General features: G+C 36.7%; 2 protein-coding genes and 2 pseudogenes across 2 annotated transcripts; 3 read left to right on the top strand and 1 right to left on the bottom strand.

Moving 5' to 3' along the window:
• The first annotated feature begins 5,475 nt into the window (after positions 1 to 5,475).
• Positions 5,476 to 8,133, top strand: LOC145955054 (uncharacterized). The gene has a single exon (XM_083069752.1). It carries the CDS (start codon positions 5,476 to 5,478, stop codon positions 7,114 to 7,116), a length of 1,641 nt encoding a protein of 546 aa, XP_082925878.1. The 3' UTR covers positions 7,117 to 8,133.
• An 8,431-nt stretch (positions 8,134 to 16,564) lies between these two features.
• On the top strand, positions 16,565 to 19,676 carry LOC145955309 (spermidine hydroxycinnamoyl transferase pseudogene; annotated as a pseudogene).
• A 4,515-nt stretch (positions 19,677 to 24,191) lies between these two features.
• On the bottom strand, positions 24,192 to 30,121 carry LOC145955053 (uncharacterized). Its single transcript, XM_083069751.1, has 4 exons — positions 28,805 to 30,121; positions 26,514 to 28,015; positions 24,934 to 25,094; positions 24,192 to 24,200 (listed from the first exon to the last, which is right to left on the bottom strand). The coding sequence occupies exons 2-4, from the start codon at positions 27,595 to 27,597 to the stop codon at positions 24,192 to 24,194; spliced, it is 1,254 nt and encodes a 417-aa protein (XP_082925877.1). The 5' UTR covers positions 27,598 to 28,015; positions 28,805 to 30,121.
• A 27,532-nt stretch (positions 30,122 to 57,653) lies between these two features.
• LOC109792581 (hydroxycinnamoyl-CoA:piscidic acid hydroxycinnamoyltransferase pseudogene) lies at positions 57,654 to 59,109 on the top strand (annotated as a pseudogene).
• The last annotated feature ends 1,839 nt before the right edge of the window (positions 59,110 to 60,948 follow it).

Genomic DNA, 60,948 nt, shown 5'->3' with positions numbered 1-60,948 from the left:
AAAGAGTCCACTGATCCTGGGGGGAGTCTCGTGAACCAATTCAGTGTCAATCCTTTTAATGAGGTAGGGAAGACTTTACACATGATAGTGTCCTCATCGGTGTATAGACCGACTTGAGTAACGAATGCATCAAGTTGTTCTTCGGGGTCGGCGGTTCCATCATACTTTTCTAAGGCCAAGTTCTTCCAGTTGTCGGGCAACCGGGCCCCGGCAATGTCTGGAGTGAATGGAGTCTTCCCTTGCCTTCGTTGCTGATCCATGGTCTTCGTCGTCACTCCACCAGGCGGTCGAGGGATTCTTGTCTCCTTATACCATCCTGATGATTCCCCTTGGCCATGTGTTGACTGAGTATTGGGGGTGCCGCGGGATGGATGCCAAGAACGGTTGTCGCTCCTAAGCTCCGCATTTTCCTTCCTTAGGAGTGACAGCTCGTGTGCGTCCTTCTCCCGAAGCTTCTTCAATTCTAGCATCTCGGCCTTCAGTTGTTCTATGGCCGACGACGGGTTGGGAGGTTGAGATCGATCCACGTACGACTCTCCATTCCCTCTTCGTGTTGATTTGTCTGTTGTCTCGGTTCTCGGGGCATCCCGAGGTTATGAGCTGCTGCGTTTTCTTGCTAACTCCTAGTTGTTACCATCTTACTTCAGGGTCGAGAACCGCTTCGGTTTCGATCCCACGGTGGGCGCCAAAATGTTCCTGCGTAGAAACACTCCTCTTGTTGCTCCTTCCTTGTGATCTTTAGAGTCTTCGATGCCGACCGAATACTGTCTCCAATGGGTGGGAAGGGTACCTGCAAAGGCACTTTGACGATCAAGTAAGTGTTCGGTATAGAGCAATAAAGGCTTTATATTGGATAAAATGTACCTCATTTATTACCCATCACTTGTGTATTTATAGTGACGTATTGGGCCTGGTGGGCCTTCTATCTTGGGAGATGGGTAATGTCTTTGGCTAACCTTAATCTCTCTTAATTAGACGTGATAATCATTGCATAATAGATATCCTAATCTGCCATGTGTTCTCTATGAGTTGTCCTTCTTTTGGGTCTTCAACCAAGCTTAAGGCCGAAGGGGTATTCGGCCAAGCTTATGGCCGAAGGGGAGTTCGGCTCAGCTTAAGGCCGAAAGGAGGGTTCAGCCAAGCTTAAGGCCGAAAAGGGTATTCGGCCATTCTTGAACCCGAAGAGGTGTTCGGTCATGGTTTGAACCGAGGGGTGATTTGAGTGCCTCCTCTTGATGGTCTTTTGCCCAGTTCTGAAGTCTTCCCTTTGTTGTGGGTAAAGTACTCGGCTGTCCCTAAGGCCGAACAGGGTCTCGGCCAAGTCCAAGGCCGAACAAGATTTCAGCCAAGTCCAAGACCGAAGGGGTAATACGTGGAGATTTCGTCGGTTTAAGTGCTTGTCTCGGCCTAGGATCTTGCCAAGGGAGTGTTTACTAGTACATGTATAAATTTTGTTATTGATAGTGTCTTTCTAAACATGTATGTTATTTGGTCTTCAATCTTATGGTACTCAAGTTTAATTTGTTTTATTGTTTATACTTATTTGATATCTCTTTGTAACTCTATTATACTCGAACATAATTGTATTGCAAGTTTTATGTATGTCAACATCAAGTACCATTTCTTCAACATATTCTTGAGGTTGTTGAAGTATAATAAAGATGTTGATATTGAGTGTACTTTCTTCTTTTCATTTTTAAATAGTATTTTTATCGATCTCAACATCTTAACCTTAACATCAACAATCGACATTGAAAGTGACACATTTTATGATAAGTGTGAGTTTATCCCAAATAAAAAATAATACTAATATGTTAAAATATCATATTTGACATGTCCATATTATAACAAATATTAATCACCTATCATAGAATGAACACTTTTTATATTAAGTGTTAATCCGTCATAAAATATTTAGACATTTTATATTAAAGAATGTTAATAACACTTCTATAATTAAAAAAAAAAAATTAACATGACAGCTAGAAAACTCTACCCACCTAATCCGAAGTTGGAAAAACATGACAGCTAGAAACACTACCCATCCAACTCGATGTTGGAAAAATTAACCAGCAGCAAGGTCGTAACTAAGACAAGACCAATAAGACTTTTACCTTAGGTCCCAACCCTTTTTCTTATATATATATATATATATATATATATATAATTAAAAAATATATTTAATTATATTATTTATAATCAATTTATTAATACATAAAATTATACAAATATTTAAAAAATGTGTTTATACGTATATTATTGTAGAATTATTGGTTTAAGAAATTTTATTATAATTAAAAACTTAAATTATGTTTGTTTGAATTGAATAAAAAATATTATTAAAATAAATATACAGGCTAAATTTTATAAAAATATTATAATCTATAAAAAAATGATAGTGAATATAACGATAATGATAAGAACGTTAAAGAGTAATTTTCTAATTTTTATAAAAAAAAATATTTTAAAAGATATTTTATTTTATTTTTTCAAAACTTATTTAAAATTTTAAAATATGAAATTACTTTGAAATTTATATTCGAATTTCAATAAATAAGATTTTTAAAAAATAATATCGTATTATTAGAGATTATGGCTTTTTTCTCTAAATTAAAATTACTAAAAAAATATTAACAAGCAAATTAATGTTTCATTATAAATATTAAATTATGGAAGAATTTAGATCTGAGGAGTTGTAAATAAGAAAATTGATTTTTGAGATAGTGAAGGAAAACAGAGGCACAAGTTTATAAGATAGAATGGTAATATTGCTCTGTAAATCACGATACATTGATGTAGGCCAGCTTTCACTCACTAGAAATGTTGTTTATTTAGTACATTTTAGATATTTCAAGTAAAACTATTTCTGCCTTACTCTTTTTTTTTTTTTTCGCATTCTCTAGAATTTATCCAGATAATTATGGAATTTGTATCAGCAGCCAATACTCCTCTTTGGAAATTTTTTTACTATTATAATATTTTTTATAAAAAAAATTTACTAAATGAACCCGCCAACTTTATTTACCCCCAATGGAATGGCTTAATGTAAAAAATCATTTTTAATATATAAATTTATATATAAAATAATTTACAGTTATAAAATTTAATATATTAATAATTTAATTTTTATAAAATAATAAATTTAATAATTTATAATTTTAATAAATTATAATTTTAATAAGTTATAATTTTAATAATAAATAATTTTAAAAAGGTATGAATTTTAATTAGTTATACTTTTAATAAATTATAATTTTAAGTTATAATAAATGAAAAATGTAATAAGTTATAATGTTAATAAATAATAATTTTAATAAGTATTATTTATAATAAAATTTAAATTTTAAAAATAATAATTTTAATATGTTATTTTTATAATAAATTAGAAATTTAATAAATAAATATTTTAATAAGTTATATTTATAATAAATTAGAAATGTAATAAATAATAAGTATAATAAGTTGTATTTATATGTTTGTGTTTAAAAATATTAATAAAATATATAATTTAAATATTTTTATTATTACTAAATACAATAAATTAGTGTGTAATAAATATATTAATTATATTTTTAATGAAAATTATATTTATGAGATTTAAAACTCATTACAACAATAAAGATCAATGTTGGCGGGAACTAACTGCATGACCAATATTTGGACATGTTTTCTTAGTGTGACTGGGAGTGTGACAATAGGAACAATTTTTTACATGATTATGTTGTTCTCTATAATGTCCATCTTTGTTCTAATCTTGCTGGACTTGGGTCGACCCTTGAAAGTTCTCTTGAGTTCTGAATTTGGTCACAAAGTTGGACCAGTGTAAGTAGACCAATAATCTTCATGTCGGAGCTCTCCAAACTGTCCTTCGTATACATTTACAACTTGTTGTAAGGTATATATGGGAGATATGTAGCTTTGATATTCGTGGTGTGCATGTAAGCATGAAGCGAGTACATGCAAGCAACAGTTATGAACTTTCTGGAACTTGCCACAATCACACTACATCTCATCTAGCCTAACTGTAAAACTCCCAGTGGGTCGAACTTCTCCCGGATATCGCATTTCTTCCACTAGAAATCTAGTGCTTGATCTGTCAAAGGTAATAACTCTATGAGAGTTTGCCTTTGACCGTGCATCTTGAATAGTTTTGCTTGCAATTTTCAAGTAGACATGTCCAACATTAGTCATTGCATCCACTTCCTTGCCTCTTTGAACGAAAAACTTGTTGCAACGAGTATATGTTGCCATTACCATGAAATAAATTGGCAAATTTCATGTTTTCTTCAATACCGAATTAATAGATTCTGCTAGGTTGGTTGTCATGTGTCCCCAACGTCGTCCATTGTCCCATACTAGTGTCCATTTTTTCCTAGGAATGTTATCTAACCATTATGCTGCTTCAGCATTATTATCTCTTACTATGTTGTAATAATAAAAGAATTTAGGTTCAGTCATTCCATAGGCTAGAAAAAAAATAATTAAATAATAAAAACTAAGTAACAAACATGTAAAATAAAGTAATGATAAAATTACCCATGTTGACAACATCCTTTTTCAATGCTGCATTTTTTAATCGTCGCATGAAATTTTGTGCAATGTGTCTAATGCAATAGACATGAACAGAATTATTTTCTGTCCAACCACTTCCGTTTCATAATTTTTTAAATTATTTATTATTAAAATTATAACTTATTATAATTATAATTTTAGAATTATAAATTATTATATTTATTATTTTATAAAAGTGTAAATTATTAATATATTAAATTTTATAAGTATAAATTATTTTATATATAAACTTATATAATTAATAAAATGTTTTTTTACATTAATATATATATATATATATATATACCGTTCGGAATTCGATTTCGAAAAATCAAATTCCGAACCGAAATCAAATTCCGAACAGCAGGAAACTATTCCATTGGGGTAAATAAAGTTGGGGGGGGGGGGGGGTTCATTTAGGGAATTTCTTGATAGTGTTTTTGTACTAGCCGATCCGTGAAACCGAGCTCGGAGCTCGGCACCACGGCGCAGGATGATCTCGGGTACACATTGCATGACGTCAGCCCGGCATCTAAGTAAATCATAACTGATCCTAAAGGATCTCGCCCCAGGCGAGATATATTATCTAATCATATTATATCTTATCTCAGGCCCAGAGCCCAAGACAACCCTAATTCACACCAAGGTACGTGCATTATTTAAACGAGACTCATACTCACACAAACCCTAACTTTAGCATCAGAGTCTCTTTTGCAGGTACCTCCCCCATCTTGGAGCACCAGTACATCAGCAAAGGAGGCTCACCGATCTTACTGGACGGACCATCACTACGACCGAATTCCGGTAAGAACATTTGGCGCCCACCGTGGGGCCGATCACGACAGCTCTCATCGGCCACACTTATGGTATTTACCAGAAGTTATAACAGACGCGCAACAGACGACGCAGATCGCGCAACCACCCATGAACAACGAAGCCGCGCTAAGGAAGCTAATCGACCAATCAGCAGGGCCAACTTCCCCTCGGGGAGTGGTCTGTACGATAGCAGGAGGCTTCACAGGAGGGGGTGGTAGCAGTTCAGCCCGCAAAAAACACCTGCGCAATGTCAACCGCATGCACTTCACCACCCCAATCCCACATCGGAACTCGCCCGTAATCACATTCACCGACGACGACTACGCCGAAGTCTTTCCCAAACAGGATGATCCCATGGTGATAGCCGTAGCACTGGCCAATTGGGAAGTTCACAAAACCCTTATCGACCAAGGAAGCTCGGCCGACATCCTCTATTGGCCAACGTTCCTCAGGTTAGACATCCCCCACTCCCTCATACAACCTCACACAGAACCCCTAGTCGGTTTCGCAGGCAGGAGCGTTCACACTCGAGGGTACGTGGACTTACTAACAACTTTCGGGACACCCCCGGATTCAAGGCGGATCATGGTTCGATACCTCCTCGTAGATGCAGATGCCTCCTATAACATCATCATCGGTAGGCCAACCTTGAACCAGCTCGGAGCGGTGGTGTCTACCCCGCATCTCACCATGAAATTCCCAGGGCATGATGGGAAGATTATCTCTGTCAGAGCAAACTCAAAGGCGGCACAGCAATGCTATGCAGAGAGCCTGAAAGTGGCTCCACTCGACGAGCAGTATAAGCACAACCTCACCTCCGCGGCTCTCGCCGATCACAGAGAAATCACCGACCTCGATCCAAGATCCGATGCTCAAGACGAACACCCCAGTCCCGTCGACGAGCTCGAGGACCTCCAGCTCGGAAAACTCCCCGGGCAAACCACGAAGATAAGCAAACGGTTGACCCGAGAGCTGCGGCAACAACTTGAAGCGGAGATCCTGAGGAACGCCGACCTCTTCGCCTGGTCTAGCGCTGACATGCCAGGCATAAGCGCCGATCTCATCTGCCACAAACTAGCCATACACAAAGAGGCAAAACCAGTCGCCCAGAGAAAACGAAAGGTCGGCGGCGAAAGAAGGGAGGCCATCGTCGCTGAAACACAAAAATTACTCAATGCTGGTTTTATCCATGAAGTCAGATATACCACCTGGCTGGCAAACGTAGTCCTAGTAAAAAAGAACTCGGGAAAATGGCGCATGTGCGTCGACTATACCGATCTAAACAAAGCATGCCCCAAGGACTCGTACCCTCTACCGAGCATTGACAGGTTAGTCGACGGAGCCTCCGGACATGCCCTCCTCAGCTTCCTTGACGCCTACTCTGGGTACAACCAGATAATGATGTACCCACCCGATGAAGTACACACGTCCTTCATCACCGACCAAGCCAACTACTACTACCGGGTGATGCCCTTTGGCCTCAAAAACGCAGGGGCAACCTACCAGCGGCTGATGGACAAGGTTTTCCATCAACAAATCGGAAGAAACATGGAAGTCTACGTCGACGACATGGTAGTCAAGACCACTTCGGCAGTAGACAATGCTACCGACCTCGCTGAAGTGTTCGCCCAGCTCAGAAAGCATAACATGCGCCTCAACCCAGAGAAGTGTGTCTTCGGCGTCCAGGGAGGTAAGTTCCTCGGCTTCATGATCACTAGCAGAGGGATCGAGGCCAACCCCGAGAAATGAAAAGCCATCATTCAGATGCAAAGCCCGCAAACAGTAAAAGAGGTGCAACGCCTGGCTGGATGGTTAGTCTCACTGTCCCATTTCATTCCCAAACTTGCGGAGAAAGCAGGACCAATCTTCACCCTGTTAAAAAAGCCAAAAGACTTCCTATGGACAGGTCAGTGCGAAGAAGCTTTCCAAAGCTTCAAAGCATTCCTCACCACCCCACCAATCCTACAGAGGCCGGACCACAACACCAACCTTCTCCTCTACCTGGCAGTAGCAGAAAACGCCATCAGCGCAGTGATCGTACAAGATCATCAAAAAGTACAGATCCCCATCTACTTCATCAGCCGAGTCCTCCAGGACGCGGAGAGAAGATATCAGATGATCGAAAAGCTGGCATTAGCACTCGTCACCGCAGTCCGGCGACTCCGACCTTACTTCCAAAGCCATCAGGTAGTAGTCAAAACTGACTATCCCATCAAGCAAATCCTGTGAAAGCCCGAACTCGCCGGACGCATGATCGCATGGTCAGTAGAACTATCCGAGTTTGGCATCCAATACGAAAGTCGCAGCCCACTCAAGGCCCAATGCCTGGCCGACTTCGTAGCCGAGCTCACGCCAATTGCCATCGAAGAACCCCAAGCATGGACTCTACATGTAGACGGATCCTCCAACTCCAAAGGAGGCGGCGCAGGCATCATTCTGGAAGGACCAAACCAAGTCGCCTTGGAGCAATCCCTCAAATTCGAATTCAAAGTGACCAATAACCAAGCGGAATACGAGGCACTCCTCGCAGGACTGAGGCTGGCCTGCGACCTCGGAGCTCGAAGAGTAAACTGTAACAGTGACTCAAAGCTCATGGTGGAGCAGCTCAGTGGGACGTACCAAGCAAAGGACACTATGCTGCAACGGTATTTCCACGTTGCTTCCCACCAGATCTCAACTTTTGATGAATTCACCATAAAACACGTACCGCGAGAACAAAACGCCCGAGCTGACCTCCTATCGAAGCTCGCCAACACCAAAAGACCCGGGCAGCACTGAACTATCATCCAGGAAACCTTACACTCCCCCAGCCTGGATGACAAAATCATCAGCCTCAGCGACAACGAAGACCTAGGCTGGATGACAAGCATCTGAAGATACCTGAAAGAAGGGGTCCTACCCGAGGACAAGAATGAAGCTCGGAAAGTAAGAATGAGATCGGCCAAGTTCGTCATCATTGACGATGAATTATTCAAGCGCGGCATCTCCTCCCCACTGCTTAAATGTCTAACAGCATCTCAGGCAGCCTATGTCATCAAGGAAATCCATCAAGGGATTTGCGGTATGCACTCTGGCGCACGCTCAATGGCAGCCAGAGTACTCCGAGCTGGATACTACTGGCCCACTTTGAAATCAAATTGCCAAAGCCACCTCCAAAAATGCAAAGAATGCCAACAGTTTGGCAACACGCACCGACAGCCCCCGAAAACCTCTACCATATGATGTCAGCATGGCCCTTCTCCCAATGGGGAATGGACATCCTTGGACCATTCCCACCCGCGAAGGGACAGCTAAAATTCCTTCTAGTAGCAATCGACTACTTTACCAAGTGGATCGAGGTGTGCCCACTCGCCAAAATTACCACCGAGAACGTGCGGAAATTCACTTGGAAAAACATCATTTGCCGCTTTGGAATCCCTCATGCCCTCGTTACTGACAACGGGCGGCAGTTCATTGCACAAGAGTTCGAAGAATTCCTCAATGAACTCGGAATCAAACACCTCTCAACCTCGGTGGAACACCCCCAAACCAATGGCCAAGCTGAAGCTGCCAACAAAGTCATCCTCAAGGAGCTCAAAAAGCGACTAGGAAGCGCCAAGGGACAATGGCCTGAGGAACTCCCCAGCATCCTCTGGGCGTACCATTGCACCCCCCAATCAACAACACAAGAAACCCCTTACAGGCTGACCTATGGAACTGATGCAATGATCCCAATAGAAGTCGGCCAAATATCCCACAGACGCCAAACCTTCAATGACGAGCAGAATGCACAAGAACTGGCGGCTGACCTCGACTTAGTGGACGAGCTCAGAGAGGAAGCCCAAATCCACGAAGAGGCCTGCAAGCTCCGAGCTTCCCGAAGGTACAACACCCGGGTAAGACCTCGCGCTTTCCGAGCAGGAGACTTAGTATGGCGGTTACTGGGCGAAGCAAGAAAAGACACGTCATATGGGAAACTCGCACCCACTTGGGGTGGCCCCTTCCGAGTCACAGAAGACTTGAAAAATGGAGCATACAGACTAGAAGAACTCAATGGAAAACCCATACCACGAACTTGGAATGCCACACATCTCAAGGTCTATTACAGTTGAACTCTGTACCAATGAGCCATGTACTCTTTAGCAAGGCATATATTCCCATCAATAAAATGACTCATTCCCTTTTTATTTACACTTTACTCCTCCTGCTCACGATCACTAGAGGTCGAGTACGAACCTCGGCGCAGGTCGAATACGAACCTCGCCACGCTTACAAGAGGTCGAATACGAACCTCAGTGCGCTCACTAGAGGTCGAATACGAACCTTGACGCACCCACAAGAGGTCGAGTACGAACCTCGGCGCAGGTCGAATACGAACCTCGCCACGCTTACAAGAGGTCGAATACGAACCTCAGTGCGCTCACTAGAGGTCGAATACGAACCTTGACGCACCCACAAGAGGTCGAGTACGAACCTCGGCGCAGGTCGAATACGAACCTCGCCACGCTTACAAGAGGTCGAATACGAACCTCAGTGCGCTCACTAGAGGTCGAATACGAACCTCGACGCACTCACTAGAGGTCGAGTACGAACCTCGACGCAGGTCGAATACGAACCTCGCCACGCTTACAAGAGGTCGAGTACAAACCTCAGCGCGCTCACTAAAGGTCGAGTACGAACCTCGCCGCACGATTACAAAAGGTCGAGTACGAACCTTGTCGCGCTTAGTAGAAGTCAAGGACAACACCAGTACGAACTACAACGTGTTCACTAACATACGAGCGTCATCGTGTTTACCAAAGGCCGAAAAGCCAACCTAAGCACGATCGTCCAAAACTAATCTCGAACTACGACATTACTACTTTAAAGTAAATTCAAGCCCTCACAGCACGCCACCAAACAAGAACTGAGGCCAACTCCGAATCTCAAAGCTAGGCGCAGAAAAAAGGGCACATATATACAAAACAAACATGTTCAAAACACGAATACAAGTATGAAAAAACTAGCAAAACTAGCCTACACAGAGGCATTATCGCTAGAACTATCCTCGACGTCATCTTCCCCGACCAGCTTTCCAAAGCGAACAACCTTTTCCACATGCATGCTGGAAAAGTCGAACCCGGGCGCGAGGAGCCTAGCTTGGCGAGCAGCCTTGAGGAAACCCCTCCTGTTCTCCACCACAACGGAACGCTCAACCTCCCCAAGCCTCCTCTTGAGTGAGGCATTCTCAGCCTCCAGCGCCGAGAAGGCTTTCCGCTGAGCAGATATCTCCGCTTCCCGGGTGCCAAGAACGACCTCGTCGCGAAGACGCTCCTCAGTCATTGACACCAGCTCGCTCTTTAAAAATGATACCTCATCCTCTAAAGAGCGAACTCGACCCACATAATCCTCATTGGAGCGCTGAGCCTTAGCAAGGTCTCCCCTTGCCGCTTGAAGCTCGGCCCCCTGCAGCTTCGCTTCACCCAGAGCCGAGTTCAGAACGCCGTTCTCTTCTCTTAGAATCTTGTTCTCCTCGCTCAGGGATTGAACTCGACTCTTCAGCATCGCAACATCCCCTTGCTGGTTGGACCACTTGTACTTCCAATAATCCATAACGGCCATGCCCCTTTGCAAGAAGAGCTGAGCAGCATCAAAGCTCCCTACCGGCCCAGCTGACTCGATCAGCGCCTGGTCAGCCGTACTCAGGGACCCTTTAGGAAAAATCTTCTCCGGAGTCGCAGCGGCACTCCACAGTGAGTCGACTTCCTCTGACGCACTCAGATGCTCTAGCCGCGTAGATGCACCCTCCCGTGCATAGTGATAGGCGACGTACGGACGCTTCGGAGGTCCCTTTGCTACCGGAGCGGACGTCGGAACCTCGGAGCTAGGAACCTGGCCGTAAATGCCAATCGGCGCAGATGCGGAGGTCCCCGACCCCGCACCAGAAACACCAACCCTGCCTGCCTACGAAAGGAAAAAAGAACAAGAGACATAAGCTCAACAAAAAAAAAGAAGGAGGGGAGAGAAGGGGAGATCAGGATCAAGAATACGCTCCACCTACCGCGGAAGCTCGGCCAGCCGAAGTCGCGACTGAAGCCATCGCCTCGGAGGTTGAAACATCCTGCCCGACGGCTCGAGAAGCTGCCTCGGCGACAACTCCCACCTATAACCAACAATCCCAACTCAGAAAATCGAGGAATAACATGAGGAAAGGGAATAGCTGGGCAGGACGCTTACCAATGTGGTCTTAGCCACTCGCTCGTTAGCTTGGGCAGATACCCCAACAGACCGGGCTGAAAGCCCACTAACTGGCGGCACCCCACCAACAGCCACCTGAGTTCCCCCCTCGGGCGAAGAACTCCCAGTCAAATCCACTGCCTCGGCAGCGGCAGTGTGGGAAGTAACCCCCTCCGCCCTACAAGAAGCAGAGGTCCCCAGCTCGTCCTTCTTCCTTTTTCGGTTCAGTTTCAAGGGGGAAACTTCCTCCTCAAAGGGTTCAGGAGCCTCGAGCTCGGTAACCCTGTAACGATGCTTTAACTCGCGCCACGAGTTTTTCCCCAATATACCTGCAAACAAGAAGCGGAACACATGTCAACAAAAGCAAAGTTGCACGAACCCTAACGAATCACAAAAATAAGAGATACTCACTCTCCAAACCCCTCTCCCTGTGCAACGAACTCTCAAGTGACAGAACGAGTTTAACATCTAGAGGACGGGGAAGCGCCTTGAGGTTCTCAACGGCAGCCACCTCCGAAGCCGTCAACTGCGAAGGATCCACCCCGTTGAACCCAGACGGGTCGGGACACCAATAAAAAGGAAACTTCGGCAGCCCACCAAAGTAGAACACACCATCCTCAGATGGGTCAACACCAACAAGAGCAATTCGGAAAAACTCCTGCTTGTAATTCTTGTAAGATTGGGAGTAAAGGGTAAACAAACCCCCATCTTTACCCCCATTCAAAGAAAGAACGCCATAAGGCGGAGCACCCGACTTTAACTGATAGAAGCTGAGGAAAACACGAAGAGACACCTCTATCCCTAGCACTGTACAGAGAACTTGAAACGCCCTCAGAAAACCCCAACTATTGGGATGCAACTGGCTGGGAGTGGCATTAATATAGTTCAAAAAGTTGCACTCGAACTGAGTGAAGGGAAGACGAATGCCCAGGTCCCTGAAAAAGCACTGATACACATAAAAGTGGGGTGAGCCGGTAGACTCCCCCATGAATACACAATCTCCGGCCGGACAGGGCTCCAACCGAATCAGTTGGGAGATAGAGGGGTCGCAAACCCTATGTGTCCTCCAAACCGAGTTAACCTCCAAGAAAGATTTAAAGACACTCTCGACCTTGGCCATTTCACGCTTCACCCAACCATAACCAGGAACGCCCTGTTCCAGGTCTGCAGGTGGAGGCGAACCCGCCCTCGAGGCGACGGCACCTCCGGTAGCCACCACCTTGCCGCGCGTCCTGCCCTTGGCAGGCGCAGAAGAACTAGCACCGCGACCACCGGCCATTGATAGAAAGAAAGAATGAAGACGGGAAGGAAAGCGTGCGCAAGAAGCTGAAAGGATGAAAAAAGAAGGGTGAAGTGAAAACACCACCGCAAACACCAAGTCTTCAAAGCAAACACCACCGCTGCTAACTCCAGATCATGAGTGGGATAGTTTCTCTCATGAGTCTTCAGCTGCCTTGAAGCATATGCCACCAGTCTCCTGTTTTGCATCAATACACACCCTAGACCCTGATGAGAGGCATTACAGTACACATCAAAAGGCTCACCAGAATCTGGCAATACTAGTACAGGAGAAGTAGTCAATCTTCGTTTCAGCTCAACAAAACTTTACTCACAAGCATCAGTCCAAATAAAAGGCTGCTCTTTCCTCGTCAAATGAGTTAAAGGCGCTACTATCTTGGAGAATCCCTCAATGAACCTCCTATAGTATCCCGCCAAACCCACAAAACTCCTGATATCAGTGACAGTTCTCGGGTGCTCCCACTACAACACAGACTCTACCTTGGCCAAATCAACAGCAATTCCCTCAGCCGAAATAACGTGGCCCAAGAACTTCACCTCATCCAGCCAGAACTCACATTTTGAAAGCTTAGCATACAGCTGCTTCGCTTTCAAAATTTCTAACACTGTCCTCAAGTGCTCACCGTGTTCTTCCCGGGTCCTTGAGTAGATCAAGATGTCATCAATGAACACCACAACAAACTTATCCAAAAATGGCCGGAAGATCCTGTTCATGTAGTCCATGAACACTGCGGGAGCGTTAGTCACACCGAACGGCATCACAACATACTCATAGTGACCATACCTAGTCCTGAAAGCGGTCTTCGGTATGTCACCCTCCTTCACCCTAATCTGGTGATAGCCTGACCTCAAGTCAATCTTGGAAAATACCGATGCTCCCCTCAGTTGATCCATTAAGTCATCTATCCGGGGAAGTGGATATTTGTTCTTAATGGTCAACTTGTTTAGCTGCCGGTAGTCAACACACAATCGACTTCCTCCATCCTTTTTCCTTACTAATAACACCGGAGCACCCCACGGTGAGACACTCGGTCGTACCAACCGCTTTTCTAACAAGTCCTCCAACTGACCCTTCAGCTCAACCAGCTCAGCAGGAGCCATCCTATAGGGAGCCACCGACACTGGCCCCGCACTTGGAACCAAGTCAATACTGAACTCCAACTCCCTAACAGGAGGCAGCCCCGGCACCTCATCAGGAAATATGTCAGCAAAGTCTCTCACCACTTTAATATCAGCTAAGACCCTCTCGGTCTCCACACTCATAGCAGTAAGCAGAAGACAGCACTCTGCTCCATCTCTCAACAAGGACTCAGCCTGGCCAGCTGAGATCAACAGCTCATCCTCCTCTTGAGGGAAAATCAACCTCCTATTGGCACAATCTATAAGAATGCGATTGGTAGACAACCAATCCATCCCTAAGATTATGTCAATATCCACCAATGGTAAACAAATCAGGTTCACCTTGTACTTCTTCTCACTCACCACAACCGGGCAGCCCACACACAATTCTGAAGCAATCACAGAAGCAGAAGCAGGCGTAGACACTAGCAATCTCAACCCCAAATCACACACAGGTACACCCATCATAGCAGCACATGCATAAGATATAAAAGAATGGGAAGCACCGGAATCAAAAAGAATCATCACATCCTTACCAGCAGCTTTGCCTTTCCCCTTCACAAGGTCAAAAGAAGTCGAGGCCTCAGCACCTGTCAAAGCAAATACCCTACCAGCAGTAGTGGGTCTATCACCCCTTTGAGTGTCAGCTCTCTGTGCACTGCTTCTCTGAGTCTCAGCCCTCTGTACATCACTCCTCTGAGCGCTCCTCTCTGGTCTGCTCCTAGTAGGACAACTAGCCGACTCGTGGCCCATCTGATGACATCTAAAACAATGACTCTCTGTGTGAGGACAGTCCCTAACAAAATGGGGCCCAGCACACCTGAAACATCTCAGTGTGGCACCTCCACTCTGTCTACCTCCACTAGCAGCACTAGAAGATTGCCGAACAACAGAACCCCCTTGCTGTGATTGGGGCTTGTCATACGGCTTCCTCTGACTCTCACCCTTCTTGGACCAAGATGACCCTCCAGCTGTCCTCACAACACGGTTACCACTTTCCAACCGCTCCACAACCTTCGCCTTCTCCACTAAGGTCGGGAACTCAGTGATGGCCATAGGCACCACCACCCTCCTCAACTCATATCTCAACCCATCAGCAAATTTCCTGCATTTCCAGGCCTCAGCTATACCTTGCGAATAAAAACGAGCCAGGTGCTCGAATTTCATTGCATACTCAGATACTGTCATCCCCCCCTGATGCAGTCGCATAAATTCTGCCTCCTTGGCATGCCTCACGCTTTCCGGAAAGTACTTCTCCATAAATACCGTCCGGAAGCACTCCCAATCAACTTTGACTCCTCTAGCAGTAAGCATCTGATAGGTGCCTCTCCACCAATGCTCAGCCTCTCCCACAAGCATGTACACAGCATAGGCTAACCTCTTCTCTGGAGGACATCCCAAGACAATAAAAATCTTTTCCAGCTCACGGATCCAGCGGTCAGCTACCTCTGGATCCGCATCCCCTGCAAACTGTGGGGGATTACACTTCTGGAACTCAGCAAGATCCCGGCTCTGCTGTGATCCTGTAGGCCTTGCTGCACCAGCTGCAGCTCTTTCAGCCTCCATCCTAGCAAAATAGGCATTTTGCTGTTGCATAGCCATAGCCATCATCTCTATGGCACGGGCTATCTGCTCGTTGGTCCTAGTCATCGTCTACAAAAGTAACAACATATTTAGTAAACAATACTAAACCAACAACAATCAACAGCACAATAATTCATCACAACAATTTTCAGCACAACAGACATCACAACAAAACAGCACAGCTAGAGTTAACACAACAAAAAGCCTAAAGGGACCACCCCCAAAGAGTGTCCACTAGACTCGACCGGCTCTGATACCACTAAAGTGTAACGATCCGGCTGGTCACTACACAAGGTATAGTACACTAGAAACACCAGACAACTAGAACAAGTATACGTATATAGAGTCTATAATGTATAAATATACAAAGTTCCAGTCTGAATAGCGTTAAAGTGTATATCGATACATCAATTCAGTGCTACACCGAGTAGCCAAACAACAAAATATAGACATCCTACGAGGCTTGACTCCAAATGCCAGCTACTGTCCAACCATCAGCCACCGACCTATTCCTGCCCTGCTCCCATACATAGTATGATCATTGCAGTCCAACATCATGGAAACAACAAAGGGTGAGCTAGTGCAATTACAAATCAACATACAAATAGATATATATAACGCTAAAATAAATCCATCGTGATAAATATTAGCACACTTGTACAACTCATATCATTTAACAACATCAGTACCGCGTAGCGGCAATATCAACACAGCTCATCAGCAACAACAGCACCACTTCAAGTGGCTAATACAGCACCGCAAGGCGGCTACAACAGCACCGACTTAGCGGCTAAATAACACCACTTATGTGGCTGATAACAACACCGATCTAGCGGCTAAAACATTTCACATCTCAGCACAGCACAGCACGGCACAGCACAACACAGCACAACACAGCACAACATAACACAACATAGAAATTTCAACAAGCATATTGATTATTACAACTCAACACAATCTTCTATAGTTCCGTTCGACTATGAAATTTTGTATATTAAATTTATCGGGTTCAGCTCAACAATTCACCACTAGTGCAACTAAACATCTTTATCTCGGTTTTAGGATCTAGCCATCACAGCATATCCATCAAATACAACTTAGTTCAGCATATAACATCATTGATTAACAATCTCGGCGCAATTCAAAACCCTTATCATATATGTCACAATCTTCTTGTGCGCCCGGCGCACCCTTAATTGCGCCCGGCGTGGCACATCCAGGGGCACCAGGAGACCAGCACGCCCGGCGCAAGTATGCTCACGCCCGACGTACCTCAACCAGAGAGCTCAAGAGCCTCACGCACTCGGCGCAATTTTCAATTGCGCCCAGCGCAAGCTCAGGCAGAGACTCAAGGGGTCTCCTACGCCCGGCTCGGCCTAACCCGCGCCCAGCGTGGGAAAGGCAGAGACCTACCAGGGTCTCGCGCCCGGCGCAATTCGCATTGCGCCTGGCGTGCCCTTGGCAGAGACTCCCAAGAAGCCTCTGCGCCCGGCGAGTCCAAACACGCGCCCAACGCGACACCAACCCCCAAAAGAATATGTCACCTACTGCTGGCACGCCCAGCGTGGTTCAAGCCACGCCCGGCGCGAGTCAATCCAGAGGCTTACGTTCACAATCTCGCCGGGCGCATACATCTTTGCGCCCGGTGGACTTGCTTAAGTGAAACCTCCAGATGAATACACGCCCGGCGCGAAGAACTACGCCCGGCGTGAAGCTCAGCAGCAGCTCACGAAGTTCAAAAATTTTCCTAAACACCTGCAAAACAGCCAGGAAACTAACATGCAATCCATCCAATAGTCTGCATTTTCATCAAACATCATGAAAAACATCTCCTTTTTAACATGCAACCCCAAAACAAGATTTTTCTTGAAATTTTCCCAAAGACCCCTAAGACCAAAAGGCCACCAATCTTCCATCCCAGCAGATTTTCGGCTCAAACACAGCAATTAGCATACCACAAAGGCGTTCACAGAGTGCATTTCAATCTAAACAAAATGAAAGACTAGCTGCCCTTACCTTAAAGCAAGAAATCCAAGCTTCGGGACCGCGGAGATTAGAGGAGAAGAGAAACTGGAAAACGAACGGAGAAAGGAGAAATCTTCAGCTAGCTCTTGGCTAAGCTTGCTCAGCACCTTCAATTTTAAGGTCACCACAGGGAGAGAAAATCAGCAGTAAGAAGAAGGAGAAAGTGAGAGTGAGGAAAAAAAAAGAAATGAGAGAATGAGTGGGGGAGTGGAGTCGGAAAGGAAAAAGGAAGGGGGGGTCCTCACAAAAAGGACATATATATATATATATATATATATATAGAAACTAAAATTGATACTAGTATTTGTTAACGGTAAGAATTAAAAGATAAAATTTATGACATTAAAGGATAATTAAACAACAAAAGCAAAAATATTTGATGGGTTGTGTTGTATTATTGTACTACTCGTCTTCAATAGGACTGTTTTTTCTAGCATATATATTACATGATGATGGAGAGCAAAAGGTATGAAGCATATAAATCTTCAAGCACATTCAAACCTTGAAGCACAAAAATGATAACCATTGTGGCTTCGTATAATGTCACTCCAAATCAACCAACTCCTAAAGATCCCTTATGGCTATCCGACAGTGACCAAGTCGGGCACCTAAGTCATGTACCCACAATCTACATTTACAAAGCAAAACACAACAACACCATCATTGAGAGGTTGAGAGACTCTCTTAGCAAGATTTTGGTGTTCTACTATCCAGTGGCTGGTAGAACGACGTTGACAGAAAGTGGTAGAATGGAAATGGATTGTAACGCAAAAGGAGTGACACTGCTTGAAGCTGAAACCACAAACACATTGGGTGATTATGGAGACTTTTCACCCTCTGAATCCACCAACAAACTTGTTCCAACCGTTGATTACCCTCAACCTATAGAGGAGCATCCCCTATTGCTGGTGCAATTAACAAAGTTCCATGGTGGTGAAGGCTTTGCCATTGGAATTGCTATTTTTCATCCTTTGGTTGATGGCACCTCCGCTATTAATTTCATCAACACATGGGCAAAGCTGGCTCGAGGAGAAATACTAGGGCATAATGAAATGCCATTTCTCAACCGAACATTACTAAAATTCCCACACCAGCCATCGACAACACGCATTGATATCCCCCAGTGGGGTTCAACGCAACAACACAAAACAGACGAAGTTACTCAAAAGAAGAGGGAGATGAGTGTTGAGGTGCTCAAACTCACATCAAGCCACGTGGAGAAGCTTAAGAAGAAGGCTAACGACCAATCTTTGAAAGAAGGGTCGAGGCCTTATAGCAGATTTGAAGTTATTTCTGCTCACATATGGAGATGCTATGAAAAGGCTCGTGAAATTGGTGAGAACCATCCAACCAGAGTTAGCTTTTCTGTTGACATTCGCAATAGGTTGATTCCACCACTCCCTCAAAACTATTTTGGGAATGCTTTGGCAAAAGCAGTGACACCTAAATGTTGTGTGGGAGATATCATATCAAGTCCGTTAATTTATGCTGCTCAAAAGATAAGGGAAGCAGTTTATGCAGTTACGGATGAGTATATAACGTCACAATTGAGTTCTGTTTTTGGGCAAGGGCATTTGGATAGCATAAGGGCCTTTTTCTCTGGACAAGGAAGCCTTATTAGTTCCCCAGATCCTAATGATCATGTCTTTATATCGACAAGTTGGATAACCATGCCAGTGTATGATGCAGATTTTGTATGATGCCAGTGTATGTGCATTTTGGTTTAGGAATTATATTTCAAAAACCGAGAGCACTGATTCTTCCAAGTTCAGATGGAGATGGTGTTATTGTCTCCTTGAATTTCCCAACAGTTCATTTGCAACTTATCAAGAAATTCTTCTACGACGATATATGAAATACTAATATCCACATTTTAAATGTCCTAGGTTTGCTTATGCATACATTTTATGTGTGACGTGATTTTCTTTGTTTAGGAAATTAGCATGTGATCCATCTCCATGTTCTATCACATCCTTACTTTCAATAAAATAAAATTGCGTGTGTGATGTACAATTTTATGCATTGAATAAAGTTCATATATTTTCATCAAATGTGACTTTGTCTTTTCATTTTTTTATGGTAGTATGTTGAGTGCTTCCTTTTATATCTTTATATATAACATCTTAATCTGATAAAAGATTATATATATTCTTAAATTTATTCAAGAAATGTGCAGTGATAATTTTCATTTTAATCAAACATTTAATTCTAAACCTTTGAGCCCATATATAAAACATGTTATAGTCTGTTAAAATTTTAATTAGCTTGTATTTAGTTGCATTTACCTCGCACAACCAAAAGTTATGACTTATGATAGAGTAGGAAAGATGGAGAAAAAGGGTGGTCATCAAGCTCCGTTTACTCTATGAATAAATCTACTTAGATTTATTTCGTTCAATAACTCAAATTTTATATAAAATTTTAATTATCAAACCATTGAATTTAATATTCTTAATGCATAGATCAAGTTTACAAAATTTTAAAAAATTTGAAAACTATTTGATACTTCGTGTTATTAATTCAAATTAATGTTTATATATATATATATATATATATATATATATATATATATATATATATATATATATATATATATATATATATATATATTAGGGTATCTAGTAAAAGCATGTGACCATAAATGATGAAAAATTAAAGATAAAAATAATTAATGATCAAAATTAAAACTTGATTATAGATATTTACCTATAAGATCATTATTGTAACACTCCATTTTTCATAAAAATATATAAATATTTTATTAATAATTTTGATATTTTTATTTTATTAATAGGGACTGTTAAATATTTGTTTTAATTGTGTTATATATTTTAAAATGTATTATATGATATTTTATTAAAGAACAATATAGTATTTGAATTAAAAGGAAAGGGATTTTCGAAATAATTGTAGTTAGTATGTTTTAACTAGAGAGTTAAAGGGAGGTTAGGTTTTATTAAAAAGATGAATTTTCTGGTCAAACCCTTTTTATACCTCTATTTTCACATACGCACGTCAGAATTCGGAGAACATAAGTAGGAAGAAAATCACAAAGTCATGCATCCGTCATCTAGAGCTTATCAAGGTAAGGGAGGGAGTGAGAAATCTCACTTTGGGTGTGGGTTGTATGTCGGACAGTAGGATTGGCTCCCAATCCTATGTTTAATATATGCTCATATATGACGAGTTTTCTCCAATTAATTGTGTCTGTTTTACTTTTTGGTCTTCTTGTATGTAATTAATTGTATGAATTGCTTGAATGGGTGATTGATTTCATCTTTTGAGATTGTAATTGTATGATTTAAAATCTATATGGGTTTCTTGAGAAATCCTAAGGGAATGCATTGATGATTGTACGAGGAGATTGATTGGGTATAAAGTTATATGTGTCAATTGTGTTTTTTAGAAGTGTAACATAATCTATGGAGAGTTTCTACCAATTAGATTAAGAGAAAAGAATTTGGGTGTGAGTTGTGTTAGATTCTGAAATTCTGATATAAACATACCTTGGTATTTACATATTTTTTTTGCATGTAATTAATTAATGAAATTGAGTTCTGATTGTTAGGTTAGAAAATAAACATTTAGAGTTATAGTTTAGACTCAAGAATCATAAAAATGTTAAGAAATGACCAAGTTATGTGAGTTCAAAGACCAACCTCATATTTTATGCACGAAATGTTGTGACACCCTCTACCCCGCATATCATAAATCAATAAATTTAAATAATATAACTCTAATAATCAAACATGTTTACAGAGTATCACATTTTTAACAAACATAATCAGCGGAAATTACAAAGAAATAAATCTCAAAGTTTTCAAAGTAATTTAAAATAACCTTAACAACCTAATCTAATCTTATCTATACCCCGATGTCACATGTCCTATCAGAGCATAGCCCATAAAGAAGCCTAAGCTTCACCACCAACATCCTCAGCCTCATGCTGAGAATCACCTGTATAACGGTTAAAGAAAAACAACACAAAGAAAAAGGGAGTGAGAAAACATCTCACTCGGCTCACAGTGTAGGAATATATACTAGATAGCCAAACACAAACAATACATACGTAAAATAACAATATCTCATATTTGCACATATATCATGCATTGGTTTTCTTGACTAGACTCACAAATGCATGCATGTGGCGCCATACGGAAGATTCTCATATCATCGTGGGTGACCCTAAGGTACACCTGGTTATCATATCGTGGGTGACCCAAAGGTACACCTAGTTATCATATCGTGGGTGACCCAAAGGTACACCTGGTTATCATATCGTGAGTGACCCAAAGGTACACCTTGTTAGTCGTGGGTATGCGGCCTCAGCGGCACACCTGGAGTATTGTATGCATATGATGCATGTCAAACAAGACTCTATGCATTCTCATATTACTTTATCACTTTCCATGGTCATTTCATATCTCATTAACATATTATCACATTTCATATCTCATGTCTCAATCATATTTCATATTATCTCATGGTCATTTCACATCATCACATTTCATCATCACATCATATCATATTATCATCATATCATATCATCACATTCACATTATCACATCATATTCACAACTTTCACAATCATAGTCTCAACATAGTTTCTATTCATACACGTATATTAACCAAGCAATTAGAACATACAAACAATATGACATATAACAAACACAGGATTGGGAGCCAATCCCACTACCCAGCATACAATCCCACACCCAGAGCGAGGTTTCTCACTCCCCCCCTTACCTGGATGACAAGCGCTGAAACTAAAGAAGAGCTTCCTCCTCTAGGCTCCTTCTACTAGGATAGAACCACCTCCTATGGATTCCTCTAGGTCTTCAAAGAGAAGAAGAGGAGAAGAAGAGAGTATAAGAGAAGAGAGAATGAGAATTGAGGGATGGTTTGCAATGGAGAAGTGAAGGGCTATTTATAGCCTTCAAGACACATTAAAAAATGGAAAATAATGAAAAAATCTTAGACAAAACTAAGTGGAATGAATTAGTGAGATGAATTATTAAAGTTGGTGGGATGAATTAATGGAGTTGGTGCCATGTTCTTTTCCTCATCGACTTTAGCTACTGATTTGGACCTTATAGACAGCCGAATCTGAAAATATTTCCTTCATGAAAGTTGTAGGATTTTCTCTTATCTTTCCATAGCCACCAAGTTTGTATCATTTGAACAACCACCGACCAAGTTATACCCCACAAACCGAGGCTTGCCAATCAGTCCAGCGAGAAACAATTGTATCAATCAAATTCCAATTTTGACCTCCTAAACGACCGATTTTGCAAATGGCTATTTCTGTAAAAGTTGTGCGTTTTTCTCTTAGATTTCCATTGACACCAATTTTGCATCATTTGGACCATCACAGCCCAAATGCCCTAAACACCGAGGTTTGCCAGTCAGCCCAGCGAAAACGATTTTATTGAAAAGAAAGTTTACAACTATCTAATTAAGCCCAACAATATACATATATTTCTAAAGCCTATAATTAAGCATAAATGGAGTATGAATTAGCTACATTTGGAATAAAAGATAACTACCAAATATCATAATAATAATAGTAACCATTTTGGAAAACTGGGGTGTTACAATTCTCCCCTCCTTTAAGAAATTTCGTCCTCGAAATTTACCTGAAAATAGGAATGGATAAACTTCACGCATCTTGCTTTCTAATTCCCAGGTAGCATTTTCTTCAAAATTTCCTCCCCAAACGACCTTAACCAAAGGAATTTCCTTTCCTCTTAGTTGTTTCACCCTCGTATCATCAATTCTTAAAGGAACTGTTTCATAGGTGAGATTATCTTTCAATTGAACGTTGTCAGACTCAATGATATGGGAAGGATCATGGACATATTTTCTGAGTTGGGAAACATGAAAGACATTATGAAGATTTGAAAGAGATGGGGGTAAGGCAATTTGATAGGCTACTTCACCAATCCTTTTAAGGATTTGATAAGGACCAATGAAACGTGGAGTAAGCTTACGAGATTTTAGTGCTCTGCCTACTCCTGTCCAAGGAGTAACTTTAAGGAATACATGATCACCTTCATTAAACTCAAGGTCCTTTCTCCTCTTATCACTGTAACTCTTCTGCCTACTCTGAGCTGCTCTCATTCTCTCCTGGATCATCTTAACTTGTTCAGTAGTTTGTTGAACTATTTCAGGTCCTAAGATAACATTCTCTCCAGGTTCTACCCAGCACAAGGGTGTTCTACATCTCCTACCATATAGAGCTTCATAGGGTGCCATCCCAATACTGGAATGGTAGCTATTGTTGTAGGTAAATTCTATCAAAGGTAGGAAACTATCCCAACTACCCCCATGTTCTAAGATGCAAGCTCTCAACAAGTCTTCCAAAGATTGAATAGTTCTTTCGGTTTGGCCATCTGTTTGGGGATGGTAGGCTGAACTCAATCTAAGCTTAGTGCCTAGAGCCTCATGTAAACTGTCCCAAAATCTAGAAGTAAACCTAGGATCTCTGTCAGAAACTATAATAGTAGGAACCCCATGCAATCTCACAATCTCACTTATGTACAACTTGGTTAGTCTCTCCAAAGAGTATCTAATGTTAATGGGAATAAAATGGGCAGACTTAGTCAATCTATCTACAATAACCCATATAGCATCTAAGTTTTTCGTAGTTTTAGGTAACCCAACTATGAAATCCATAGAGATGCTATCCCATTTCCATACAGGCACATCCAAAGGTTGCATCAAACCTGAAGGTTTTTGGTGTTCTACCTTAGCTTTTTGACATACTAGACAGGCATACACAAATTCCTCCACTTCCTTCTTCATCTTAGGCCACCAAAACATCTTCTTAAGGTCTTGGTACATCTTAGTGGCTCCAGGATGAATACTAAGGCTACTCCTATGTCCTTCTTCAAGAATTGTTCTCTTAAGTTCAGGCACACCAGGAATACACAACCTATCCCTAAATCTCAATACTCCATCTATTCCAATTCTAAATTCACTTTCCACACCTTGATTCAACTTCTCAGCTTGACTCAATAAGAAAGGATCTACCTTCTGACCTTTTCTAATTTCATCTATCAAGTTATTAGTCACCTTCAAGGTTCCCAACCTAATACTCTTAGGAGTTAGCTCACACCCTAAACTCATATCCCTAAATTCCTCAATCATGTGCAATTCCCTCATCATTAAAGAAGAAATTCTCAAGGATTTCCTACTCAAAGCGTCAGCTACCACATTAGCTTTGCCGGGGTGATAGTTCAACTGAAAGTCATAGTCCTTAAGAAACTCTAACCATCTTCTCTGTCTCATATTTAATTCTTTTTGGTCAAACAAGTACTTAAGGCTTTTATGATCACTAAACACCTCAAATCTAGAGCCAAACAAGTAGTGCCTCCACAACTTAAGTACAAAAACTATAGCAGCTAACTCAAGGTCATGAGTAGGATAGTTCTGTTCATGGGTTTTAAGTTGTCTAGATGCATAGGCTACTACCCTTCTTTCCTGCATAAGTACTCCACCTAAACCTGATTTGGAAGCATCACAAAATACCTCAAAAGTCTTGCTAGGGTCAGGTAATACTAACACAGGGGCACTAGTTAGTCTTTTCTTAAGTTCTTGAAAACTCTCTTCACACTTAGAGTCCCACACAAAAGGTTGGTTTTTCCTAGTCAATTTGGTCAAAGGTAAAGCTAATTTAGAAAAACCCTCTATAAATCTCCTATAATACCCAGCTAGTCCTAGAAAACTCCTAATCTCAAAAACTGACTTAGGTGTTTTCCATTCAAGAACCGCCTCTACCTTAGAAGGATCTACAGCTATCCCATCCTTGGATATCACATGTCCTAAAAAATTTACACTCTCCAACCAAAATTCACATTTTGCCAATTTAGCATACAACTGTTTCTCCTTAAGGGTTTGAAGAACGATCCTAAGGTGCTCAGCATGCTCCTCCCTATTCTTAGAATATACTAGAATATCATCTATGAAGACCACTACAAATCTATCCAAGTAAGGGTGAAAGATCCTATTCATGTAGTCCATGAAAACACTAGGTGCATTAGTCACACCAAAAGGCATCACTAAATACTCATAGTGCCCATAGCGGGTCCTAAAAGCAGTCTTTGGGATATCCTCGGATTTCACTCGGATTTGGTGATAACCTGATCTCAAATCTATCTTACTAAACACACAAGCCCCAACTAGCTGGTCCATAAGGTCATCTATTCTAGGCAATGGATACTTATTCTTAATGGTTACCTTATTCAATTGTCTATAATCTATGCACAATCTCATGCTCCCATCTTTCTTCTTGACCAATAGAACAGGCGCTCCCCAAGGTGAAACACTAGGCCTAATGAATTGTTTCTCTTGTAGTTCCTCTATCTGTTTCTTAAGCTCAACTAACTCTTTAGGAGACATCCTATATGGTGCTATAGATATGGGTGCGGTACCTGGCACTAAGTCTATACTGAACTCAATCTCTCTCTCAGGTGGTAAACTAGACACATCCTTAGGAAATACTTCTGGAAATTCTCTCACTAAGGGAATCTTATCTAGCTTACTCTCAGTCTCAACTGTTAATGAAGATAAGATCATGTATACCCTTTCATTTTCCTTTAAACAAGTTTTAATGTTAGAAGCACTAAGAAATTCCGTACTCTTACATTCACCAAATGAAATGGATTTATCAAAGCAATTTAAAAGAACATGGTGAGAAGATAGCCAATCCATACCAAGGATTACATCTAATTGACTAAGAGGTAGACAGATTAAGTCAACTAGAAACTGTTTATCAGAAATTGTCAAAGGGCATTTTAAACACACTAGGGATGTAGTTACTGAACCATTAGTAGGGGTTTCAACAACTAAATCAAAATTTAACAAAGACACAGGCAATTTCAGTTTTTGGACACAAGAGATGGAAATAAAGGAATAAGTTGCACCAGAATCAAATAGTACAACAAAAGGAGTCTCAGCTATGAAACAAGTACCTTGTATCAAATTTTCTGACTGAGCAGCTTCAACACCACTAAGAGCAAATACTCTTCCTACAGTCTTTGGTCGTTCGGTTTGCGATCCTGATCCAACGACACGTGTTCTTGGTGGTTCAGGACATTGAGTGCTAATATGTCCTTTACCACTACAGTTGAAACAGGTAATCTCCTTGTCACGACATTCTGACTTGTTATGACCAACACGTCCACACTTCCCACACCTCCCTGAAAAAGTAGATCCTCCAACACTTCCAATAGTATTCACAGTGGGTTCTTTAGTAAAGGGTTTACTTCTATTAGTAGTAGACATACTCCCTTGAAATCTTGTAGAAGTGGAATAAGGCTTACTCCTACCAGAAGTACTAGGATTCACTGTACGAGTAGGACCTCCAGCTCCTTTATAGAAAGCAGCACGAGCACGGTTGTCACGATCATAAATGCTGTACTTATTGACCAGAATGGGAAAATGATATATCTCCTGATAGTTAATTGTTGTTTTCACTTCAGGACGCAGACCATTTACAAACTTTATGCATTTGGCCCTTTCACCATTCTCACCATGGTAGTGTGTACAGTAGCAGACCAAAGCATCAAATTTGGCAGCATAAGCTTCCACAGTATCATTTCCTTGTTTGAGTTCAAGGAATTCCATTTCCTTCCTACTTCTCACATCATCGGGAAAATATTTCTCAAGAAATACTCTTTTAAAGTTCTCCCAATTCAAGTGCACGCCTCCATCAATTATCCTCCGAAGTGCTCCTTCCCACCAAAAGTAAGCATCAGCTGTCAGCATGAAGGTGGCTAGCTTCACTCTCTCTGTAAGGGGACAATCCATAACATTAAAGATTTTCTCGATCTCTGATAACCAATTCATGGCGGCATCTGGGTCATAACCTCCTTTGAAAGTGGGTGGATTATTCCTCTGAAATTGCTCCAACCAGTTAGGAGCAACTCCATTCATATTATTGTTGTTCATAGCTTGGGCTAATGCTTGGAGAGCATCAGCAATCGCACGATCATTTCTACCAGCCATATTCTAAAGAAATAATACAATTAATAGACATAGGCAAGCATCATACCAACATTATAGATCTCACAATCAATTCATTTATCAAATAAACATGTTAAAAACATAACTCACGGCCGATAGAATCGACCTGCTCTGATACCACTAAATGTGACACCCTCTACCCCGCATATCATAAATCAATAAATTTAAATAATATAACTCTAATAATCAAACATGTTTACAGAGTATCACATTTTTAACAAACATAATCAGCGGAAATTACAAAGAAATAAATCTCAAAGTTTTCAAAGTAATTTAAAATAACCTTAACAACCTAATCTAATCTTATCTATACCCCGATGTCACATGTCCTATCAGAGCATAGCCCATAAAGAAGCCTAAGCTTCACCACCAACATCCTCAGCCTCATGCTGAGAATCACCTGTATAACGGTTAAAGAAAAACAACACAAAGAAAAAGGGAGTGAGAAAACATCTCACTCGGCTCACAGTGTAGGAATATATACTAGATAGCCAAACACAAACAATACATACGTAAAATAACAATATCTCATATTTGCACATATATCATGCATTGGTTTTCTTGACTAGACTCACAAATGCATGCATGTGGCGCCATACGGAAGATTCTCATATCATCGTGGGTGACCCTAAGGTACACCTGGTTATCATATCGTGGGTGACCCAAAGGTACACCTAGTTATCATATCGTGGGTGACCCAAAGGTACACCTGGTTATCATATCGTGAGTGACCCAAAGGTACACCTTGTTAGTCGTGGGTATGCGGCCTCAGCGGCACACCTGGAGTATTGTATGCATATGATGCATGTCAAACAAGACTCTATGCATTCTCATATTACTTTATCACTTTCCATGGTCATTTCATATCTCATTAACATATTATCACATTTCATATCTCATGTCTCAATCATATTTCATATTATCTCATGGTCATTTCACATCATCACATTTCATCATCACATCATATCATATTATCATCATATCATATCATCACATTCACATTATCACATCATATTCACAACTTTCACAATCATAGTCTCAACATAGTTTCTATTCATACACGTATATCAACCAAGCAATTAGAACATACAAACAATATGACATATAACAAACACAGGATTGGGAGCCAATCCCACTACCCAGCATACAATCCCACACCCAGAGCGAGGTTTCTCACTCCCCCCCTTACCTGGATGACAAGCGCTGAAACTAAAGAAGAGCTTCCTCCTCTAGGCTCCTTCTACTAGGATAGAACCACCTCCTATGGATTCCTCTAGGTCTTCAAAGAGAAGAAGAGGAGAAGAAGAGAGTATAAGAGAAGAGAGAATGAGAATTGAGGGATGGTTTGCAATGGAGAAGTGAAGGGCTATTTATAGCCTTCAAGACACATTAAAAAATGGAAAATAATGAAAAAATCTTAGACAAAACTAAGTGGAATGAATTAGTGAGATGAATTATTAAAGTTGGTGGGATGAATTAATGGAGTTGGTGCCATGTTCTTTTCCTCATCGACTTTAGCTACTGATTTGGACCTTATAGACAGCCGAATCTGAAAATATTTCCTTCATGAAAGTTGTAGGATTTTCTCTTATCTTTCCATAGCCACCAAGTTTGTATCATTTGAACAACCACCGACCAAGTTATACCCCACAAACCGAGGCTTGCCAATCAGTCCAGCGAGAAACAATTGTATCAATCAAATTCCAATTTTGACCTCCTAAACGACCGATTTTGCAAATGGCTATTTCTGTAAAAGTTGTGCGTTTTTCTCTTAGATTTCCATTGACACCAATTTTGCATCATTTGGACCATCACAGCCCAAATGCCCTAAACACCGAGGTTTGCCAGTCAGCCCAGCGAAAACGATTTTATTGAAAAGAAAGTTTACAACTATCTAATTAAGCCCAACAATATACATATATTTCTAAAGCCTATAATTAAGCATAAATGGAGTATGAATTAGCTACATTTGGAATAAAAGATAACTACCAAATATCATAATAATAATAGTAACCATTTTGGAAAACTGGGGTGTTACAAATGTAACATGCATATGTTGTAAGCTTTTTTAGTAGACTTAAATGGAAGATATATATATATATAGGTTTTGTGATCTTCATAAAATTTGTAGCCTTGGATGTTATGTTTCAAATTCCATTGGAATAATCTAAAAAGGAGGTCTATAACTCAAGTTATGAATAAATTAGTAAGCAAAGGTCATGTTGTCAAATTTAGGCATAAACATTGCGGTTTTGTATTTATTTAAAATAGTAGATGGCTTAAACGTTCCCAAATATTTTCCATTTTTAATTAAATTTTAGTCTTCCTTATGATTCTTTTACCCTTGTAATTATTGTAATTATGATTATCTATGATTAATTTCGTGTATTGATGTTTGTTGATGTGATTTGAGTTGTTGGTGGGTTCCTATCGAAATCCTAAGGGAATGCATTTGGGTAATTGTATGAGAAGATATTATGAGTATGTAATTATGTGAAATTAAGATTGAATTTGTGTAATTGATGGTGTGATAGACTAATATTAGGCTTTAATATGTGTTTTTATCAATTGGTTTTGGAGAGAGAGTCTAGATATGAGTTGTGCCTAATTCTGAAAATTTTGATACGAATATACCTTGATATTTATGTGGTTTCTAAGTATGTGATTAAGGAAATTAAATTCCAATTGTTGGGTTAGAAAGTATACTTTTGGATTAGATGCAATAATTACATAAAAATGATAAGAAATGAGTGAATTATGTTAGTCACAAGATGAGTCTCATATTTTGTGGGTGAAATATAACATCTGACACTTATAAGCATTGCGAGAGCCTTTAGATGGCCGAATTAGGTTGTGTTATTCATAAGAGTTGTAGGCCTAAGTTAGCTTTTCAATGACACTATAGTCACCCAAAAAGGAGGCTAGAACTCAAGTTGTAAGACCCGCACCTCCCACTCCTCAAAACCCTTCCCTTCTCATTTTCCATCTCTTCCTTCACTTTACTCTATCCCATTCCTTTTCTCAAACTTCCTTGTGGTGATTGCTTTGTTTGTAGGTGCTGAGCAAGGAGCTAGCTGAGAGCACCGGTCCTTTCTTCCTACTTCCATTTCTCTTCTTCTCCTCCTCTTCCCCGGAAGCTTGGATTCTTCTTCTCCGAGGTAAGGGAAGTTAGGTTTCGTGTGGATTGCTTGTAAATCGGTTAAAGAACTCATGTAATGCTTGAATTTAGGAGATTGATGGCCGAATTTGAAGAGTTATGCATTTTTGGGGTTTCGGGAAAATTGGGGAAAATGGGGATTTTTATGCGTTTGATGGTTGCATGTTGAAAAAGAGATGGTTTTTGAGTTGAATGCTGTAAATGTAGTTCATTTGATGGGTTGCATGTGTTTGAGTTGACTAATTTTGCAGGTTTTGGGTGAAATTTTCAAAGTGGTGAGGGTTACTGTTTGAAATTGCGTCGGGCGTGTGTCCATCAGAGAGCTCCATTATTCAAGCATGTCGAGTGCAAGGTTGGTTGCGCCGGGCGAGGTTGGGAATGGAAGTCCCTGGATGGCTCACGCCAAGCGTGGGGAGAACCGAGCTGGGCGTGATATCAGATAGTGACTCAAAATTTTGGGTACTGTGTTGAGATTTCCGTTAAAACACTTTTGTTTAAATCTATATATCAGTTAACTTCCATTAACGGTCTCAAACACGGCAAGTATATCGGCCGTTCAAGTAGTAAAAATATCGTATCCACAGGGATTAGAAGGTAAAATAAGCATTTATTGACTATTTGTGACTAAAGAATACTTCCAATTTCATAGTTTGTGAATTGAATTCAAAGTTATGACTATTGGAATGTCAAAACTATAAAAATAATTGATTTAGAATGGAAGAGGTAAGAAATGGTATTGTGGTATTGTGAGGTTGTGGGGGTTAGACTTCACCAAACGTTACACTACTGAATCCTTAATCTCTTGTTACATACATTGCTTAGTCAACCCATAAGTTTACTCAAACCTAATCCCTTAGAGAAAGTGCCTAGGTGCGGATATTGAATATCAATCCCTTGAGTACCCAATACCTACACCCGCATTACGGACTAGGGTTTAAGACTACTAATGGGTCAAGCTTTATCCCTAGATACAATCTCCACTAGGCATATGTTCCAGAACTAGTTTCAATAGTAATTCCCAATACTCGATGGAACCTTAAATCATGCAAAGGGTGATCAATCTAAAGCAAGCATTAAGAATAGAAACAAACACAACAATGAATGAACAACATATATATATATATATCATAGAAAACGTAAGGATTACAATAGGATTCGTTGGTTACATCTAATCCCACAAAAATGGGTAAAACCACTCAAAATGAGGGTGAAAACAAAATAGAGATGGAAGAGGAAGTGAAGAACCGAAGGAAAGATCCGCACACAGACGATCCCAAGCCCTGAGAATCCCTTCCGCAGCTCCTGGAGGCGCCCAATGTGAGAATGAGGGTTTCTCCCTCGAAAATGGCTTCAAATACGAGCTTGGGAGATCAGATTAGGGTTTCGCGCCCGGCGCGTAAGTCTTCGCGCCCGGCGCAGGCTCTTTTGAACACTCTCTGCCTCAGTGTAAGCCCGGCGCAATTTCCTTTTACGCCCGGCACAACGTCTTCCAGAGAGTTCAAATACTCTCTGTCTTGATCATGCCCGGCGCGGGTAGTCTCGCGTCTGGCGCAGGTGAACTTGCAGAGATTGGTGCTCTGTTCTTCTCAAGCCCGGCGCGGTTCATCTTGCACCCGGCGCAGCCACTCTGCTCTGCTCCTTAGCTCCTTAGATTTCCAATCCCAAGGATCTTCAACTTTCCACTTTTCACTCAATACCGGCACAAAAAATAAGGTGGATTAAGGTATTGTTAGATGAAATTGGGTTAGTTATATCTGCACACAAAATGAACCAAAAAGAGAACAATTACATTGCAATGGTTCAGAGAATGAGTGGAATTTGTTCAATAAGTCTCATCCAAAAAGAGGTAAAATTGAGACTTAACAACTCCCCCAAACTTAGAACCTTGCTTGTCCTCAAGCAAAAGGTAATCAATCTAGCAAATAACAAGCAATGCAAGTGTGTTAAGTTCTACATCCTAGTTCACTTGTGTTATCTTTTCGCAAGCATGAACCTAAGATGGATTTCCAGCCACAATTATTGCAATAGAACATGACAAGGGGCAAACAAAGGTTTTGAAAGAGATCAAAGAGCTGAGAAAAGTAGTGACTATCTGTGTATGCATCCTCACTAGGAAAGTGTTTCTCTCTATGCAAACTAGTGTATAGGGTGAGTGTTTCTCTCTAGTCTACTACTCACGCCACATGATTCAACTTTGCTCTTCGTTTCCAAATGAAACCAGTGGTAAAACAAATGCAAGCAATTATCACAAGGTCTTTATTAGGGCAAATCTAGGTCAAGCAATAACTATTTTATGATTTTTCAAGGATTGAAGGTGCTATACCTTAAGAGAGCAAATAAGATTTTACAATGATGTCCCTCTCCATACCCTCATACAACATTTTGCACATGCCCTTAACCGGATCCAAGCCATTAGCCTTTATGAGATGCATATTTATTCTTTTGCATCTTAATATTTTTTTTTATATATATATTTTGTAATGGCTGACCACATACTTTCTTCTTCCCAAAATTCCCCATTCTTCAACTCCCCCAAACTTATTTGATATCATCAGTTTGCTCTCTTAACCAAAGCAAGGGTTATGGTTAATTTTTTTTTCATGGTTTGGGACAAGTGGAAGGTGTGGTGTTTAGGCTTAGGAAGGTATGGGTCAAGTGAAAAGTGGAGATGGCTTTTGGCTTAGAAGGTTAACAAAATAAAAGATATGAATGCCTTGATCATATAAATGCACAACATAAGCAAACCACCAGGGAAACTCAAGCAAAGTCTATCATGCAACTTAAGCGTAGTTTACTCATTAGTGTTTAGGCTCCAACCTCACCTGGCTATGCATCCACAAATTATCAAACTTAGCTTAGTTCTATGATCAACATTGAAACCCGTATGCAACTAGTCATGAACTAAAGATCTAACGTGACTTGAAAATGTCTAAGGTACACACACCATAAACATCAAGCAAACCACAATCCAGAATCGACCACAAGCAAAGCAAGTATCAACAAGATTAAACACCGTGCTAACGCAGAATATTCACAAAAAATGACCAACCAGAGTAATCCAGAAATAATTTAAAATACTAAAAATAACAAACAGAGAAAAAAGAAATAAATTGCAAACAGAGGTAAACTAAGGTGAACTCCATTTGTTTCCATCCCATCTGGTCATCATCCTCAAGAGGTGCTACACCGCATCTGCATTAGCAGCTCCACTCCCCCAAACTTAGAAGCCTGGTCCCCAGGCCAATCAGTATATGCCTGAAAGTCCTAGTAACCAGAAGTGGTGAAAGAGAATAATTATGAAAGAACATGGTGAGCATAACAATTAAACACAGTGATGACCATGCAATTATAACCAAGATGAAGAACATCCTCAGACCAAAATTAAACACAACAAACAAACACAAAGAAGCATGATTGAAAACAAATAAATATGGGGTATCAGGAGAGTGCGCGTCGGGCGCGACATAGGTGCGCCGGGCTTGTTATCAGTAAAAAATCATAGAGGTTTCAACTCTGATATCGCGCCGGGTGTGACTGATATCGTGCTGAGCGCAATTTCAATTGCGCCCGGCGTGGTGGTTCCAGAGACCACAATTCGAGTCTTGCGCTGGGCGCGAGGTAAAACGCGCTGGGCGCGTAACCCTGATATAGTCAGTTTTGCCTAAATTTGCTTTGAAAGGAGGCGTTATAACCACCCGAAAATAGAGTTACCTCATTCCTCACACTCCAAACAAGATGTACCCTATATTTACCCACTCAAACATGATTCTAACAACTAACACATAACAGAGAACAACATATACCACAAAACAACATATAACACAAAACACAACACATAATACAAAACAACACATATAACACAGAACAACATGCAACACAAAATCTAAAACACAGTTCAGATCTCTGGGTTGCCTCCCAGGAAGCGCTTGTTTACTGTCCCGAGCTTGACGGTGACCAACTTGAATTGCTCCAGTTCTCCTTCTCCTCCTGTTGTTGTAATTCCTCCTTGCCATGTGCTCAACCTCATAATTGCTCAACAATGGCTCAGAAGAATGAGTCACTCTAGTTCAAATAATACCTTGCATACAAGAGAAAACAGAAGACTAGAGTACACAGGTTAGCCTCAACGTGCATTGCCACCATAAAAAATAACAAAAACAATAAAGGATTAAATCACAAATAGCTATAAATACTAAATTTCCTTTCTAATCCCTGGCAACGGCGCCAAAAACTTGTTGAGATTTCTGTTAAAACACTTTTGTTTAAATCTATATATCAGTTAACTTCCATTAACGGTCTCAAACACGACAAGTATACCGGCCGTTCAAGTAGTAAAAATATCGTATCCACAGGGATTAGAAGGTAAAATAAGCATTTATTGACTATTTGTGACTAAAGAATACTTCCAATTTCATAGTTTGTGAAGTGAATTCAAAGTTATGACTATTGGAATGTCAAAACTATAAAAATAATTGATTTAGAATGGAAGAGGTAAGAAATGGTATTGTGGTATTGTGAGGTTGTGGGGGTTAGACTTCACCGAACGTTACACTACTGAATCCTTAATCTCTTGTTACATACATTGCTTAGTCAACCCATAAGTTTACACAAACCTAATCCCTTAGAGAAAGAGCCTAGGTGCGGATATTGAATATCAATCCCTTGAGTACCCAATACCTACACCCGCATTACGGACTAGGGTTTAAGACTACTAATGGGTCAAGCTCTATCCCTAGATACAATATCCACTAGGCATATGTTCCAGAACTAGTTTCAATGGTATTTCCCAATACTCAATGGAACCTTAAATCATGCAAAGGGTGATCAATCCAAAGCAAGCATTAAGAATAGAAACAAACACAACAATGAATGAACAACATATATATATATATATATATATATATATCATAGAAAACGTAAGGATTACAATAGGATTCGTTGGTTACATCTAACCCCACAAAAATGGGTAAAACCACTCAAAATGAGGGTGAAAACAAAATAGAGATGGAAGAGGAAGTGAAGAACCGAAGGAAAGATCCGCACACAGACGATCCCAAGCCCTGGGAATCCCTTCCGCAGCTCCTGGAGGCGCCCAATGTGAGAATGAGGGTTTCTCCCTCGAAAATGGCTTCAAATACGAGCTTGGGAGATCAGATTAGGGTTTCGCGCCAGGTGCGTAAGTCTCCGCGCCCGGCGCAGGCTCTTTTGAACACTATCTGCCTCAGTGTAAGCCCGATGCAATTTCCTTTTACGCCCAGCGCAACGTCTTCCAGAGAGTTCAAATACTCTCTGTCTCGATCATGCCCGGCGCGGGTAGTCTCGCGCCTGGCGCAGGTGAACTTGCAGAGATTGGTGCTTTGTTCTTCTCAAGCTCGGCGCGGTTCATCTTGCGCCCGACGCAGCCACTCTGCTCTGCTCCTTAGCTCCTTAGATTTCCAATCCTAAGGATCTTCAACTTTCCACTCTTCACTCAATACCTGCACAAAAAATGAGGTGGATTAAGGTATTGTTAGATGAAATTGGGTTAGTTATATGTGCACACAAAATGAACCAAAAAGAAAACAATTACATTGCAATGGTTCAGAGAATGAGTGGAATTTGTTCAATAAGTCTCATCCAAAAAGAGGTAAAATTGAGACTTAACATACTGGCATGGCACCGGGCATGATTCAATCTCGTCGAGCGTCGAGACTCCATAAGGGTCTCTACCTGGGTGGCACCGGGCACAGAATGAGCGTGTCGGTAGTGAGACCTTGGTGAGGTCTCTGTCTTACTTGCACCGAGCGTGAGTTTGGTACGCCGGGCATGGGAGTCACTGACTCCTATTGTGCTGGGCGCAATTGGTATTGCTCTGGTCGTGTAAGAGCCTTAGAGCTCTCGGGTTGGGTCCAGGCCAGGCGCAAGTTTTATTGCGCCGGGCGTGAAGGTGTTTTTTTCTATAACTTTGAAAATGTTGTATAATGTTTATCCTGATTAATGATGTTAAGTTGAGCTGGAATGTATGTAGTTTAAGCTGTTAATGCTATTAAGTTGAGTTGTGCTGAATGTTGAACATGCTATCTAAATTGTTGAGCTGTGTTGTTGAATGTGAGCTGTTTAAGCTGTAATGATGAGTTGTTGATCACTAGGACTAGAGGATATGTTTTCGAAGTTGCTCATCCCATTATGTGGATTGAGGAAGTTGTGGTGCTCTCAGTGCCCAATTTGTTGAAAACCCTCCTTAGGAAGCTGTCCCTTGGAGTGGTCATTGTGTTGTTCTCCTTTAGTATTTAGTTGGTCCCGTGTGTGGGCAAGGTCGAGGCACACATGTACAAAGCAACCACGGTATAGGGGCCAGGTCGAGCTATACCGATTACAAGCAGCCAATCGAGTAAAGTACGAAGTCGGGAACTTAGTTCCTATAACTGAGTATCGGAAGGTTGTAGTATTTCAAGGATAGTTGGTAGGCTAATTCCATAGGTGGCTTAGTTAAGCTAGCTAATGTCATGGTAGGCATAAAACCCAGTTGTTCTATCTTAACATAGTACTATACTTCCTTGTTTAAGTGGCAAAGTTTGAGAAATCGTGAAGTTGTGGATTGATATCCACTACAAAAAAAATTGGATTTGGCGACCACCAAAATTGGTCGCTAAATTGCTAAAATCGATCGCTATTTGCCTTAGCGACCGAATTAGCGACCGAATTTAAGTAGTCACAAAAACCCTAGTCGCAAAGCAATATAGCGACCGAAAATTTTGGTTTAGCTACCGAAAATTTTGATCGCTGTTTAGCGACCGAAAATTTCGGTCACAAAATGGTTGCAATGATTTTGGTCGCTGAAGTGTATGGGGACCAAATAGTCACCGAATAAATCGGTCGCTAAAGATTTATTTTTTATTTTATTAAATTTTATAGACGTTGCAAATTCGGTCACTACGAAATACTCATATTTGGCCTCTCAAGGATTCTATTTCACAATACTTCACTTTTCAGCATGTTTTGTCCTTAATTACACAATTTTTGGGAAACTTCCCAGAAGGTCACCCATCCCTATATTACTCCAAGTCAAGCACGCTTAACTGTGGAGTTCTTATGAGATAAATTACAGAAAGGCATATGTATATTGTCAGTATAGGTATTACAAATTAATTCATTTAAGTCATCCTCAAATATACAATCTCATACTTATACCAAAAAAATCTCATACTTATACAATCTTATACTTATACTATCTTTGGATCCCTCTCATTTCGGTGTATCCGAACCGTTATAAAAATATAATAATATATTTAATAATTATATTACTAATAATAATTATTATATTATATTTAATTAATCTTTATTTATATATACTTACTTTTATAATTAACAATCTACTTATTTCTATTTAAAATTAATATAATGATACAACTTAAATTATCTATTATAAATTTAAAATTTTAAATAATAATTTTTATATTTTAAAATGAGAAGGGTTATAATAACACTGATATAACTTTTACTAACTATTACATTGTTCAATAACTTTATATTAAATGTAAATTTTTGTAAATCCAACCGTTAAATTAAAAGTTCATATCACTTTATATGTTTATTTCAAGTTTTGTTAAAATTGAACAACAACTTGAAGGTAATCAAAGTGCTCATATTTTAATATATTTTGAAATGTATATGTTACGTCAATTTTATTTTACAAGAATGAAGTATCAAATCATCTTGAATTCATATAAAATTTTGTATATATGATCTAAGAGTAAAAAACTTTCAATATAATGGTTGAATTTATAAAATTGACATTTAATATAAAGTTATTGAGTGATGTAATACTTAGTAAAAGTTACACCTATGTTATTATAACACTTTTCTTTTAAAATATTATTTTTATAAATTAATTTTTAACATTTTAAATAAATTATTAATTAACTTAATATATTTATTCATCTTAAATCTAAGATATAAAATTCAAAAATGTATTTATCCTTGTTTTATTTTTTAATTATCAATCATTAATAAAATACTAATTTAAAATCTTATCAAGTTATATCATAATATTTTCATATCAAGTTTAAAACCAGATATTAGTTATAAAATATGTTAATTTGTGTTGGAATTTTATTTCAACATGAAACTTTAAAATAAATGTGCGAATAAAAAAAAACTCCGTTAAAACAATCACGTATTCTATTTGAGAGAGAAAAAAGCAAGGAAACGCATTGTGATGTATTAAAAATTGATCAAAAAGAACTAGCGGGTGGTTTGTCCGATTAGTTAAGGGGGAAGACTTAAGATTTTTTCCACGTAAGTATTTGTATGGATTCGAGCTCTACTATCAGCAATTTTAGCCTTTTTAAACAAAGTAGGTGTAATTGTAATAAAAAGGAGGTGTATGTATCATAAGTTAAATACTATGAACATCTATGAGTAAATTAAAATCAAAGGATAATAATTCTTTTAAATTACTAAAAAATATTTTATTTTATAATTGTTTCACAAATTCTTACTAATTTTTGTATAAGTCAATTGCTTTTAAACAATGAAACTAGCACGATTATATCAATTGAATTGAATGATTAAGCCTAACTTTTAAAATATCAATTGAAATAAAATAAGATTGATGAAAATAATTTCAAAATATATTAGGTAAATAATTTTTATATATAATAAAATTAAAGACAAGGATTAAAATAATCAATGGAGTTAATGTAATATTCATTTATAAATATTTAAATAAATTATAAGTAGCAAGGTATTATTTAATTGATGTTTAAAACAAAATATTTTATAATATCTAAATGAATTTATTTTTAAGATAAACTATTATATACATATCTAATTAATATAATTTTAAAATATATATGTATAATTAGATATATTTTAAATAAATATTTTTATATTAAAAATTAATTTATTATTAAAAAAATAAAAATATTTCAAAATATGGTTGTTGTTGAATAAGTTTTTCATAGTGGGATCATATTCATATATTCAATAATTGATCTCATGTGTTATTGGTGTATATATTTATATATATAATTTATTTTATAATTTTTATTTATTAAACTAATGGAACATTAATTATATTTTATCAATTTTATATTTGTTTGATAAATTTTTATTAATCTTTATATAAGCCAATTATTTTTAATTTAATGGAACTAAAGTGTTTATATCAATTGAACTAGATGTTTAAGTCAATTTTGAAAATAATACTGAACATAAAATAAGATTTATGAAAAGAAGTTTATTTATCTTAACAAAATTGGAAAGCACAATAAATTATGTATTTTCATATTATCTAATAATGTAATAAAATATTAAGCATGGTAAAAGAGAAATAAATTTCTCAAGAGAAAAATAAATAAATTTTCTAGATAAATTATTATTTAAATTAGTCTATTTTTTTTAAAAAAATTCAATTAAAAAGATTATTATTTAATTTTCATTTATAGCATTATGTTTCTCATTTTTTTAATACATCATGATATATTAATTATCTATTTTAAATTATATAATTTGTATTATTTTAAAAAATAAATTAATTTTATTGGGAGGGTATTAATTTTTATTTCTTATCATTAATATTTTTATCATTATAAAAATAATATTATATATTTTTATATTTGCTTTCATTTAAAAGAAAAATATTTCTAAATTTTTAAAAAATTTATATTTAGCGACCGATTTTAATTTGGTCGCTATAATTATTATAAACAATAATATTTTTTATTTTTTTAGCGATCTATTTTAATTTGGTCGCTAAAATTATTATAAATAATAATACTTTTATTTTTTTAGCGACCGATTTGAATTTGATCGCTAAAATTAGTATAAATAATAATTTTTTTATTTTTTTAGCGATCGATTTTAATTTGGTCGCTAAAATTATTATAAATAATAATTTTATTTTTATTTTTTTAGCGACCGATTTTAATTTGATCGCTAAAAAATAGAAATATTATTATTTATAATAATTTTAGCGACCGATTTTAATTTGGTCGCTAAAATTATTATAAATAATAATATTTTTATTTTTTAGCGATCGATTTTAATTTGGTCGCTAAAAAAATAAAAATATTATTATTTATAATAATTTTAGCGGCCGATTTTAATTTGGTTGCTAAAATTATTATAAATAATAATATTTTTATTTTTTTAGCGACCGAAACCGTTCCCTCGCTATTTTAATCAACAATTATAATTTTAACGACCGATTATTTGCCACTAAAAATTTGGTCGCTAAATAAAATTTGCAACCAAATCAGATTCGGTCGCTAATTATGTCGCTATCAGCAATGAAAAAAAATCGGTTGCTAATTTCGGTGGCTAAATTGACTTTTTTTTGTAGTGATCCAAATTTTCTGTTTACCTATCAAACCTAAAAAGGTTCTTGTTGTCGGTTCGGTAGGACCTAGCCACTTAAACTGCTCACCCATGTTGTAGGAGATCTCTAAGTTGAAATGCGTGACGACGCATAAGCTGTTTGATGTTGATTTTGCTGATTGATATTAGTTGTATGTGTGCAGTGTGTTGTGTAGCTGAGATGTAGCTGTATGCTGTTATGTGTTGTATGTTAAATCTATTGAGACTAATAATGTGCTGTTAAGTGGAAAGCTATTTATAAATTTAATTATATGTTGATTCTTTTCACTAGCATACCTTGCTTGTTTCCATGTGGGTTGGACTGCAATGATCATACCGTGTATGAGAGCAGAGCAGGGATAGGCTAGAGAGTAATAGCAGGGCTACAAGTGATAGCAGGAGCAAACTTTTTGTTTATGGGCTACTTGGTGTAGCTATTTTGTAGTTTTGGATTTATTGACTTGTTGAGCCCCAGGCTAGACTTATGTATATATAATTTCTCTTTCATATGCATATTCTATTCAGTGTGGTGACGGTTTGTTGTGCGACGGCTAGGCGGTCGTTACACAAGTTATAATCAAATTAGTGAGCAGAGGTCAAGTTGTCTCGTGTAGGCTAAAATACTACAGATTTATAATTTTTAAAAACCCTAAACCCTAAACTTTTGATGATGATCTCTTAGTGATTATGGCTAAGATTTTCATATGTGGTTAGATGGTTTCATAATGATCCTTGTGCTAATTGATGGATATGATTGAGTATGATGAGTGAATGTGAAATTGTGATGTTATGATGAATGAATGTTGCAAATGGAACGATGTTGGAAAATTGTATATATGGTAATAGGTATGTATGATTAATAACTATTTTAAGTATGACAAATCGTACGTGTGGCAAATTGTTGGACATATGTATACATTGAATTCATAATATGAAAGAGTCTGTGTGACATGTATCATATGCATGCAAATCAACAAATTGACAAATCGTTAATATGCATTACAAATATATTGAGATTAGTACCACATGCATGCAAATCGAGAGTTTGTGTTTATCGCATTCCATACTAGCATGTGTCTGAATTACTTATGATTGATGCGTTGTTATCAAGTACTTGTGTTGGTAGTGATAAATAAATGATTGTGATAGTTGATTGTTATTCTTATGCTATTGTATGATTAATGTATGAAGTGGGTTTGACTATCTAATTTTTTATTCCATGCCATGAACTAGAGTAAGAAATTTTTGATTCCCCTTATTTCACTACAAGAAAAATGTAAAATAGTGACCAAAATTAGCGACCGAAAATAATCTGTCGCTAAATTGTGACCGATTTAGCGACTGATCCTTAATAAGAAAATAGCGACCGATTTAGCGATCAAAATAATCCGTCGCTAAAAAATCGGTCGCTATTTCAGTCGCTAGTTATGATTGCAAAGTTTGCGACGGAATCAGCGACGGCCTATCGACTAAATTGAAAAAAATTTAGCGACCGAATTATTTTTCGTCGCTAAATAAAAAACTTTACTTTTTTAGCGACCGGTAGCTATTAAATACAAAGCAATGCACCCTATAGCGACAAAATAAATTCGGTCGCTAAATAAAAGTTAGAGATTTTTTTTATAATCAGATTTCTGGAACGGCCCGTTTTGAGTCCAGAACGGGCCGTTTTGATACCAGAACGACCCGTTCTGGTTGCATTAGTTACGTGTTAATTTTTCATCTAGAACGGCCCGTTCTAGATGCAAAAGTAACATGCGTAGACTGTCATCAGAACGGGCCGTTCTGCTTTCAGAACAGGCCGTTCCATATGCATTTTTAAGAATTTTTAATTATTATTCAATTCTAATAATATTTAATTAAAAATTTAAATTAACTTTTTTGATTTTTTATTTAATTAATCTTTGAAACAGGATCATCTATGTGATTTTTTCCCCTTTTCTATTCTAATAATATTTAATTATTTTCAATTAATTAAGCATTTTTAAAACTAAATATATCTTTTTTATTCAATTATTTTTACTTAATTAATTAATATTTAAATTAAACAAATTTTATCTTATTTTTAAATATTTATTATTTTTTAAAAAATTAATGAAATAAAAATAATTTAGAGAAGGTATAATTAATCGAAAAGTATAAGAAAATGTTCAACGAAAGTAATATTTTTTAGAAAATATATAGTTTATGTAATTAAAACAGTGTATGAAAAGTATAAGAAAATGTTTAACGAAAGTAATATTTTTTAGAAAATATATAGTTTATGTAATTAAAATAGTGTATGAAAAGGAGCTATATAAAGACGGAAGGAAGTAGTATTTTTTTTTAAAGAAGATATAGTTAACTGTAATCGACAATTAACAAGAATTTGTGATTAAATAAAAATATTTTTAAGAAGATATAATTAATATATTTAAATTATTTTTTAAAATTAATATTTTTATGTTATTTAATTATTTTCTATTTAATAAAATTAATTTTTTAAAAGTAACGTTTCCTTTTCACGTAATTATTTTTTAAAAAATTAAAATTTTTTATTTAATTTTTTTTTCTCTTTTCATTTAATTATATTTAACTTAATTAATTAATCTTTAGAACAGAAATATATATGTCTCTGCATATTCAGAAAATGGGGACATCCATTATTAGAGCTTATATATTACTTTAAAATTTAATTAAAATACATTGATCATATATATATATTCTCAATTTAATAATTATTATGTATAATAATAATATAATATATAATTTAATTATTAGTTTTTTTATAATATTTAATCATATATCTAAATTAATTTTAATTAATTAACTTTTAAATAAAGTTAAACTCGTCATAAGTTTATGCTGTGTATCTTTTGTAAGTTAAAATTTTTTTGACACTGTTTAATTTATTATTATTTATTTTTATTTAAATAAATCAATATTTTAAATGTAATATAAGTTTTTTTTTAAATAACTTGTAGCCTATACTTTTAAACTAAATAGATTATAGTAAAAATTTTAGTTTGATCTATTTTAAGAGATTTTTAGAAAATAAGTAAAATTAATGTCTTTATATATTAATGATGAATATTTATACATTAAATAAGAATTTTTATTTGAAGTAAATATATTTAGGATTTTTTGTTGAGAGTTTTAAGAAGTTTTTAACTTCTTTTTTAATCTGATTTTTAACCTTTTATTTTTCATAATTATTTATAAATTTAATTTTAATATTTTAAAATAAATTATAAATTAATAAAATAATATCTTATTATTATATAGATTATTTATCATAAATTTAAAATATAATTTATATATTTTAAATATCAATTTATATAAATTTTAAATATAATTTATATATTGAATTATAATATTTATCTATATATAATTTATTATAAATTTTAATTATTTATAACAAATATTCAGCCTAAATATATTTTGAAATACTAAATTATATATATTATCTATATATAATTTCATGAAGATGAGGGTTTAAAAATACTAAAAATATTAAAGTTTAAAAATAATAAAAATAAATTATAGAAATATTGTAACGACCTGGCAGGCCACTACACTCACACCCACAACACACCGGAAACACTAGACAGAATAGAACGAGTATATAAATATAGGATCTAGAATATAAATATATACAAATATCACTACAAAAAAATCAAGTTTTAGCTACTACCAAAATCGGTCGCTATTTAGGTAAATTCAGTCGCTATTTCATTCAGCGACCGAAATAGCGACCGAAAAAATCCGTCGCTAAAACCCTGGTCGCTATTTCAAATAGCGACCGAAATTTTTTCCGTCGCAATTTAGCGACCGAAAAATCAGTCGCTAACCAATAAAAATCCGTCGCTAAAATTTTGGTCTCTTAACTTTTGGAGACCAATTTTGCGACCGAATTTTTTGGTAGCAATTTCCGTCGCTAATTTTTGTATTTATTTAATAAAAACATTTTATAAATCAGTCGCTAAATCGGTCGCTAAAAAACTGAAATAGGTACGGATAAAATTGGTCGCTATTTCGGTCGCTAAAAACAACTGAAATAGGTACGGATAAAATCGGTCGCTATTTCGGTTGCTAAAAACCTGAAATAGATACGAATAAAATCGGTCGCTATTTCGGTCGTTAAAAAATTGAAATAGCTACCAATTATTTTGGTCACTATTTTAGTCGCTAATAACTTGAATTAACTACAAATAATTTTGGTCGCTATTTCGGTCGCTAAAATATACCAGTATTTTTAAATTCTTTTTTAATTATAAATTTATACCTGTTAATTAACGAATATGAAATTAACAATATATTTATTACACAATTTATAATAATAAACTAGAACATACTAAAAGACAAAATCTTATCAAAGAAAATTTATATTATAGTGAAAACTAAATAAAATATAAGTATGTCAATATAGTATGCTAAAAACACAATAATAACATAAAACGTTTAAACTTGAACAAAGTAATAGTCAAATACAATAAAATATCCTGAAACAAGTAAAATAAAGAAGCTTAATTAAGGGTCTTCTGCTATGTCATCAAGAGCATCATAACAGCATGGTCAGGATCATCTAGGGTAGTACTCGGTGCAGGAGGAGTTGGCCTTAAAGGGTCAATGTTGAGATGACGTAGTATATATTGCATCTGCTCATCATGCTGTCGTATATGCTCTTCCATAAAAGCAATATACTATTAAAAATTTAAAAAGAGAATATTATTCCTTATTTTAATCACACAAAACATACATGGAGATTTTATTTTTACAATATACTAGTCGGTAAAACAATAAACATAACAGTTTATGAGAGCTTAACCCACTCTAGTAATTAAACCAATGAGCTGAATCAATTTTAACACCTCTGCTCATGACAAATTTCAAATGATAAGGGAGAAACAATAGAAATTGTTAAAACACGTGTTATGGCAAATGGTTGTTTTGTTAATGCACCAAAAGAAAATTTGTTGTTTTCCTTGATCTGAAATGAGTAGTATTTGTATATTAATTATGATTTATCCTCGAAAACTAAATTAAGAAGTTGATATTCTCATTTTCTGCTATTAAATGATTATAAACGTGCGTACGTATTAACACCGTAAAAAATGACACATATTAAGAAAAGAAAATCAAGAAAAAGACTTGGAGGAAAGAAAGCGTGAGGTAATTAATTAGTTCTCACTATTAAGAAATTGTTACACATTTTAAATATATATTTTAAAGTTTTTATTTATTAAATTAATTGAAAATAAATTATATTTTATCACTTTTTAATAAAGTAAGTGAATGATAATAAATTAACTAAAATATTTTTAAATATATTTTAATTAAAATTATTTTTTTTATCAATACAATGACTAAAAGTATTATAATAAATAATGAAATTAAATAAATTAAATCTTATAATGGTTATTTTTTAATAATACTAAATTAAATATTCTAATTATTTTATAATAAATTAAAATAAAAAGATAATAAAATATTTTAACTGGTATTTCAAATAAAACACATTAAAATATTATAATCAAAAGAAATCCAGTATTAAATCAAAAGATTATAAAAATCATAATTAAAATTATAATAAATATTTTGATATTAAATATTTGTATAAAGATATTGCTACAGATTTTAGATTTTATTTATTATATTTTATAATCAAAAGATATCTAATATTAAATCAAAAAAATTATAATAATTATAACTCAAATCCAAATAAATATTTTGATATTAAATTTATTATATATTAAAATTAATTAAATATTTTTATCAAATAAACTAATACAAATTTTAGATTTTATTTACTATGTTTTATAATCAAAAGAAATCCAATATTAAATTATAAGATAATAAAAATTATAAGCTTCTGTATTATATATATATATTACTTTCCCAAGAATACTAAGAAATCAAGTTGGTATAACGGTATGGCTGCTGGCTCATAACCCCCACAACCAGGGATCGAATCCTAGCTTTGTAATTTTAGTTGAAAAATGCGTGAAAGTCACATTGGTTCAAAATTTAATAAAAAAAATTTAGCTACCGAAATTTAATCGGTCGCTAAAAAATTCAAAAGTTCAGTATTAGCGACCGAATTTAATTCGGTCGCAATTGTTTGATAATTATTTTCAAAATTGGTCGCTCCGTCGCAAATTATATTTTCATGAAACACAAGTAAATAACGACCGATTTAGCGACCGATTTTCTCGCTACCACTCTAATCCGTCGCTAATTCGGTCGCAAAATAGCGACTGAAAAATTTCAGTCGCTAAATCGGTCGCTAAACAGCGACTGATAAATTTTGGTCGCTAAATCAGTCACTATTTTAATCAGTCGCTAATTCGGTCGCTAAACAGCGACCGATAAAATTCGGTCGCTAATTTCGGTCGCTATTTTGTATTTTTCTTGTAGTGTATCCCAATCCGACTAGGGTTAGGGCGTACAATACAAAAATTTACATCAAAAGCCACCATGCCAAGTGTCTGAAACAAACGAAACATCAAAAGAACTCAGCTCCACCTGTCAGCTACAGACTCACCCCTGTCCACCACCTATCCCTGCTCTGCTCCCATACATAGTATGATCATCACAGTCCAACCACATGAAAAACAAAAAGGGTAAGCTAGCATAAGAAGAATCCACATAAAAGAAGATTTAAGTAACAAGAACAACTATAATTTATCAACACTTCATCAATATGCACCCCATCAATCCTTACACTATAATCATCCATAAACATCCAAAAACATACAATGCGTCATCATGCATATCAACTCGGAGATCTCCTACAACAACTCAGCCTTACGGCCTACAACAACTCAGCCTTTCGGCCTACAACAACTCAGCCTTTTGGCCTACAACAACTCAGCCTTTCGGCCTACAACAACTTATCCAACAATCAACACAACTTTTCTACATTCAAGACAATACAACTTTTAGCAACATAATTAATTATAGTTCAACATTATTATCTACTAATCATCACATCATATCCAACAATTTCAACTCACATCATCATAAAACAACCTTCTACAGCATATAGTGAATTGTCATCTCCGCGCCCGGCGCACTCGTGGTTGCGCCCAGCGCGGCACAACCAGAGAGCACCAGGGACTAACACGCTCGACGCAATACCTATTGCGCCCGGCGTGAGGGAAGGCAGAGACCTCATAGGATCTCACATGCCCGGCGTACGAACCCGCGCCCAGCGCAGGGTAGGCAGAGACTTTCTCCAAGTTTCACGCTTGGCGCAATATATATTGCGCCCAACGCCACCTCTGGCAGAGACTCCCATGGAGTCTCCACACCCGGCAAGACATCCTCAAGCCTGCCCGGTGCATTCACCATTGCGCCCGACGTGCTTGCCTAAATGGAGTCTCTGATGGTCACGCGCCCGGCGCAAAGAACTACGCCTGGCGTGATACCCCGCAGCAACCCTCAAACTTTCAAAAATCTCATCAAAACTTGTAAAATAACCAGGAAATCTCACATGCAATCGGCCCAAAATAATGCATTTCCATCAAGCATCACGAAAAACCTCTCATTTCCAACATACAACCATAGAATCAAGAAAACCCAAATTTTTGCAATGAAACCCCAAACTCCCAAAAATCCATTTTTAGCAATCACCACCAAGAATCAACAACCATCAATCAGAAATTGAGTTTTTAGAACTCGTTTGCTCCCAAAATCCGCAAGAACTAGCTTCCCTTACCTCGGGCAAAAGATCCAAGCTTCGGGAAATGGAGGACGAAGGGAAGAAGGAGGAGTCTGAAAACGAATGGAGAAGAGAGACAATTCTTCAGCTAGCTCTGCCCTAGACTTGAATCAGCACCTTCAAAACCAAGGTCACCACAAGAAGATGAATCAACAAATAGGAGGAAGGAGAAAGTGAGAGTGAGTTGAGAAGAAGAAGATGAATCAGTCAAAATGAGTGAAGGTAGGGTTTTGGGGAAGAAAAGAAAAAGGAAAGGGTCTCACAAATATGATTAAAAAAATATATTTAGTAATATTTTTTAAAAAAAGAATAAAGGGAATGTATTTAATAAAAAAAGGGTGCAAGAAATACAAATAAAACGGGTTAACCCATTAAATAAATAAAAACAAATATAAAAGGATTTAGAATTAGGGTTTTTCATTCCGAATCCACTACGACCGCGAGTAGCAAGCCAAAGGTTTGGAGGGTTTCGTCGCCGACGGTTTCGAGCAGGTTGAAGGCAGGGTCTCTGTCGACGTTGCAAGATAGGACTCATGATGATTTGGTAAGGTTTGAGATTGAGATTATTGTTCTTCCGCAGATTGAGATTTAGGCCAATGATGATTTGGTAAGGTTTGAGATTAAGGCAACACTTTTTGTTCACTCTTTAGGATCTCACTAGTGAGTCACTATTGTTGATTTGTTGTTTACTTTGTGAAGAGTATGGCGCAGCATGCGTATCTAATTGTTTATTTATCTCTTGTGTGTAATTGGTAATGTGTGTTTGTTTTCACGGTTGACCTATCATTATAGTTTTCCTCCATATTCACTCACATTATTGAGAAGAAATGGATTATAATCTTATTTTTGAAGGGAAATGGAATAATTTCAGAACTGTATTTGGAGATGATTTTGGAAAGCTGGAAAACTTGCTAGTAATTTTTTCAGCAAAATGATTATTACTCAAGATTTCTGCAAAGATATGATGTGTTGCCGAGGGAACTTAAAGTCTAGTATTGGGTGTGGAAAGTTATATTAAATAAAGTATTTAAAATAATAAGTACATATATAATATATATATATATATATAAATAAAAGTTAGTGGTAAATTTAAATTATAATAATTCCTAATGTTACAATTTAAATCAGCAAAATATTATCATTCATCATTTTTCCATCCCTTGAAATTCTCTACCTGTTCTCCACTTTCTCACTAGGTTGGCTTAAATTCACTTAGTGCTTCTTTATATTTCCCCCTTGTTCTTCATACTTGATCTTAGCCATATGATTTGCATATCTATTTATAAAAATGCATATGAATGAGACCAAAGTTGGTGTAAAAATGCAAATTTTATGTTTTAAAAACAATGTTTGATTTGGAATTCTAGGAATTAACAGCAAAGTGAGTTCTTGTTTATCATTTTGGTGTCTTGGGAGATTTTTGAAGATTCATGCACAATTATTCTACACCTCAATGAATCATTGTAAAGCAATACATTAAAACATAAATTTTGAATCTGGGTTTTCACTAGATTGAACTTACTCTTTAACCACATTTTTGTTGTCCAAGAACTGTACAATTTTATTTCTGTAAACTTTGGTCATTCCTCTCAAAATCTGTCACTGGCATTACTGTCATTCCTAGGACTCATTTAGGGAGTGCTAAGGACTCAAGCATATTTATTTATTCGGTTTATATTAGTTAGTTTATCTATAATTCGTTCTGTCTATAAATAAATGAAGTATTGATTTGGAGAAGGAAGAAATTGTGAAAGATAACAAGACGAGGAATAATGCCATGAACTAGAGTAAGAAATTTTTGACTCCCCTTATTTTCATGTCTTGTTTGTATGAATGTTGTTGCAGGTAATGCTCATCAAGATCTTGATGATGTTAATGACGAGGCATAATCCTTGCTTTGGGAGTGCTTTGATAGGATATGTGACATCGAGACTTCGATTAAGAATATTTTTATCAATTTATAGGATTCAAGTTTAATTTTCTATTTTTGCATAGTAGGATGTTTATTTCAAAGTTTATTATGTGATACTCTTTATCCTATGTTAGAGATTTCATTTGAATTATTTATACATGAATTTGGATTAATTTTTATAAATATATGTATTAAGAAATCTTAAATTTATCTATGTATGTAAAATAAAGGGTGTCACATCATACAAAAATATTATATATATATTTTTTAAATATGCTTGATAATATTTATAGGAGGAAACATCGTTCTTAGGTAAACTTAAGGCAGGATACATTTAAGAGAGGCAATAGTTTTCCCCTTAACATTACCCGTATATATTAATTGAAATGTACACATTTTAGGTTTAAATTCAATTTTTATTCTTTTAATTTGGTGAATTGATTTTAGGTTCTTAATATTTTTTATTGTAAATTTACTTTTGTAGTTTTTAAAATTAAGTAATGTTGATTTATTTATAATATTTTATTTAATTAAATAATTTATTTATTATTTTATATAAATAAGGTAATTATATATAATTTTATTTTATTTTTAATATATCATGAACAGTATTTTTTATTGCACCTAAATTTTTATTTTTTTTTATCAATATTTAATTTTATTAAATTTAATTTTATTCTTACTTTTCAATTTTTTATTTTTTTTAACATTGTACTCTTTTAAAATAAATATATTGTAATTTACTTAGACGGTTTATAATTCATTTTTAATGTTTTACTTTTGTTTTTTTTTAAGTCTCAATTTTTTAATTGTAATATAATTTATTAATTTTGATATATTACAAGTAGTAATTTTATCTCTAAAAGATAAAACTAGTATATTACAAATAAATTATAATTTTTAATTAAATTATAATTTGTAAAGATATAAAGCAAGAACACTGTCCAGTTAAAAAGTAAATGTGATTTATAAAATAAAATTATATGATATGAAATTCTTTTATTATATCAAATAATAATTAAACACATTATTTAATTAAATCATGTGCGTAGAAAATAATTTAATTATCTGAATTTAAAAAATTACATTTATTATTTTAATTAATTTAATCAATGTATTATATTATATTTTTTTAACCATTTTTGGTATTAATCTAATTAGAGCAGATGATAAGGACTAAAATAACAGTAATCAAATGTAAACATCTAAAAGTGAAAGAAAGAAAAAATTAAAACAAGGCAGAGAAATATTTGCAGGAACTGAAATTTTCAAAGGTAATATATCATATAAATAAGTTAAAGATTAGATATTACATAAGCTTTTGAAATTTTCCAAAACAACCAAATGACATGAAATACTGAAACAGAGTATAACAGCAGAGAAAATCAAAGAAACAAGATGAAACAACAGAGAAAATCAATTGCAACTCTGGAACAATGTAGCTACAATTTTTAAGAACAATATATAACACCACAAATCACACAACTTCGAACATTCCTCAAGACTCACGAACAGTGCTTCCCAATCTGAGTCTACCTGAACGGAGATAAGATCCAGAAGAAATGAGCAATGGAGGAAGGAGAAAACCAGAGAAAGAATGACAGAATATTCAGAGAGAAATTTCATACCATCAACATGCTTTCCTCCACGATCATAATCCTTCAAATACACGTTCTCCTTACGCTCACGTGTGCTTCTCCTAACGGTTTCCTTATTTTCCGGTTCTTGTGCCACGCGTCCTGAAGGATCATCTAGTAATTTTGATGTCAATTTCCCTTCTTGCCCTTTTATGCATGTTACATTACCCTCCTCATCAAAAACAACCTTGTCCTCAAGGTTGAACTGAGGATAGGAATTCTTCAATTCCGCAACATCTTCCCATGTAGCATCATTAGGTTCTGAAATATCCCACTGAATTAAAACTTGAGACACCTTCTTATTATTTCTTGTTATCACTCTACATTGCAAAACTGCCCATGGTTGAATTGTAGGGCCAAACTCTGAAGTAGTAAGAGGTAATGGTACATACTGTTGTGGTAATTTACCATGAAACCTCTTGAGCAAAGAAATGTGAAAAACAGGATGTATTTTAGCTGTCTCTGGTAACTTCAATTTATATGCTACTGAACCAATCTTTTGAATCACCTCAAAAGGTCCAAAAAACCTGAGACCCAATTTCTGATGCTTCCGTAATGCTAAAGATTGTTGCCTGTACGGTTGTAATTTAACCAATACAAAATCTCCTACATCCAGCTGAATATCTCTCCTTCTTTTGTCCACTTGCTGCTTCATATAGTTTTGAGATTTCAACAAATTTGCTTTTAATTGCAACAATAGTTGGTCCCTATCCTTCAATGTTTCTTGTACGGAGATGGGATCTTTAGGATCATGATCATATCTCACAATTTGAGGAGGAAGTCTACCAAACACAGCTTGAAACGGAGTCATGCCTGCACTATGATGAAAAGAAGTATTATACCAATATTGTGCCCAAGGCAGCATATTGACCCAAGACTTGGGATTTTCATATACATAGCATCTCAAATACATCTCTAGTGTCTTGTTCAGATTCTCTGTTTGACCATCAGACTGAGGATGGTAAGAAGATCCCATTGACAATGTTGTTCCTTGTGATTTAAACAAGTGCTGCCAGAATGAACTAATAAAGACCCTGTCTCTATCCGAAACAATAGATTTTGGAATTCCATGTATCTTCACCACTTGAGTAATAAAAGCTTCAGCCACAGATTTGCTGGAAAAATCAGACCTCATAGGAATAAAATAAGCAAATTTGGATAATCTATCCACAATAACCATGATTGTTGCATAACCATTTGAAGGAGGAAGATGAGTAATAAAATCCATAGCAATGTCATCCCAAACCTGTTGAGGAATAGGTAGGGGTTGCAAAAATCCCATTGGTAATGCCTGTTCAACTTTAGCTTGCTGACAGATAGCACATTCTCTGATATATTTTCTAACATCCTGCTGCATATTAGTCCAATGAAACTGATTACCGATTCTAGCCATTGTCTTGGTAACACCAGCATGCCCGCCAACTTTTGAATCATGAAACTCCATAAGAATTTGCTTTTTCAGATCTGTATTATTAGGAACCACAATACGACCCTTCCAAAAAAGAACACCATCTTTGATATTATATTCAGAATTAGATTGTTGACCCTGAACACCAGCATTGTAAATGTTAGACAATGTAGGATCTGTTTGAGTTAATTGCACCAATTGTTGCAGCCAAGAACAATTAGGTTCAGACCAAGCCATAAAAAAACTTCTAGATAGGGCATCCGCAGGAATATTTTCTTTTCCAGGTTTGTATTGAATGGAAAAATCGTAGCCCAAAAACTTAGGCAACCATTGTTGCTGTTCAGGAGTTTGCAATTTCTGCTCCAATAATTCCTTCAAACTTTTCTGGTCTGTCTTGATGATAAATTTATGGCCAAGAAGGTAATGCCTGAATTTAGCTAATGCCTCAGTGATGGCATAGAATTCTCTAATATATGCTGATTGTTTCTGCATTCTCATGGAAAGTTTCTTTGAAAAATAAGCAATAGGGTGCTTATTTTGACTTAGGACAGCACCCACTCCCTTTCCCGAAGCATCTGTCTCAAGAACAAAAGGTTCATTGAAATTAGGAATAGCTAAAACAGGAGCAGAAGTTATAGCTACCTTTAATTGTTCAAAAGCTTCTGTTGCTTTCGAAGTCCAAAGAAAAGCATCTTTTTTTAGTAATTCAGTCAATGGTGCAGCAATAGTTGCATAGTGTTTCACAAATCTTCGATAATAGCCTGTGAGGCCTAAAAACCCCCTTAACTGTTTCAGGTTTTTAGGTTGAGACCATGCTTGTACTGCTTCCAACTTAGCATTGTCCATAGCTACACCAGAACCAGACAAAGTATGCCCAAGGTAATCAATCTGTGTCACTCCAAAACTACATTTAGAAAATCTTGCAAACAACTCATGTTTCTTCAAAACACTCAAAACAACTTCCAAATGACATAAATGATCCTTCCAATTAGCACTGTACACCAAAATGTCATCAAAAAATACTAAGACAAACCTCCTTAACATGCCAGCAAAAATATCATTCATTAAACTTTGAAAAGTAGCCGGGGCATTAGTCAAGCCAAAGGGCATGACTAACCACTCATAGTGACCCTGATGAGTTCTAAAAGTTGTCTTGTGTCTATCTGCAGGATTTAATCTGATTTGATGATAACCAGATCTAAGATCAAGCTTAGAAAAATAATAAGCACCAAATAACTCATCTATCAACTCATCAACTGTCAGAATAGGAAAACTATCCTTGATAGTTATTGCATTAAGAGCTCGGTAATCAGTACAAACCCTCCATGACCCATCCTTTTTCTTAACCAATATTATAGGGGAAGAAAAAGGGCTTCTACTAGGCTGAATGATGCCTTCTTTCAACATTCCCTCCACCAACTTCTCAATTTCTTCTTTTTGACTATGAGGATACCGGTAAGGCTTAACCTTCACAGGATTAGAGCCTTCTAACAGCGAAATAGAATGATCATGTGATCTTGAAGGTGGTAAACTAGTAGGATTAGCAAAAACAGATCCATATGTATGCAGTAACAGAGCTAGTTCAGGTTCCATGTCCGCTGGCAATTCGAGCAAAGGAAAAGAGTGTGAATTCTCTTCAACCAACTTCATACTATATACCTCAGCTATTGAATTGGTATGCATCATCCTTCTAATGTGATGTAACTGTGCCTGAGCAGGAATTAAATCTTTATCTCCTTGCAATGTGATAAATTTTCCATCCTTTAAGAACTTCAATTGTAATGCTTCAAAATCAGCAATGTGAGAACCAATGGTTTTTAACCAACTAGCACCTAAAATCAAATCCGCCCCAGATATAGGTAATAAGAAAACAGGTAACACAAATGAATGTCCCTGTGCTTGCACATTAAGCTGCTGAACCACTCCTTCAGCACTCATGTAATTCCCATTTCCCACCATCACTTTGAACATAGAAGTTGGCTCAACTGGTAACTTTAAAAATTTAGCCACCCTTGGCTGTAAAAAATTATCTGAACTGCCACCATCAATCAGTACCTGAACCGGCAGTTTATCAATATAAGCTAAGAATCTAATAGTTCCCACACCGACTCCACCTTTCAAAGCATTCAATGACAAATGATGATCTTCCATAGCAGCGTTTTTAACTTCCGCTTCTCCTATAATCTCAGACTCGACTCTATCATCTTCTTCCAATTGGAGAAACAAATATTGTCTGTTTGGGCACTTATGATTAAAGGTAAACTTCTCATCACAAAAATAACACAGTCCCTTATCTCTCCTTAATTGCATTTCCGCCGGGCTAATCCTTTTAATATTGGCATTTCTAATTGGAGGACCACTTGGAGTAGGTAATAACGCTGGAAGATTAGTCTTGAAATTAACTTTCTGATTCTGAGATGGTTGGGGTGCTGATTGAGATACATTTCTAGAATGGTAATTTGAAACAAATGGTTTATTGGGAACCTGTTTTGGTGTGGGACAATATTTTTCTTCATAAAGTTTTGCCAACGCAACAGCTCTTAATAAGGACGTCGGTAACAAAGCCATAACATCTCTTTTAATATCTGCATTTAAACCACTCATAAAACACTTAAGGAGTGCTTCATCATTAAGACCGAACGACCGATTAGCTAAAGACATGAATTTCAAATAATAATCTGAAACAGAACCCGATTGTTGCAGCTTGAACAATTCTGACATAGGACAATCAAATGGTGAAGGACCAAATTGAGATTCAAGAGTACGAGTTAAGTCTGCCCACGTATTTACTGCTGTCAACCTTTGTAACATCTGAAACCAAGGAACCACATCACCATCAAAATGCATCGCTGCAATCTCAACCCGAGAAGCATCTGGTGTGTTATGATAATTGAAGAATTTTTCTGCCTTGAAGATCCATCCAAGCACCGAAGAATTACCATCAAAATGAGGAAACTCGAGAGAAATATCTTTCACAGGTAATACCACATTCATCGTAGACTCTTCATGATGCTGAGTGTCATTGTTTTTAACCAACAAACGATCCAAGGTGGCTTGGATCTGATCAAATCGAGCTTGATTTTCAGTTTCTTTTTTAGCATTATATTCGCGTTGCTGACGATCTCGCAATTCAAAACGCTCCAACAATCGCTGAATCTCACTACCTTGGGTTTTCAATTCAGCTTGAATTTCCTTCAACCTGGTGTTCTCAGCCATGAAGAGCAATGAAAGCACCAATGAAACAGAGTATAACAGCAGAGAAAATCAAAGAAACAAGATGAAACAACAGAGAAAATCAATTGCAACTCTGGAACAATGTAGCTACAATTTTTAAGAACAATAACACCACAAATCATACAACTTCGAACATTCCTCAAGACTCACGAACAGTGCTTCCCAATCTGAGTCTACCTGAACGGAGATAAGATCCAGAAGAAATGAGCAATGGAGGAAGGAGAAAACCAGAGAAAGAATGACAGAATATTCAGAGAGAAATTTCATACCATCAACATGCTTTCCTCCACGATCATAATCCTTCAAATACACGTTCTCCTTACGCTCACGTGTGCTTCTCCTAACGGTTTCCTTATTTTCCGGTTCTTGTGCCACGCGTCCTGAAGGATCATCTAGTAATTTTGATGTCAATTTCCCTTCTTGCCCTTTTATGCATGTTACAAATACTATAATAAAACCTCCGCCACACAGATATGACAACTCATGTGTTACATTCCTTCCTAATAAGAACCATCAGTTAATACATGACAGCATGACAAAAATTTCAGTAACCAGCAAAGCGTCATCGAACACCAGTTCTATATATATATATATATATATATATATATATATATATATAATGTTGAGCCAAGACAGGAAAAATACATCTACAACCTCAAGCTAAACAACCTACAATACAAGCACAAAAATGATAGCCATTGTTGCTTCTTATTGTGTTGTTCCAAATGAAGAAACACCCGAGACTCGTTTATGGTTATCAGATAATGACCAAGTGGTGCGTTCGGGTCACACACCCACTATCTATATTTACAAAGCAAAGCACAGCAACAACACCACTGAGAGAATTAGGAACTCACTTGGCAACATTTTAGTGCCCTACTATCCATTAGCTGGCAGGTTGAGCCTAGCAGAAAGTGGTCGAATGGAATTGGATTGCAGTGCAAAGGGAGTCACATTTCTTGAAGCTGAAACCACAAAATCAATGAGTGATTATGGAGACTTTTCACCTTCTGAATCCATCAAGGAACTCGTTCCAAAGATTGATTACGTACACTGCTCAACCTATAGAGGAGCTTCCTTTGTTGTTTGTGCAATTGACAAGGTTCCATGGTGGTGAAGGCTTTGCCATTGGAGTGGCTTACTCTCATCTTTTGTCTGATGGGCTTGGTGGCATTCAGTTCATCAATTCATGGGCAAAGGTGGCTCGAGGGGAGACACTAGAGCCTCATGAAATGCCGTTTTTGGACAGAACAGTGCTCAAATTCCAACGCTCACCTTCATCGCCACGCTTTGATCACCCAGAGTTGAAGCCTCTTCCGCTGAAGCTAGGAAGCTCTGACAACGCTGCTGAGAAATAGAAGAAGACAAGTGTTGTGTTATTGAAGCTAACAGCGAAACAAGTGGAGAAGCTGAAGAAGAAGGCCAATGAGCAACCCGTGAAAGAAGGGTCGAGATATTATAGCAGATTTGAAGCTATCACTGCTCATATATGGAGATGTGCATCAAAGGCTCGTGAACTTGATGAGAAGCAACCAACTCTGGTTTGGTTCAATGCGGATATTCGCACTAGGCTAATTCCTCCTCTTCCTAGGAACTATTTCGGGAATGCTTTGGCGGCAACAGTGACACCAAAATGTTACGTTGGAGAAATCATGGGAAAGCCATTGAGTTATGCTGCCGAAAAAGTAAGAGAAGCAATTGAAATGCTTTCAAATGAGTACATAAGGTCACAACAAGAGATGGTGTTAGGGCAGGAAGAGTTAGATTGCATAAAGGCATTCTTCATGGGACAAGGAGAACGTAGCCTTGCTCCTTTTCAAGGGAACCCTAATATTCATGTAACAAGCTGGATGAGCATGCCAGTTTATGAAGCAGATTTTGGGTGGGGAAAGCCTATATATTTTGGTTTAGCGTATGTGGTTTCACATGATAGGGCACTTATTCTTCTGAGCCCAGAGGGCGATGGTTCTGTTATTGTGTCCATGCACTTTCAGATAGCACATATGCAACTTTTCAAGAAATTCTTCTACGAACATATATGAAATGTTCTCATCCATCATCAGAACTATCTTCAGCTTTGTTGTGGCAGGTTTTATATATTTGTAATATGAAACTTCTTATGTTTGATGATTTTCCTATATGTTGTTGATTTTACTTTTGCTCACTCTTGTAAGGTGTATCTGCGTGTGGAAAGGACTAGTATTTAGTGGTATATGTCATAATAATCAATGCTTAATTGCTTATTTAGTACTCAATGAGTATAGTTTTAAGCTTTTTTTTTCTTCTATAAATTAGTAAATAGATAAAAGATGATAGTAATTTTATAAAGTTAATAGATTAATTATTTTTGTTAGAAATAATGTAACATAATAATTACTTTCTAAAGCATATAAATAGAAAATACTTAATCAAAACTATATTGAAAATTTAATATGATATTTATTTTAGGATTTGTTTTTTTAAAACAATATTTATTGCTTGGAAAAGAGAATATTATATCATCTCAAATAAAAAATTGTATTGAATTAAGATAACTACTAATTTTTTATTCATTCAGTATACAAATGTATTGGGGAATTTCTAATAATTTTATAGAATTAAAAATCTAAAATCACAAAATTATATACTAAGAAACTAAAATATTAAATGTTATAAAAGAACTCAAAATTCATTTGACCTTTCTAAAAATGGTGATTAAAAAGTTCAACTTAAAATGTGAGAGATAAAATAAACGATTTGAGGGATTAAATTAATATTATAATTTAATATATATATATATATATATATATATATATATATATTTGTTTAGTTTTTGTCAATCAATTTTATCCCCTTTTACATGTGTACATTCCTTAATTGATCAAGTTCTCATTTTTACTTTTTTTATTAAAAAAAATTGTTAGTTTTTTCCAACGGCTTAATAATAAAAATTTTATTTTGACCAAAGGGTACGTTGTAGCTTTTAAAAAAAATTTGTTGCACATTATTATGTGTTAGTTTCGGATTGCACGTTACTTACTTTTAGGAACAAAACTTACGGTCCAATTTTTTAATTTTTCGGAACTAAGCACATGTTGTTGCATCTATATATAACTGCATGAGTAAAAGAAAAAGAAATACAACAATTCACTTACAACTGCATATGTTAAAACGGGTTGATATATCTTATGAGAGAAGAACACGGTAAGATTTAAAATTATAAGTGTAATAGGGCATTTTTTCTTTAAAGATAACATTATGCGTGCTTTAACCTAAACTACTCCAATTTTGTTATTTATTATTCTAATTTACTCTATACTAATTGCTCTATATTTAATTTTGAAGTATTCATTGTGTTGTTGATATTGGTTTTATTGATAAATTTAATTATTTATTTATTTGTGCTCCATTAGTTTTTTAATTTCCAAAAATCTTAGCGAGAAAAACTTCTTTTCTTGTTCAATATCAACATGTATGCAATGGATATTTTAAAGTCTTTGAACACTAAGTCAAAAAAATTTATTGGCAAAAATTTTTTATATTGGTAACAATAAATGAAATTTTGGCTTATAGACTTGGGTTTATTTTCTATTATTTTAAATGGAAAATATGAAGAAAGTTCTAATGGTGTTTTGATTAAAGTTAGCTCTTATGATATTTCTTCTAATGACAAAGATATTTTGTGTCATAGTCGTATTTTGAGTACTCTATATGATAATATTTGTAAAATATTTTGTCATACAAAAATTTCTTTAGAGTTATGAGATGCTCTTGAACTGAAATATGATTTTGCTAAAAAGGGTTTAAGAAGATATTCTTGTGAAAGAATGGTTTATTTTCAAATGGAAGATGAAAAACATTTTTCTGACCAAGTTCATGAATTTGAAAATATTATTTATGACATGAAGATAAAAGAAATTACTTAACTTGATATAATGTTTGTTAGTTTTTAATTTCTAAATTGTC

This window comes from Cajanus cajan, chromosome 2 (genome assembly GCF_000230855.2).
Source record: "Cajanus cajan strain Asha chromosome 2, NIPB_CcT2T_4, whole genome shotgun sequence".
Classification (NCBI taxonomy): domain Eukaryota; kingdom Viridiplantae; phylum Streptophyta; class Magnoliopsida; order Fabales; family Fabaceae; genus Cajanus; species Cajanus cajan.
The sequence above is the reverse complement of the archived record's forward strand: the minus strand, read 5'-3'. Positions and strand labels throughout refer to the sequence as shown.

What these genes read in the sequence shown, in the direction of transcription:
- LOC145955054 (XM_083069752.1), top strand. Translation starts at nt 5,476, where the DNA reads ATGAACAACGAAGCCGCGCTAAGGAAGCTAATCGACCAATCAGCAGGG.
- LOC145955053 (XM_083069751.1), bottom strand. Translation starts at nt 27,597, where the DNA reads ATGGCTGGTAGAAATGATCGTGCGATTGCTGATGCTCTCCAAGCATTA. An exon ending in TGTTGTACTATTTGATTCTG is followed by an intron (nt 25,095 to 26,513) that starts GTGCAACTTATT and finishes CTTCCAAATCAG; the next exon opens with GTTTAGGTGGAGTACTTATG.